Below are 72,089 nucleotides of genomic sequence, written 5' to 3'. Positions count from 1 at the left end.
TGACATGCTCTCACCTCAAAAGCATAAAGATATCCAAAGTTTAACTGGACGGATGGCGGCATTAAGTAGGTTTGTATCTAAATCTACAGACCGATGTCTTCCATTTTTCAACCTTTGAAGAGGAGGCAAAAAATTCGAATGGACAGAGGAATGCGAGCTCGCATTCTAGGACCTGAAGAAACACCTTGCGGAACCTCTGATCTTGTCAAAACCTATCACAAGAGAAGTCTTGGACTTATATCTCGCTACAACCGAACACGCCATCAGTGATGTGCTCGTTCGAGAAGACAAGAAGGTACAAAAAACAGTATACTATGTTAGTAAAGGGTTATTGGGGGCAGAATCGAGATACCCTTTAATGGAAAAACTAGCCCTCAGTCTGATCCATTCGTCTTGAAAACTCCGACCTTACTTCCAAGTACACCCCATCCATGTACTGACTAACCAACCACTGCAACAAGTCTTGTCCAAGCCAAAGGCCTCGGGAAGATTGTTAAAATGGGTTGTTGAACTCGGACAATTCGAGATCACTTATCATCCGAGAATGGCCATAAAAGGGCAGGCCTTGGCAGACTTTATTGTGGAATGTACAGGAGTGTAATGCCCCAAATTTCCTAATAAGGTTTAGGACCTTGATTAAGAGGTCGGGATGGCCATAATTGATTTATTATGTTATTTAATGATAATATGCACGTTTAGGTGTATTAAGTATGCATGTGAACCCATTTATGATTAATTGGGTGATTTTCATATTTTGGTCATTTCGGGCATATTTGGCATATATGTGATATGTGTGGTGCTTTATTATTATTTGGTTATGCTAGGGTTACTCAGCATGAGATGATCCTAGGAGGTAAGCTAGTGGGAAAGTCACAACAGGATTTATTCTTGACTCGAAGTAAGTCAAGGGGTATTTAGCATTACCGGGTTATTGGGTAATGGGAATAAGTATTTGATGATAATTTGGGAGTTAGTAAGATCAGAGGGAAATTCTGGAGGTTTTGACTATTTTACCCCCAGGGAAATTTTCGGGACCCTGAGCGTTAGGATTTGTTTGAGACTACTTAAGCTTGAAGTAACCTTTTAAGAATATACAGAACGTTCAGTAAGTTCTCTCTCCCTCTAAGTTCCATTTTCATCTCCCGATCGCATTTTTTAAGGAAACTTGAGTTCTAGGACTCGGATTCAAGCGAGGATCGAGGCATAGCGATCCTAGGGAAGATTAGAAGCTTATTAGCCGGAGGATTTAGTTGGGAAACAACTCAATCGGAGGTAATTCAAGTTTTAAGTTCTAAGTTTTTAAGCTTGAATTGGATTTTGTGTTTTGATGAGTTTTTGAATGATTTGAAGCTTCGGTTTTGTTGGTTTTGGATCATGGGGATGTTGGGGAACTTTTATTTTTGAGTTTGAAGATGTTTGGATAGGTTTTTGGAAGGTTTTAAAAGTGGAAAATTGGGGAAAAATGGCTGGTTCGAGGTTGGGCCGCGACCCTGTTCTTGGACGCCGCGGCCCAGGCTCGAAGAAGTAGGTGGAGAGTTTTCAAAGGGCTGGGGGTCGCGGTGCTTAAAAGGGGGGTCGCAACGCTTGGTTCCATTTATGGCCAAATTGATGTTTGTTCAGGGGAACTCAAACCATAGGCCTCGGGGTCGTTCCTACTACCTGGTTTAGTGGGAATCGATGTCCCAGAGGCTAGATCTTGGTTTCGGGATTGGTTTTAGAACTTGAACTCATTGGATCACCATTTGTGGTTGTGACTAGGTTATCACTAGAGGCTTAGAATCGGGATCATGCTTGTGGCTCGTTTATTGGTAACCTATGCTTAGACCAGAGGTAAGAAAACTGCACCTTATGTGTGACATGCATGGTTATTCTTGATGCATGTTGGATGTTTAAATGTGAAGCATGTGATGCACGAGAAACATGTGATTAAGACTAATCAGAGCTTGAGTCTCTGTGTTTGTGCATGATCATAATTACGCTAGCAACTGTTAAGTAAGCATGTTGAATGCCCTACTTTTGGATATTTGACATATGATATATGCCTGGTAGCATTGCTTACTTGTGCGTGGCTCTGACTAACTAGTCAGAATTGGCAATGGTGTTAGTATTAGCTGTGAAGATGTGACCTACTTGTCAAGTTCGCAGTAGTACTGAGCACTAGTCACCTGGAATTGACTAAAAAGTCAAGGACGGACTTAGCGTGTTTAACGCAAGCCGATAAAAGATTAGATCTAATCGACATCTGCATTGAATGACTCAAATGAGCATTAATGTCGAACCAACCTCAAGTTTGATGAAAACTAAAAGCGCTTGTCTAGCGAAAGGCAAGTCATTTAGAGCCAGGGCTAGCGAGCCTAGTGATTGTTTAGTCACATGGCTATGGGTGCCGAGCCCTGTGTGACTTACCCATCAGTCATTCATCTGTTTAAGCTAGTGACTTACCCATCAGTCACTCGATATGGTTTACCAGAACCTCAAGTGTTAAATCACTCATCTGATTAGAGCCATTGCCAGAAAGCCTAGGTGATGGTTTCGTCATACGGATGTGGGTGCTGAGCCCCATAGTGACTTGCTCATCAGTTACTCATTATGGTTTAACAGAACCTCAAAGTGATATTCACTCATCTTCTCAGGGCTATAAGCTCTGTATGATCAGGATGATCACCATTGGCATGGCTGTGGGTGTTGAGCCCCGTGGTGACTTGCTTGTTAGTCACTCAGTATGGTTTACTAGAACCTCCAGTGTTAAATCACTCATCTGATTGGGATTGACTTGATAGTCAACCAATCAGGAGGGCAGGATTTCTTATCCTCGATTCCCCAGCATTATCTGAATTCGTTTGCATGCTTGAATAGAGCTATATTTGCTAGGCATGCCAGATATGATTTGATGTCATGATATGACTGTTCATGAGCATATTGAGTTTTCTTGTTGGGCTTCGGCTCACGGGTGCTATGTGGTGCAAGTAAGCTGGATCATCCTTGAGTTAGAGAGCTTAGGTGACGATGTGTACATACGCAGCTGCTCGACCACCACAGTCGAGGTTTGAAAGAGGAACTAGGGTTAAACCCTGTTTTGCCGGTTAGATCGGCTGGTTGTAATTATTTTATTGTAATAAACCTTTAAATTATATTTTTGGGATCCCAATGTATACAGTAAACGTTCTAATGAAACGTTATATCTTAACCAAAAAATTTAATCCCTAAACCGCTAATCATACTTAGTTACATGTTTATGGCTAAATGACTCGATTAGCAAGTTTAGCACTGTTTAAAATGCGCACCGTAATGGTCCTTGGAGTTTAGGGCGTTACAAGGAGTATCCGACGACGAGGTTATAACCCCAGCTCGCGAGCTGTGGAAAATTTACGTCGATGGATCTTCCAATGAAAATGGATCAGGGGCAGGAATCATATTAATCACTCCAACAGGGAAGCGATTTCACTCCGCCTTAAGGTTTGGCTTTGAAGCGTCTAATAACGAAGCTGAGTACGAAGCTTTATTGGCAGGACTCCGGATAGCAAATGAACTCAAGGCCAAAGCAATACACGGCTACAGTAACTCGCAGTTAGTGGTCAACCAAATCCTAGGAGAATATCAAGCCCGTGGCATAAGGATGGCTGCATATTTAGAAAAAGCTAAAGCGGCGCTCGAACATTTCGAGTTCTATGCCATAGAGCAGGTTCCCCGAGAACATAATTCAAATGCAGACGCTCTAGCCAAGCTCGTCACGTAAAATGAAGTCGAAAAGCTAAACATAGTACCAATAGAGCACCTGTCGACTCCCAGTATCAGCGAGCCTAAAGAGGATGATGTATTTATGATTGACTCCAAACCAACCTGGATGACCCCAATAGTTGATTACCTCGAAACCGGCATTCTCCTAGCAGAACGGAACAAGGATCGAAAGTTGATGTATCAGATTCTGAGATACACTATTATGGAAGGAAGGTTATATCGAAGAGGTTATTCTATGTCATTACTCCGATGTGTGACTCCACCCGAGGCAAAGAAAATCCTAGAAGAGATTCATGAAGGATTTTGTGGAGAGCACACTGAGGGGCATAGCCTATCAAAGAAAATTATAAGACCAGGATACTTCTGGCCCACTATCAATGTAGATGCATTCGAGTATGTGAAGAAATGTGATAAATGCCAGCGATTCGCTACAATTCCACGAGCTCCTTCATCTGAGCTAACGATGATGACCTCCCCATGGCCATTTGCGATGTAGGGAATCGATCTCATAGGTTCATTGCCAACCAGCAAAGATGGAGTAAAGTATGATGTGGTCGCGGTCGATTATTTTACAAAATGGACCGAGGCCGAACCTCTGGCAACGATTACCTCAAAAAAAGTCCTGGACTTTGTGGTAAAAAACATCATCTGCCGATATGGAATTCCAAGGAAAATAGTATCAGATAACGATACTTAATTCGATAGTGAATTATTCACCCATTTTTTTGAAAAAAATGGAATAATAATTTTTTTTTTCCTCCGTTGCCCATCCCAAAGCAAACGGCCAAGTCGAAACAGTGAATAAGACTCTCAAGAGTTCTATAAAGAAGAAGTTAAAAGAAGCCAAGGGAAAATGGCCCAAGGAGTTACCCCAAGTTTTGTGGGCATATCGGACTACAGCTCGCACTTCAATAGGGCATACCCCTTTTTCCCTGGCATATGAGTGCGAGACCATGTTACCAATCGAGGTCGAAATACCCACTATTCGTAGCCATGCTTATGATCAAGCCTCAAACCAATCTCAGCTCGAAGTAAGTCTAGACCTTATTGAAGAAAGGCGAGATGAAGCTCAACTGAGAAATGCAGCATATCAGCAGTGAGCTACTCGATATTTCAATAAAAAGGTTCCAGACAGGAAGTTTGGATTGGGAGACTGTGTTAAGGCGTGTGTTCCTAGCTACAAAGGACCCGGCTGCTAGCATACTTGGGGCTAATTGGGAAGGACCTTACCAAGTCGAGTCAATTATCCGACCTGGCGTCTATAAATTGGCGAGATTAAACGGAGAATTGGTACCACGGGCTTGGAATGGCAAACATCTATGACCTTACTATCAATAGTGTAGGAATGATGTCTCATGTAACCAAGCGTGTTTGATTTTACAAATTTTTTTTTTTAATAAAGTGTTCGATTTTGATCAAATCATTCTTATTTCCATATGTTGTATTTTTTGCAAACTCTCTTAATTTAATAACCTATGACCACACTCATAGGATATTAAAGGGGCATCAGTGGTATAAATACCATAAGTTTGAAAAAATAAATAACATAAAAGAAAAATGTCTGAATGACTAACCCAACATGCAAATATAGCATACACAAAAACTAACAAATGTCTGGACCATTAACCCGACATAGAAGTTAAAAGTGTAAGCTCGAAATAAGTGTCTGGATATAACCAGATGCGCGAACTAAGATAATTTGGACGTAACCAGATTATTAAAAATATAGTGTCTGGATATAACCAGATGCATGAACTAGTGTGATCTGGATATATCTAGATTGAAACTATATAAGTGTATGGATTACGAACCAAACACGACCTAAATGGGTTTGGAACAAACCAGCTAAAACTGATCGACACAAGTGGGAAAAAGATAAACCTACTTCGAACTAAGTCGATACTGAGGCTGGAGTATTTTGCAACAAAAGTTTCGACCTCATAACCTCAAGGAACTATCTGAGGAAGAAGAAAAGTGACTATAAAAAGCAAGATACAACTAAACTACTTAGATTACATATCACTTAAGTACTTTCGAGTGTGTGGTAAAACTAAGATCCGACCTTGACACAAAACGAGATCGGATGTGGATACATCAAGCAAACTATGCATGAATGCATCGAAACTCGAGCTGAAATCCAGCAGATGTTTGTATGAATAAACAAACACAAAAGCCAAAATTTTAATAAAAATTGCTTAAAATATTTCGATTTGAGAAATGTAAGGAAAAAATATTAAAATAAATACCAAGTGTAAGCTTGAATAAACAAAAATAGCTCTTTTACAAGCTGTAAATTGTTTTCGCCCCAAGGGCATAAAAAAGAAAGGCCCTAAACTATTACAAATTTCTTTTTAAATGGGACGCAGCCCATGATCAAGCTCTAGGAAGCAGGAGCACCCCCCTTGCACGCACTTGACCCCTCCTTAGCCTTCTCAGCTTCCTCCTTAGCTTCCTCCGCCTCCAGCCGAGCTTGCCACTTAGCAAGAAGCTCGTCCTCAAGGGAGCCCAAGAAGCCCATGTCGAGATCTGCATTGTTGGCCCAAATCCTGTACATGGTCATGTCCACTGCTTGATCCTTCTTCTGCTTGAACTCTTCGAGGAGGCGAGCCTTTTCACCCTCCATTACCTCGAAGGTGGCCTTTTTCTCCTCCTCGAGCTTGGCGTTCAACTTCTTAAGCTCCTCAGCCTTGGAGCTCTTCTCTTTGAGCTCGGTATTCAGCTTCTTAGGCTCCTCAACCCTGAAGCTTTTCTCTTTGAGCTCAGCCTCCAGCTTTGACTTTGCAGCTTTGAACTTGTCAGAGAGCTTAAGCTAGAGATCCTTCGACTCCTGAGCATAGGACATGCTCGCATGAACCTCGTTGTTTAGCTTGTAATTTAGCTAAGCAATTGCAGCCAGAGCCTCACACACAAACAAATCAAGTCAGAATATGTTTCGAGTAAAACTCCAATAAATAACGAAGTAAGAAAAGTTACCGAGGAGATGAGCTCGGTACTCTTGTCATAAAGGACATTGGAGTCCCGAGCGTTGACCAGGAATTGCCATTGAGGAGCCCCAAGATTGCTGAAGCTTTGGCCCACTCAAGATAGGACATTCGAGCCTAGAGTGGCTCCATGAGTCCCTGCAGCGTTGTCGATGACATACTCATCGGAATAAGTCGAAATTGACAGCAGGCGCTCTCGAGTGGGAACCAGCTTCTTCAGAGCTAGGACGATTGTTTGAATGGTCTGGAAAGCTGGAGGCAGGGAGGGATCAGCTTCCGTAGGAACCTCAACCTGGGGGTTGGAGGTCGCAACTGGGCTCAGAACTGGAGGGGCCGGAGGAGGAGGAGTCACCTCGGTCTTTTTAGGAACTTTGGCAGGTCGACCAGTTTTTTGTGACGCTCTCAAGCGCTTGCTTTGCTTGGCCCCCGAGCGGTTGTTGAGCATGGTCTCAAGGTCGGAGTCCATAGTGCATGCATAATCAAATCACATTAGAAAACAAGCTTAAAATGCTAAAGTAAGCATGAAGCAGACAATTAAAGGAAATAAAGACAAGTGACAAGAAAACTAACTGGAACTCTCCCCTGAGCTCGTGCTCGGCGACCAGGTAATACCCTATCTTCAAAGGAGGCTGGGGGAGTCCTTTCCCTATATGAGGAAGTTAACCCTGAAAGGTCCCTATAGTTGTTTGTTCTGTATTGGACGGCTATCCCATCCCAAACTTCAGTTAGACTATACATTTTTTGATATTTCCCCAGTCAGCTATCGAACCTATGGACCCTATCATCTACCCAAGACCATACATGGAAATTATCCCTAGAATCCGGGAATAGGATCAGGGTGTCGGGTCTATGTTTAAGAAGGGATGGATACCACAAGGCCGAGTTGAGAATGACCTTACCTCTGTCACTCGAGCTCGAGGCCTCGTTGTTGGCATCATTCCCCGACCACGGACTCCTGTGACGGCGAGTTGGGGATCGTGCTTTCGAGCTTCACTTTGGAGGAAGCTTGTCAGTGGGGAGTGGCACATGCTCCCACATGGTGTACTTCCAGTAGGCGGTGTCGTCCGTTGACTGGTCCTGCTCTAGAAGACCGCAGGCTCGAAGCTTATCTTCACGAAGAAGATAAGACAGGGAGTGCCTACCGTATGGTAGCTGGAGCAGAGCTTCCTTGTGCTCCTTCATTGCGTCTGTGGGGGTAGGACGGTGATAATTGGATGAAGAGTCGAATACATTATAATTAGTTCAAGCCAAAGCAAAAGTCGAGCATGAAAGGAAATGGGGTCATATACTTATGAATTCGTCTGAATAAATAAAACTTTGAGGGAGCTAGGCAGTCTGTCCAAAAGAATGCCAGCTTGAAGTTGGGAGGATGGTTGGGCATGTCCTCGAAGATCTTCTTCTCCTTGGGATAGCTCGACAGGTAATAGAATCCATCCCCTCCCCGAGCTCGGGAGGGGTTACTTTTCAAGCAAAAGAGATACAGGATCTCCTTTGGCGAAGGTCCTTCCCACTTTAGTTCGTGGTATAGCGACCTTAGGGCTGACAAGACCCTGTATGAATTGGTCTAGAGTTGGAAGGGTACGAGCCCAACGAAATCCAGAAATTCCTTAAAAATGACTTCAAGGGCAGTAAATCCCCTGCCTTCATCTGCTCGCGACTCTAGGCCGCGAGCTTCAGTTTATTGTCAGGACGGCCATCTCCCGGGGCGTAGCAGCTTCGTTCATTGGAGGTAGGAGCCCGACACCTCAGCGAGCCTGAAAATCCTAGGCTGTGACGAGCCAGGATGTTGGTGATTTGTCCTAATGAAGAAACCAAGCTCCAATAATGCTCGGCCTCGAAAAATTCCTCCCTCGAGGTAGGAATGGTAGCTGGTTGCGAGGTGGACGGGCGATTTGATGTCTCCATCAATGAGAATATGATATCACCTGGCTTGAAGGCAACCGTTACTTTGAGCTTGGGGTCGAGAGGGACCGGTCTAAGTTCGGGGTCTGGGTCTGGATAGATTGTGACCCAAATTTTTTTCCTTTTCCTCTCCTCAACCTCGTCGATTTGACGCCAGAAGTGAGCTCGAATATCTTCTTGCTCACACCTCACTTTGTGCTCGCGAATCAGCTGCTGATTTCGAGTGAAGGGCGATTCAGGGCTTGGAGTTGTCGAAGAATAGGGAACTGCGAGCACTGACCCGCACCGTTTTTCAAAATTCTATGACATCTAGCAAGAAAGAAAAGGGTGAGGGCTAGGCTTACAAGAAATAAAGGATAAAATTCAAGATAGTACAAGCTCGAATGTTTGAAACCACAGAATAAGCTCGATTGAAATCTCGAAAGAACGGGGTCGAATTCGGGAAGAAACTCAAGCTATTGAAGAGGTTGGACTTCGAGCGTGTATTTGACGCGAAGGGGGGAAATTGAATTTATTTTAAAGAATCCCGGATTTTCAGGGAAAAAGTTGACGGTTACTCAAAAAGGTGATAATTTTGGGGAATGTGCAATTTAAAACCTTGATTCAGTACCCCATTTCTTGGTCTACACGATACGTTACTCGTAGCCTAAAAAATAACAACAAAATAAAAGGCCATATTTGCATCCTCTACACAAAATCTGGGTTTGAAACCCATGATATTAGAAGAACCCAAAATCTACGCAGTATCGGCTAAAAACATTCTAGTGCAAAACTGGTAAATGTGCCTACGGTGCAACAGAAACACAAAAATACATGAAGGAAAAATGCGTATAACCATATGGGATCAAGAACAAAAAATTACACACGGTGGCCGGCGGATACAGAGAAATTGACGATCGTAGGAGTGGTTGCAGGAAAGCTTTCACAGAGTCGTAAACGCCAAAGGGTTTTTGTTTTCTCGGTTTGGAAAACATGCAAGGACAAGACAATGTTTGGGTTCTGGTTTTTCTTTTTTCTCTCTGAAAGATTGAAAATGAAAGTGAAGAAGGAGAGGAGATGAAAGGCTATATATATGTAAATCCCAAAAGGAGGCCAAAGGTCGGGCTAATTTGAGCCATTGGCCAGATTTCGTATCTGAACTGACGGTCGGGTACAAATGTGGTGATGGTGGCATAAAGTTGGCAGGCGAATAGCGTGGGCATAGTACAAAAGCACTCAAGTACTTTGGTTGAGCAACCCCTGGCTGACGCGTGTCCACTCTTGAGTACATTTAATGGTACAGTTTCCAAGGAAGGCAGTTCAAAAGTTTCCTTCTCATAGGATTCGAACTGATACTTTGAGGGGGCAAAATGTTACACCCAGATTTCGGGTTTGAAGAATTACGATCCCAAAATCTAGGCTCGTTAGGTGTAAGCTCGAAATAAGTACGGGTGTCATATGATCCTTCAGTCGGACCATTTTGCTGTAAATGACGACCTCGAAAGCTCGAGGAGTGTGTAGCCTCGAATATGCTCTGAGCTCGCAATAGCCATGGTTCAACACTTGTATATATTTCCTGATGCTTCTTTTGCCTTCAGACAAGATGGTTCGAGCTCGAGACGTGTAAGCTCGAATGCGATGACTTCGTCAATGGTTACTTGTTATAAGCTCAGGAGAAGTAAAATGACGAGCTCGTGATAAACGAATAGTCTCGGAGATGTAATGGATTCCGTATCTGAGCTATCAGATACATATGAATGTATTTATTGTCGTAAAATCCCTATGTTTAAGGGATATTATATAATTTGTTAACCAATCCCACTTCTTAAGGGATGTTTCCGTGTACGTAGCAAATAATGCATTAGATGACATTATATTATTTGATATACAAAATATCTTCCCGAAATATGTGGGAACGAATTCTGAAATCTTCTCTATAAATAGAGAAGGAAACTCCATTTGTAAGGGACCGAAATCTTGAGATCTTGAGGGAAAACTCTGGGCAACTATTCTCTGAAAAGTTTCCAGAAGACTCTCAAACGCTAATAACACAGACTCGTGGACTAGGCAGATTTAACTGCTGAACCACGTAAAAAAGATCTTGTTTTCATCTTCTTTCATGTCCTTTGATATATTCTTGTTTAATTGCTCTCCTTTTTAAGTTGACGAAAAACGGCGTCAACACATATATAATAATTATATTAATTTAAATTCAAATGTTATAAAATATCATTATTATAATAATATATAATACAAGACTAGATATTTAATAAATATATTAATATAAATTTAAATGATATAAATATTATTATGATAATAATATTGTAGTGGAAAAAATCTGTCTACATGATAAAAAAAGTACAACAAGCTAGTCAGACTAACCTGCCAGGCCCAATAAGCCAGCCAGACTAGCTAATACGGCCCAACCCAACGTAAAAAAACTCACATATACTAAATAAACCAATTGGATAGCCAATCCATACCCAGACCCGAATCCGAATATGCTCAGTCTGCCAGGGACCTTGCAATGGTCAAGGCACACACAACCCTTCCCGAGTATTTCAGAAGGTAACCATTCAGAGTGAGTCAAACGGATCAAGAAGGCGGAGGAACAACGGTAGGGAAAACGACTATAAGGAAGACTCTAAAGGGATAGGAGCGATCCATCTGATAACTATTACTCTAATTATTCTCTTTGACTAGCAATATTCTCTCGAGTTGATCATGTCAAGCAAGTTGAACTAGTCAGACCGACTTGACTAGACTATCGATCTCCACCGTCACCCGATCATCATTCTACACACTTATTAAATATTACTTGCGTTATTATTTTACTTTTTCGGTTATCTTTCATGACAATCTGGCTAACTTGAGCATCGAAGTCTCTTTGGCTAACACCCCACCACTGCTCCCAATTGAACTACCGCCTCCTTCTTTTTTCTTAACAGGTTATTGGTGCCCGTCTAATCAATTGTAGGAATCAGCCTCTACAAAATATATAATCCAACTTTTTTTACTAATCATATTAATATGAATTCAAATATTATAATAATATTTAATACAAGACTAGATATTTAATACTTATATCAATATAAATTTAAATACTATAAAATATCATTATAATAATAATATTAATTTTTATAAAAAAAATTATCATTTATGTTTAAAAACGTTATTATATTATATATACATTTAAAAAAACCATAAAAAATATTTTGGTTTAATTTTTAATTTAATATGTGTATGATATTCTTTTATATATAACATTGTTTATTTATTTGAAATTTATATGATAATGATACAAATTTAATAAATATAATTAATAAATTCTACACATAAAACTAAGCAAACGTGCATTGTACGTTGCTTGTATCTAGTACTCTTATCAAATATAAAGTATATTTTTCAACACATCCCTCTCAACACATTTAGTTTTATTATTATTTTTTAATTTTAAATAATTTTCGTTAGTTGTTTATATATTTTGAGTTAAAAAATAAAACAAATTTTACCATTAGGTTTTTTATTTCTAAAAAATATTATTTATTGATGACGGGAGTATCAAAGATATATTAATTATTTTAATTAAATAAATTATAGGGCTGGAATAAATATATTTGTAAAAATTAGGAATTATATGGAAATAAACTTTAAAAATTTATAATAAGTTTATTAGAAATGGGAGAAAAAAGAGGTTGTATATAAAAGCACCTAATCTATTAAAGCACTTTGTTGTCTTCCCCATCTTGCTACTAATGACCAAAAAATTAAGAGTTGTAGAGGAAAAAAAAAAGTAAACCTAGAAAAGAAAAGTAAAACTAAAAAAAAAAGAAAAAGAAGAAGAAGATGATGATGGAGGTGAAAGTTTGAAGCAAACTTGTTATCCATATTTTCCACCTATGACATGTGGCAAGGCCGAACGGGTCCATGAGCCTTCAGAAGAGGTCCGGGCCCAACCTAGGTCTAGTGAACAATGAATAAGGAAACCCTGATGGCCCAGACCATACTAAGCCTGATGACGGACAAGTAGCGCAAGCATAGTAAGGGAGCCAAAATTAAGGTGTAGGCCCGCATCATCTCCCTGTCCATTCTCAATCTACATCCTCTGGGATGTAAATTATGATGGCGGACAATTCACTCCAGGAGACGGATCCCATCAAGTGGAATCCAGGAGAAGTCGCCACCATCGAGATATCTACCCTGGTAAATGAACCAAGACTTAGGTAAACGATCCCAGATATCGGTAAATGAATCCAGACCACATTTCCAAATAGTACAAGTCTAGTCTTCTCTGATGTTGACATGTCCCCGAGAAATTTGGCAGTTGGTCTCCCCAACTAACCTACAGAAGGGGGTACGCACGGAACATACACTGTTCCTAGGAAAGGTACTGCCACTACTTTGACAAATCTTGTCCCCAGGATCCCCTTAATAGCTCACGCGGATCAGTCCGTGCCAACATACAAAGAACAGTTGTAAGGCTTCAACACGCCTAAGCCGGCCCAGTGGGCCTAGATTAACAACCCGTAATTATGTCACCTTTCTTGTATTATGACTCCATTACCGAGAAATCGTGATTATATCCTTATTGGGCTCGAATTAGTCTGGCCCAGGTGACATGAGTGCCTATAAATAAGGTCAGTTGTGCACTGTAACGAGGATCCGAGAATTTCTCTTGTAAGCAAAACGTTGCTAAACTTGCAGAAAACCTCCATTGTCAAAACTCTCTAAAGTCTAATACTAGTGACTCGTGGAGTAAGGCTCATTAACGCCCCAACCACGTAAAAATTGTGATTGTTCATCTCTTATCATTTCTTTCCAGCTCTTATTTTATAATATATTTATAGTTTCTGAAAAGCTCGGTAAACATTTTGGTGCTTTCGTTGAGAGCTGAGGAAAGCTTGAATCAATCTCTGTCATCTGCGAAAGTGGTGAACACTAGACATACCGTGTTTGTTCTCGCTCATCAGTACCATCAAGACAATGGAGAACATTTGTAAAACCAACCACTTCTGCAAGACCAACTAGAGGAATTGTCGTACCATGGGCCTCTGTCCGATGACTCCCAGAACTTTGGGGAAGGGGGTGAGTACGAGGAAGGCTATCTTGACTAGTCTTGGTCCACATTGCAGTTAGTTTTCCGTAAACAATTCATGGCCGCCAGAAAGTTGGACATGGAAGTAAGTGTGATGGCCAACATCAAACAACATCCCACAGAGACGCTTAGGGCTTACATCTAATGCTTCACGAAAGAAGCCTCCAAGACTAAGGTGGATGATGGACAGTGCCTAGTAGCTCTCCAGTCCAGAATCAAAGTTGGATCCCTTTTCTAGGACAACATGCAACACAACAAGGTGGCCACTCTTGAAGAGTTTATAAGGAGGGCACAAGGTTCATCAACTGGGAGGAGGCTCGAATCAAAGCCTTTGGGTGGCAGCCAGCACCCCAATCGATAGCACAAACCTTTCCCGGATACGGAGCACATTATCCGATAAATATCTATCCGACACTTCCAGCGGCGTCCGGATCTGTTGGAACCCTTAGGATTCCATTCATGACCCCAACTGTCTATGGGCCCACTTCATCGTTATGCTCAAGCTCCATCCACCCATTTCTATGGGTATGGAGTGGCACCAACCGGGTATAGTGTCGCTCCTGGCGGTGCCCAACCGCCCCAGGCCGAAGCAGTTGGGGCGAGCATAAACCTCTCCTGGGAATGAGATCGAGCAAAATTCAGAACCAATCGGAGCCCACGAAGAAGGGAAAGAGGGGGTACGAGCCCCAATACACAGATTATACAAACATGGTGGACACCCGGGAAAACATCTACCTTGCAACAGGCAATGTAGTCCATTACCGGAAACCAAGCCCTATGTTTAAAGGGGGAAATAATTTGAGGGACACCAACAAATGGTATGCCTACCACAAGGACGTGGGCCACATAACCAAAGAATGTCATTAACTGAAGGATGAGATCGAGAATTTGATCAAACCGGGATATCTTGACCAATGGGTTAGGATGCCAATGGGATTTCCAGGACTGCTCGAAGCTCCCGGACAACCTTTGGCCCCAGGTGCACAGGTATCGTACTGAACTCCTCAAGGAGAGTACACTCCTGGATCGGGAGCACAGGCCCCTCAGGGGGGCCCACTATTAGGGCCCTATGGCTCCTGGGCCCGGAATGCAGTATCCTCCCAAAACCACGCCTCCTTAAGTAGATGGTCACGTGGCCACCATATCAGGAGGCCCGCACCTAGGAGGACTCTCCTAGAACGATCAAAAGAGATACCTCAGCGAGCTCGATCACAGCCATGAGGTGTGCGCATTGGTCTAGACTCCGGCCCAGCACCCAAAGTTGATGAACCTGCCCATAACATTCATGGAGGAAGATGCCCACAACGTTCACTTCCCGCATCACGAACCCTTGGTCATTAACGCTCAAATCGCCAACAAACAAGTATCACGAGTGTTGGTGGATGACGGGAGCTCTGTCAATGTCCTAATGAAGTCAGCCTTCACGGTGATCGGGCTAACAGAGGTAGACTTAGCCTCCTACCCTACATCGATCTACTGCTTCAATAGGGATTCTTTGCTCCCGATGGGCAAGATTCAACTCCTTGTGGCGTTGGGGAACAAGGTTCAGGGCTCGTTCAAGTACTGCACCTTTGTGGTGGTGGATTGCCCCACTTCGTACAACATGACCTTTGGGCGCCCCACTCTAGTTGACTTCGACGCCATAACCTCCATCTGCCATCTATGCATGAAGTTCCCGTGTGATAACGATGGAGTAGGAACTATACGAGGAGATCAGAAGAGCACCCAGAAATGTTATCACGTCTCTGCCCGACCAATCTTCTTGGTCTGCGACGAGCCTCTCTAAAGGGGAAATGCTAATCCAATCCCACCACTTTTGCCAGTACGGAGGGTGGTTCGGGATGACAATGAATTGCATCCACAAATAGAGGTGGATGGGGCGTTAGAGCCCATGGAAGAGGTTGAGGAGGTCTGCATCAGTGACACCAACCTGATCAGAGTGATCTAGTTAGGGAGAAACTTGAAATCGGAGGTCAGTGCTGCCATAATTGCCCGAGTGGAAGAGAACCAAGATGTCATGGCTTGGTCTCACTCAGATATGACCGGGATCGACCGCAATGTCATATGCCATGCCCTGAACCTCGACAAAAATGCAACTCCCATCTGACAGAAGCGAAGGCCCTTGAGCACGGAAAGGGCGGAGGCCCTCGAGCTAGAAATTGAGAAGTTGTCCTCGATCAACTTCATCCAGGAGGCCTTATATCTCGTTTGGATGGCCAATAAAGTGTTGGTGCCAAAGCCAAATGGAATGTGGAGGACTTGCATCGACTTCACAGACCTTACAAGGCATGCCCTAAAGATTGCTTCCCTCTGCCTCAAATTGAACAGATGGTGGATGCCAAATCTGGGTATGAATTGCTCAGTTTCATGGATGCTTACTTGTAGCGACCCAACTATTCTAGACCTTGGACCATTAATAACTACTATACTAATCTTAAGAAAACATACATATGAAAACACCATAACTTTATTTAAAACTGTAAAGTAAAGGTTTAAATACATAAATATTTCACTTAGGATATGGGATCCCATTGTTTTGAAAATAAGACAAAACATAACTTAACTAAATTGGTTACAACATTAAGTGCGGAAAAATTATACATAGAAATCATAACTAAAAGACTTAAAAACTCCATCCTCAAATCGTACACGCAATCCACCAATTACATCCTGGCTCAATACGCATCCCCAAGCTGCCAAGAACCTTCCCACCGCCAAAACTATTTTCCTGCACATATAAAACACAAAGGAATAAGCCTAATGCCCAGCAAGGAAAATCTACTACAAGCATGAAACATATACATACGCATAAACTATAAACTATAATCATATAACTATATAAATACAACATCTATTATAATGGCCATCATACTTCTTGGGACTTGCTAGCTAAGCAATCATATGCCCATAAATTTATGGGGCTAGTTATCTAAACAAGTTATATAAATTTATGGGGCTGTTATCTAAACAATCATATGCCCAAGGAATCTACTATTGGGACTTGTTATCTAAACAAGTTATATATTTGTTATCTAAACAAATTATGTGATTGTTATCTAAACAATTCATATACTAAAACAACTAAAAACACGCCATACTCATAACATAAACATATATAAAAACATACAAATCTACCCTATTTTCCTTACCGAAAACTGGGATGTGAGAACAAAATCGGAACTTTGGAACACTCCTAAAAACCATAATAGAGAGGTGAGTATACTAAGGAAAAGAGATGAAAAGAACGAACTACACCATCAAAAAGATACTTACCAACAAGAATCTTACGTTCGAGATCTTAGATGCCTAACCAAGAATAGAGAATACGAGTTAGGATGTGAGTAGAGAAAAACTATAAGAATCAATACAGAAATGAACTAGAATAAGGAATACCTTGAATGCTTCTATGACCGAACTACACCTCGAAACCGAAATATACTATAAACCATACTTCCCAAGTATTTATTAAGCTTATAACCCCAACCCAAGTGTTTAACACTCTAAAATAACCTAGCAGCTTGTAGACTCTGAACTCAGCTTGATGAATGAAGAAATGGCTGGGTACTAGGTCATATTTATAGAGTTCAAGAATGAAAAGATCTTTATTTAGCTTGAATAAAATAATGGTATTTTAATTGAAAAACATTTGAATAATCGTTCAACAGAGGCTGAAGACTCGGTCAGAAAGATTTTGGACTTATTAAGAGGTTAAGGATTAAAATGAGCTCGGTTTCAAAATCGTTTGAAAACCATGCACCACAGTCGATATATCACCCATGCTAGACGATATATCGCCTGTACTGATGCTCCCAAGGCTCGTCGAGGTGGTCGTGCGAAGCTACATGTTTTTCGTATCCCCGTATGGCGATATATCGCCCCCTAGAGCTGCGATATATCGGCATACGCTGAAATATTATACACGTAATTACACTTTTTCAACCTAATTTGAATTGAGTAAACAGCCTTGACTAAGTCCTTTAACGATTTCAAAGCTGCTGGCAGACCCTAGGATGTTCAAATATTGCTCTTAATAAACTTATTCCTCAAAAATACTTAATTCTCATTAAACATACACAAGACAAGTGTAAATATCGTATTGGGTCTATCTAAACCTTATAGTATAATAAATATCACCTTCATAATCAGTCATATTAATCAAACCTTGGGTTATAATTAATATTCTTAAACTATAGGTTAAACTTATAAAATCTACAAGTGTTACTACGAGTGTCCAACTAAGTCCGGGTTTGAACCAAAATCCACAGTCATAAAAATACTACAACTATTACTAGCTATTACTATTACTACTACTATCTAACTAGCTAAGTAAAGTTCTTAGACTCTACATTACTCCGGCTACAACTAAATATCGATGCATGTAGTAGACCAGGAACATATTAGCTTCCAGATGGACAATGGTGTATACTGCTACGTTGTCATGCCCTTTGGGCTAAAGAATGTCGGGGCCACCTATCAAAGACTAGTCAACAATATGTTTCAAAACCAACTAGAGAAGAACATGGAGGTCTATATAGACGACATGTTGGTCAAGTCCAAGACATCGACCCAACAATCGGACGAGTTGGTAAAAGCGTTTGCCATCATCAAAAAGTATGGGATGAAGCTAAATCCCAAGAAGTGCACTTTTGGCGTGGCATTCGGGAAGTTTCTAGGCTTCATAGTAAGCTCAAGAGGGATAGAAGCCAACCCGGACAAGATCAGAGCACTGATCGACATGTCGTCACCACGAAAACACAAAGATGTTCAAAGCCTGGCGGGAAGAATAGCATCTTTGAGCCGCTTTGTGTCGAAGTCACAGACAAGTGCATCCCGTTCAACAACATACTTCGCGGAAACAAGAGGTTTAACTGGACAGTTGAATGTGAATAGGCCTTCCAAAAGTTGAAGGAACATCTGGCCCAAACGTCAATCTTGTCGAAACCAGTGGATGAGGAACCACTATACCTATATTTGGTGGTGTCAGAACATGCCATCAGCGCCACATTGGTGTGAGAAGAAAGAAAGGTCCAATTCCCAGTCTATTACGTGAGCAAAAGGTTGCTGGGCGCGGAGTCCAGATACCCTTTGATCGAAAAATTTACACTTTGCTTACTGACCGCTTCCACGAAGTTAAGACCATACTTTCAAGCCCATGCCATCTAGGTACTCACGAACCATCCCCTACGGCAAGTATTATGAAAACCCGAGTCATCGGGAAGACGTTTGAAGTAGGACATGGAGTTGAGCCAGTTCAATATCGCGTATGTCCCCAGGATCTCCATCAAGGGACAGGCCCTAGCCGACTTCATCCTAGAATAAACTAGGATAACCAAGGATGAAGAACCCGTCGACCCTGTACTGCCCTTTTGGAAGATCTTTGTAGATGGTACGTCCAACGAGAATGGGGTTGGGGATAGGATCATCCTAATATCCCATCAAGGTCACCAGCTACAAAGCACCCTATGCTTCCAATTTGAAGCGTCGAACAATGAGGCCATGCTAGCTGGATTATGCTTGGCCCGGGAGGTAGGAGCAGAGAACATTGAAGTCCATAGCGAATTCCAGCTGGTGGTCAGGTAGATTTCAGGAGAATACCAAATGAATAGGGAAAAGATGGCCACCTATGTGGCGCGAACCTGGGAGTTACTCCAATCTTTCAAAAGATACTTCATCCATCAGATCCCCAGGGAACAGAACGTGTTTGTAGACACACTGGCAAAGTTGGCCACGGATGTTGAAGCAGAACTCTCTGGGGTAGTCCCAATCGACCATCTACCCGCGCCCAGTATTCAAACTACCGCAATTTTCAACGCCATTGATTACACTACATCCTGGATGGGCCCTCTCATCTAGCATCTAACAACTGGGGAATTTCCCACAGGCAAGGCTGCCACCAGGAATCTTCAGTACTAGGCTCCCAGATACGTCATGATGGTTGAAAAACTCAATCGCAGGGGGTTATCCATGCCCTATCTTTAATGCATATCCGGGACTGAAATGAGCGCAATCATGCATGAAGTGCACGAAGGCTTTTGCGGAGATCACACAGTTGGACTCAGCTTGTCCAAATAGATCCTCAGGCAAGGATATTTCTGGCCAACAATGAAGAAGGACTGTGTAGATTATGTCCCCAAGTGCAAACAATTCCAAAGGTACTCGAAGATCCCGTGAGCCCCTCCAACGGAGATAACCCTGATGACTAGTCCCTGGCCTTTTGCAGTTTTGGGAATTGATTTGGTAGGAACCCCTCCCGACCGGGAAGGGCAGAGTAAAATACGCCATCGTAGCCGTCGACTATTACACCAAGTGGGTCTAGACGGAACCAATGAGTACCATCACCTCCAAAAAGGCCTTGGACTTCATCATCAACAACATTGTGTGCCGATACAGCCTCTCTCACAAAGTCGTGTCCGATAATGGGAAGCAATTTGATAGCGTCCACTTCACCGACTTCTGTGAAAGACATGGCATCATCAAAAGCTTATCTGCAGTTGCAAGGCCTCAAGAAAATGGGCAAACAGAGGCCGTGAACAAAATTTTGAAGGGGACATTAAAGAAAAAGCTGCAAGTCTGCAAGAGCAAGTTTTCAGAAGAGTTGCCTCGCATCCTATGGGCGTACCGGACCACAGAAAGAACATCTATCGGACATACTCCATATTCAATGTTGCACTGATGTGAAGCAGTCATCCCAATAGAAATAGTGGTCCCATCTCACAGACGAGATACATATGATCCCGTCTAGAACCACGCCTTACTCAAAGAATTCTTGGATTCCATCGAAGGGATCCGAGAAGAATCAAAAGTGCAACTGAAGATGTATCAAGGAAAGATTGCAAGGCACTTCAACTCAAAAGTTAAGAGCTGGAGGTTCGAAACCGGCGATCTAGTCCTGCGAAGAGTCTTCCCTGCATCTCAAGATCTAGGAGTGGGGGTTCTAGGAACAAATTGGGAAGGACCCAATGAGATCCAAAATGAAGCTTTTCCGAGAACATATCACTTAAAGCTGCTAGACGAAATAGAGGCCCCAAGGGCCTGGAACGCAGAACACCTCTGTCAGTACTATCAATAGTCGGGAGGATCTAATCCTACCATTTCTAACATTTTTAATTTCAAGTAATGTACTCCCTAGGGCCATTTCTTTTTTAATAAAAATGGCATGGACAAAACACCATAAGAAATGTTGCAAGAGACGAAAAAGTTCACGTCCGTCTTTAATTTTTACACGAACAAGTGACTTAAGACTACACTCTTTGATCACTTGGGGGGTAAGATCATCTATATAAGTCCAGGATTAAAAAAAATGATGCAAAGCTCAGAGCTTAGTCATGATCCATACTCATATAAACTGGGGGTTCAAAACCTAACTCCCAACAAAAAAGGATGCAAGACTCAAAGCCCAGTCCTAATCCGGATCTGTTTGATCGGGGGGGGGGGGGGGGGGGGGGGGGGTTCAAACAAAAAAGGGATGCAAGGCTCAAAGCCTAGTCCTAACCCGGATCCATATTATTCGGGGGGTTCAAAATCCAATTCCCCTAATCCTAACCCGAATCAGTATTGTCCGGGGGGATCAAAACCCAACTCCCAAAAGATTGGTCCAAACCTAACATGGTCTAGAACCATTGGAACTTGAATCGTAGGATTAGATTGATTAAATTTGGTCTTGTAAATGGTCCAGGCCATTGGAACCAGAACCTCAGGTTCGAGATAAGTTAATCAGCTAAATTCTACCTAAATCATATTTTTAATGGTCCAAGTCGTTGAAACCTAAACATCAAAGTCAGGATAGATCAATCAGATGACAGTTGATATCTCCTTAATGGTCCAAGCTGTTGAAACCTGAACCTCGAGTCTGGAATAAGTTAATTAACTAAGTCACATATGAGAATTCCATAACGGTCCAAGCCGTTGGAACCTGAACCATAGAGTCAGGATAAATCAATTAGGTTATATTCGGTAAAGTCCGAGACAGTCCAAGCCGTCGAGACCTAAACTTTGGTCTCAGGACAAATTAGTTACCTTCTACAATCTTTCCCCTAATGGTTATGCATTTAACCCTAATTCATGCAAAGTGATAAAACACTTAATGAATTTTCGAGGAAAAATAAATAAGTTTAAATCGAGAATCATTGTGTAATAACAAAAACCAATATAATAACATGACGGAGAGATAAGAAATTGTCTCAAATGCATCCGCGCCATTTAAAAAATATGTATGTTTACAAAGATAAAGGAAAGAAGAGAGGGAGCCCTAAAGTAAAATACAAAGGCTCAGGCCTGGGCTTCATTCTGATCATGGACGTCCGGAGCATTCTCACCTTGCTGATCCCCAGCAAGAAGCGTTGCGTCCTCTCTTTCCTTAGCTTCAAATTCGACCCTCTTCTCCACCAGATCCGGATAGAGGAGGAGATTCATATTTTTTTTCTTGGATCTAGGCCATGTAAATGACCTCGTCAAAGGTGGCCTCCAGCAATTCATCAGCCTGCTCCTTCTTCTTGCGAGCCTCCTCGCTCTGCTTCATTTCCAACTGAGCCATGGCCTCCAAAGCCTGCTTCTGCATCCCGAGAGATGCAACCTTTTCCTGCTCCTGGAGAAGTTGGACCTCGGCCGCCTCCAAGAGCGCCTTGGTAGAAGCCTCCAAGTCGTGAGCACGAGATAACTCTGCCTCCAAGGTCTCCACCAATTTCTTGTGCTCGGCATCCTTCTTGGACATAGCCTCCTCATGCTCAGCCTAAATCTGGGTGGCCTCCTTGGTAGTCTCCCATTGATTGACAGCCCCTCCAGCTCCATTTGGGCCATCTCCAGCTTCACTGCCATCTAGGCCACCAACTCCGCGTTCCTGAGAGCCAACAACGCATCCTGGAACAAAGCAAAGTTAGAAATAACAAAAAAATATAATGGTGATAAAGAAAGAAACCTAGACGAATGTATGGCTTACCGCAGTGGCCTGATGATGGATGGCCTAGCAGATAAAAGAGTGCCTCCTTGTTAGCCAATGTGGCATAACGCTTGAGCTGAAAGGTGGACATGGTAGTCCCCACCTGGGCCAACAAGTCTGCAGCAAGCGAGGTCGTGTCCTGCCCCAGCTTATGCTGGAACCTAATCTCGGCTGCTAGCCAATCCACGATCTGTTGGGGGGCACTGAAGGCCTCTAGACGGTCGGTGAACTCTACCCTCTAGGGAATGATCAGAACCCGGGACACCTCGTCTCGTTTATCATGCCCTTCGTCCCAAGCCCGGGACACCATCTTCATCCCTCTCATTCTAGAGGATCAAGTCCTCATCCCCAGGAAAGGTTGGGTTGATGGGAAGCTTGGGAGCTCCTGCGTGACAATGAGGCTTTCACTAGAGGAATGTTCCTCGGCCAGGGTGAAATCCTTGGTTTTGGCCCTCATGGCCTGCCCATTTTGAAGACTCCGCGACAACAGAGTCCACCCCCCTCTTAGCCATCCCTCCTCCTTCAGAAGGCTCCTGCTCTAAGTTAATAAAATGGAGAGGAGAAGATTGGGGTAGATTTTTTTCAATGAGCACCATCGGAAAAGAGGCTGCAGTCGGAGCCCCCTCGGAAGCCCCCAGGACTGGCTCTGAATCCCCGAGTATTAAATCAATGAACTTCTTTTTGGTCGGGCCCTTGGCAGCTTTCTTTGTTGACGCCTTGGCTGCAGCAGCCCTGGCCTCGATCATCTCCTTCATTTTGGCACCGGGATTCGACATGTCCGAGTCACCTAATAGGAATAAAAAAACAAATTAGTAACATAAAGGAATGGGGGTGGCAGACAAATGTAAAGGAAACATGTAAGTCTAAAGTCCTCTGAGACAAACCTTCATCCATGGAATGGGCATGACTCAACTCTCCTAGTCTAAAAGAATGAATTTGGTCCCCCATGTCATCCAAGTCAAAAAAGCTACCGTATTGAAGGAACTAGGATGAGTACATGAGTGTCATCGTGTCTACAGCAATGGGGCAAGGAAGCCCCATGTTGCTAACAGTCTCGGTCAAATAATCTCGGTACTGTTGCCTATTCCTAACTAAGCCCTCAATATGAGGGGCGTAAGTTAAAACCGGAGGCGTTTTACCTTGCCCCGAATTACTAGCCCTGGGAGCTCCACTGTTGGGCTGCCTCCCCTCGAGAAGGGCATCCAGATCCTCAGATTCGGCCTGTTTCTCACGACGCGCCTGCTTCATTTTCTTTTTCTCTACATTCGCCTTGGCCATGGCCTCCACTGCCTTGATGTGTGCGGCAATCAGCTTGACCAGCCAAAGGTTCTCTGTGGTCATGAAGCCTCCCACATCTAGCTCCTCAGCATTAAGAGTGACGTAGTACTTCTTGCGGTCTAGGATCGACTTGGTGAGCTGAGTCTGAGCGTATAGACCTGTTTTCTAGGAACATGAGTTTCTAATAAACAAAACAAAGGGCTAGATGAAGAAGGATGACTTACCCACGCGCTGAAAGTCCAACACCAAGGTGGGGTTCTTCTCCAGGAGGAACGCGAATGTCATGAACAAATAATGCCTGACATTCGGGGGATGTTTCCACATGTTTAATGGAGCTGGACTAATGCCATGGGCCTTCAACTTATAAACTCGTCTCGCGTTTTGTCCTTAGAATTCAGTTGTGGCTCCAGCTTGTAAGAGTACAGCACCTCCGCAGGGGTGGGTGCTGAGATCTCCTTCAAAGTGCAAAATATGTGCCATCCCGCAAGCAATTTATATGCTTGGGGCAGAAGCTAGAAAGGTGTGATCCCCATGAACTTGAGGAACTATGATGAATTAGTCATGGAGCGGGAGAGTAACTCCCACACTGATATGACCTATGCTCTAGGCCCCAAACATGCCCGCTCTGGTATGAGCTTTCTCCTCTCTCCGGGTTAGTCTGTTGTAAAAGAGCCCTGGAGTCGACTCTACTCCGAGGGCCTTCTCCAACTCATTTAGCATTCGATAGTATTGGAATTAGTTCTTTTTCCTTTCCACTTCCCACGTGTTGCCAGTGGGAAGCTTGTGCCCTTCCAAAATAACAGGGCCCGCTTGGACCTCATCTTCTAAATGAAAAGTAACGCCGCAACCCATGATCAAAGACCTAGAAAGGACAAGAAAAGCGAGAACCAAGCAGTTAGCACCAAAACTGAAGAAAACTGGTTAAGGTACGAGGATTCTCCTAAAAACTTCTTGGAGAGGTCCCTTCCAGACCCAGATCTGGGACCAATAGAGATCCCAGAAATATAAGTCGGGAACTAAAGGCCAAGGGCATTTGCTAATAAACTAATTCACTTGGACGGCTTTGAGGTGTTCGAGTTCAGTGGTCCAGAAAAATCAATCCTGCTTCACCAATCAAACTACCTATGGTATGAGGTGTCATCTAGAATCCCTACTATTCATCTCTACCATTACCATTACTTAGAACCACCCTACATGGTGGTCGCAACCCTAACAGCTCTACGATCGTAGAAAAAACATGGTAATAAAATGACCAAACGGAATAAGAAAGTGACCAGAAAACTTACTGTGGGGTATTGGATTTGGGATTCGTTGAGTTTCAGGTGACAACGTCGGCAAGATTTCGGTCTTGAACCAGAGGAGACGATGTAGCAACTTGTCGGCACTCCCAAACGGATGAACCGAGACAGAATCATCTTCTTGTTGAGTGGAAAAAGGTTTCGTCAGAAACAAATGGGCACAGAGAGATATTAATTGCCGGAGAATCTCATCGGCAATTTCAAACATACAAAGCTCTGGCTCTCTGCTCTCTAGATGGAGAATTTAGGGTAAGTAAAATGTGGAAGTAAGCCTGTCGAGGTATTTATAGGATGAAAATTTACTATTCGATCTAACAGTCCACAACGAAGATCTTGAGACTAGCCCCATCTGTCGGTCCCGGATAGGGAAGAGGCATTAATTAACCAAATCGAGCACTAAATCGTGGATTCTTCAATCCACGATCCGCGCCTACTTCATCCAACGATCCACATTGAAAATCCCAAAACTATCCCCATCCAACGACTCTGGATAGTGCAGAAGCATTAAACAACCCACTCGAGTACCCAAAGTACCTTTTTCGTACAGACGGGACGCTTTGAGACATGCGCTGACACCCATCGATCACCTAGGTAATCAAAATATTCTCTCCATATTTCTAAGGCGCGAGTGGTACAGATGCACCATCAACCTGGAAACACATGTCTAGGATGTTGGGAATTTAAAAGGATGGGGATCGACCAAATGGCCCCCAAGTAAACAAACTCGGGTCTTAGTAAATGAACTGGGACTTAAGTAAATGAACCAGGATACTTATGATTTATTCAGGAGAAAGAATGCAAGTCTCCACCATGAAAACATGAATGAAGACTTGGGGGGGTAAATATTGTCCATATTTTCCACCTATGACACGTGGCAGGGCTAAACGGGTCCATGGGCCCTCATAAGAGGTCCAGGCCCAACCTTGGCCCAGTGAACAATGAATAAGGAATCCCTGACGGCCCAGACCATACTAAGCCCGATGATGGGCAAGTAGCACAAGCATAGTAAGGGAGCCATAACTAAGGTGTAGGCCCGCTTCATCTCCCTCACCACTTTCAATCTACGTCCTCTGGGATGTAAATTATGATGGTGGATAATTCACTCCAGGAGACAAATCCTATCAAGTTGAATCCAGGAGAAGATGCCACCATCGAGATATCTGCCTTGGTAAATGAACCTAGGTCCTGGTAAACGAACCAGGTGTAACGACCCAAAATTACTAATAAGGCTTAAGGGCCTGATTAGTGTGTCGGGAGGGCATAATTTGAAGTTATGGGAATTAATGGTGAGAAAGCATGTTTATGAGTATCGGGTAAGCATGAGGGCCCTGTTTGGCTGGTAAGGGCATAATTGTAATTTTGGCCCGTTAGGGCATAAACGTGATTATTTGTGATAAACTGTTGAGACCACATTATTATGTGGATATATGTGTTTGCAGCTTTCGGCACGAGGCGATCCTATGGAGCAAGTAGCGGGAAAGTCACAACGGGACCCGATGCTTGACTTGGGACAAGTGAAGGGGTACTTCGGGTGTTAGGTGGTTATTTGGGTTATCGGGTTATGGAAATAAATAATTGAAGATATATTTGAGGTTAGGAAGCCTAGGTGGGAATATCGGGGAATTTTACCATTTTGCCCTCGGGGACGTTTTTGGCACCCCGAGCTTTGAGATAACTTAAGTGAAGTAAATAAGGTAAAAAAAAAAACAAAGGAAGGCAGGAGAAACAGCTAAAACCGACCCTCCTCTCTCTTCTCTTTTCTCTCAAGGAATCTCTTAAGCTAGCCATTGAACCAAGGGATTCTTGGGCTCGGTTTATAAGAATTGGAGCTCTAGAATTGGAGATTAGCTCAGAAATTGGTGGTGGATTCAAGCAGAGTTTGAGGTAAGATTTGGATTAAGGTTTTAATGTTTAAGTTCTGAGTTCTAAGTGTTTTTGGGTCTTTGACGTTGAGAGTTGAATTGAAGCTTTGGGGTGAGGATTTGAGCTAAATTCTTGTTAGGTTCTATTGCTAAGAACTTGAGGATTAGCTCTACAACTTCTAGGTGGATTTGCTCTTCTATTAAAAGGTAAGCTTCTAACCATGGTTAGCCATTGAATTCTATGAATTTCTGGATGTTTTAGGAGGTTTATGAGCTTCTGAATTTCAAGGATTAAAACGTGATTTTGATGAGTCCTTGGGTTAGTTTTCCTATGGGTTTCGCTACTGGAAGTATACTTGAACTATTGTGATAATTAGAATATGTTACTGGGATGATTTTGGGGTGAGTTTGATTGAGATTTGGTGGATGAAAGTTGTGTTTTTCTGGGCTCGAAGGGGTCGGGTCGCGACATAGTTCTTGGTGAGCCGCGGCCCTCTAGAGGAGATGGTGCTGGAGAAGGAGGGTGGGCCGCGGCCCGTGTCTATTTCTGGGTGAGGTTGAGCCTCTATTTGGGGCCATGCCGCGATATAGGGAGGCTTGAGCTGCGGCCTTTAAGGATATTTGTGTTTTGGGGTTTTTAAGCATAGGAACTTAACCTAGGGTGCTCGGGATCGATCCCACTACCGTGTTTGGTGGAATTCAATGTCCCGGAGGCTAGAACTCTATCCGGAAACCCTTATACAATTATTGATGGAATCCTTTATCATGGTTGTGACTAGGTGTACGCTTGGGCTCGGGGCAGAATTATGCTCGGGGGTCTTCTTTCCTAATTAAAGCACTTGAAATTAAATGTAAGAAAACTACACCTGTATATGTGGATAGGATGGGACTAAGTGTTCCCCATATTTGTATGCATTGTTATATGATTGAGATAAACTGTGTGAACATGTTGGGACTAAGAGTTCCCTATAATAGTATGAACATCATGAGGTGGTATTATGCCACGGGGATGTATGATAAACGGCCTAAGGGTGCCGGAATCAACACTTGTGCACAGGGAGCGGCTTAGCCACTAGTAGCTGAGGACAGCTTATTAATCACTGAGCTCGGTTAAGATGGCCGGAGTCAATGGGTATAACACTGGGCTTGGCCTAAGCGAGCCAAAGATAGTGGATTAAATAGGGGTGCGGCCTACGGGCATTAACCCTAGTTGTTGCTTGACATGTATACTTTTTTAAATTGTTGTGTATGATTTGCTGAACATCCGGAACTAGATCATTGGTTATTGACTAATGTCCTGGATTGTATGAATGTTATGGTTTGCTGGATAATCGATTAATGTCTTGTAAATCATTTGGTTAAGCTCTGTGAATTACTTAGTTGTTAACGCTGATTATGCTATGATATTATGTTTTCTTGCTGGGCCTCGGCTCACGGGTGCTACATGGTGCAGGTAAAGGCAAGGGTCAGACTAGTTGAGTTGGAGAGCTCTGGGGGCAAGGTGTACATTGTCAGCTGCTCGGCCGCAACGGTCGAGGGTTTGTACAGGGACGGGAACCTAAAACGTGTATTTTTCCATTAGAGTGGCTTGATTATTTATAAGATTTGGAAATTTTGTAATTACGTTACTTAAACCTTGATTTGGGATCTCATGTACCAAGCATGTATTTTAATAAAAATTATTCGTTTATAACCAAAATCTTTTAAACCTAACCGGTTTGTGTCGTTAGATTCACACTTTTATCCAAATGACTTGATTAGCAAGTCTTGCACTATTTCAAATACACAGTGTAACGGTCTTGGTTATCCAGGGCGTTACAACTTGGTATCAGAGCGTCCTAGGTTTAAGGGTTCCTAGAGATAGGCTGGACATGTACACTCGCCGCTAAAGACAAGCCGATTCAGGGTTCTGTAATTGAATATATGAGATTATATGCTTAATTTTTTATTGAAATATGAATGTATTATGTTGTATGACTATAGGGAGCATGAGAACTGATAGGGCCTGGCCCTTGACTATTGTGTGATGAGATTGAGGCGTGCTGATTAGCATGGCCATTGCATGTGAATGAACATTTGGATAATGGTTTTCATACTGAGTGTATGTGGTTAATTTCTTGAATTGAATTTATGTGTTATGCTTGTTCATTGGTATGTAGGAAGCATGGCAGGGTGTGATTATACATGGTAGCAATAAAATTTGGTAGTTAAATGCGTAGAATTGTGGATTAGTGCTTGTTATGCTTTATATGTGCATGAATATTGTGGTTATTTGGACCTGGTTGTGGTTTGGTTCGGAGTGTGAACCTCAGGGCTAAGGAGTTTAGTTAGCAGTGGCGGATGAATTAAGATTGTTTGTGTCCATAATGGTTAAGTAGACTTGGAATTGTATTACAGGAGGGTTGTAGATGATAATCGGGGTTAGGAACCTCCATCTGCCCCTGAAAGTCATAGAGATGTTCGCTAGCATGTGAGTAAACGGTGTTGGTTTAATATAAGGATACATACAGATAAAGATTATTAAATGGAAGGCCTAAAAGGTGTTATCCTCTGGTTTGAAGAGGAAAGTTTGGGTTTGCCTAAGAATTGGTTAGTGGATGGGCAAAGCTAATTCCATCCTTGGGTATATGAAGATGAGAGGTTATAAATAAGGAGTTGCGCTAAGTACTTGTGGCAGAAGGATGCCAGGAAATGGTATTCAGACTGAGATATTGGCATGATGGGTTGGAAAGAACTCAGATGGTGATTTGATAGAAGAGGTTATAAAGGCATAGTCTGAGCTGCAAAGACTATTAGGCTTCTAAATTTGATTTAGAATGATAAGGTAATGACAGTGTATGTCAACGAGTTTTGTGAGTTGGGTAATTCGGTTTGGAAATTGATACATGTGGGTGTAGCTAGAGAGGATGACCCATATAAGGATTAAACTCTGGAATTGTCCAGAGCATAAGGGTCGCACCAATGCATGAGACCTTCATCTGTGTTTAGGCAACAGTGAGGGCCATGTTATTTGAGATGTGGGGAATGAGGTATAGAGCATGAATGTCGTAGGTCAAGAGATGCAAAAGATGGTACTTTCAAAGGTGGAATTCAGTAAGGACAGATTCTTGGTTATCGAGGTAGAAGAACCCCGGACAGTTCTATGGCTCTTGGTTTTGACAGGAAAGGGGTCTGATTTACAAGATAGTCATCTAACAGTGATGGGAACCAGTAAGATTATTTAGTATGCACCAGAGGCAGGGGACACCACCTGGGAAGATGCCAGGTGAGGGCATGATTTCTACGTGGAATGATTTACTATGTTAGGATGGATTTCCCATGGTTAGGGAAACGGAAGACTGGAATGCCTTGTTACATTCGAAGCTTGAGGCTAGTTCCTCAAAGATGATTAGTTAACTGGATAGTTCATGTTTCTAGTTATGTAACAAGCTAGAAGAGTTCAGTGTTGAGAATGTCCTAAGAGAGATTCAGACATATGGAATATGCCTTAAGGGTATTGTGCGAGAGGCTGAAGATATTAGTAGTTGTTGGGGAGGAATTAGAAACTTTTGGCAGAGGAATTGGGATACAAGTAATCGAGAGGTTCGTGGTGAGAGCAATAGAGCTCGTCATATGGAAGCCTCGACATGAGGCAGAGTGAGAGGGAATCTGTTAAGAGACAACCATGGACTGTAGGGGATATCATTTGGAGTACTTCAATTGGACTGAATGGAAACTGAGCTGACCAGTAGGGAATTCAGATGGGTATACAAGGAAAGATTGGGTGTGCTTCAGGGTCGGGCTATAGGTAGGTTCGGTATCAGGAACATTATGGAAGATGGTACTAGTTTGACAAAAAGAATTACTGAAACAGTTAAAGAGGTTTGACCTCGGGGTGAATCGGACAGAGTATTATATTATGGGAATTTTTTCCATCGTCTGTTAAGGATGAAGAGTTTTAATGCTCGGTTACAAGAAAGGACAATGTCTTCAGGAGTTGATCCATGATCTGGTTATTACTAGCTGGGGATCAAGGAAAGAGACATTTTAGGAATTACTACTTGTACCGAGTAGGGTGTGATGAATTGGTAACAAAGGTTCTTAACTGGTTCAAGCTTCAACAACACAGGTAAATTCTTCAATCAGAAAATATAAGAACGGTATGGACAAGTCTCCTTCAGGTTTATGGGCGGTAGGTTAGATTACTCTCCAGTCAGAAGTGGAAAGTGAACGACTACTACGCTGGTGATGATAGTACTAAGGAAGCAGGGTTACAGGTAAGGCTCCATGAAGTGTCAGTTTGGTCTCGCCAGAGGTATTCAGAATGGTGTTACAAGAAGAAAAGGGGACAGGTATGAAGAGATTTGATCTGAAGCCACAAAGAAGCTACTGAAGAACTTATAAAGGATAAGGAGCACAACAAGACTGGCAAACGCGTCATCTACTACATAAGTATCTTCGCAGACAGCTACACCAGAGGTTAGAGGGACAGTAAAACTTAAAGTTAGACTGAATGGATAGTGTCAGATCAGAAGTTCAGAAGACAGAGTAAGAATTGATTAGCGCTTGGTGATGCAGGAATATGCGTGTTATGGTTGGATATAGAAGGGTAGCATGAAGGACCTAATTTTGGTAAAGATATGAAACTATGAGGGGTGCATCACAGGTTGGGGAACGCCCAGGCTTAGACTGACGAGAGGATGGATCGAGCCTCATGAGAGGTAAAAGAATAGGAACATGGTTGATTAACATGGAACGTTAAGTAGGCAGTGTATGCATAGCATAAGGTATTTGAGCGTTTGGTCATTTGTAAGAAGAATAGCCTTGAGGTCAGGGTTTAGTGAAATGTAATGGACGGATGGTTGGTGTTAGAAATCCTCGATTGTACGAGGGGGAGATTTAATTGGAGGCGGGTCTCTTACTTGGGAGGTGTGTGTCAGTTAAAAAAAAGAACGTCATAGATTATAATAGATTGGACAAGGTAACGATTGAGTTGATATAGCCTTAGTGTGTGGTGATGAACAGGTACGTATTCCTTTGGACAATGGAATCCAAAGTGACGGTTTTGGTCAAGGTATTACGAGTTGGGATACCAGGATCGGATAAATGATCCGATGGGAATTTAGCGTGGATATGGGAAGTCTAAATGGATATCGTTCCACCTCCTAGGGTATGTTGTACCGAGAAGTTTGAGCGGGTGACAGAATCTAGTATGCTCGAATGTTGAAAGGTAAAGTGGTATGGTGGTGGATCATAGGGATGGACCACGTTAGACTATAAGTAAGGTGATTGGACAGAGAAAGTTATAACTCAGATGAGTGAGTTAATGTAATTTGGTTGTGTGAACTAGTAATGGGACAGGGCATTGTTAATGCTAAGTTGAGATCCTATAATTTTCCAAGTTTTGGGAAGGAACTAGAGAACGAAGAGAACAGAGTGAGAACCTGGAATTATTGATCGATTGCAGATGGAATAGCAATCTGAAGGCTTAACAGTTATCTTAAGGGATTAAGCGTTAAGTGTGCGAATACTTGAGATATTAAGGAAAGTGTAATCCTTGGTGAGATAGTCACAGTGATGAATGCTGAAGTATAGCAAGGGTGACACGGCTTAGGACTTGGTAAGATGAAAAGCAAGGAGTACTATGCAAAGTAAGGAAGTGGAAGATTGTGGATACTGCGGTTCAGTATTAGTTCAGGGGGAAAACCAAGAGGTTGTTGGAATTCCTGAGGCAGGAGGGTCTGCCTATCTGACAGGATATAAGAATTTGTAAGTTTTTAACTTTGGAATACAAAGTTCCAGAATGGGATATTTGTATCCCTCCAAGTAAGTGCAAACAAGTAAAAGTATGTGCTTTAGGGAAAGAAAGGGGAGTTCTGACTCCCGATTCAACATGAATTATGAGGTTATACCAAGGGTTAGGCTGAGGGCCTATAAACTGATCTCACCTTGGTAGGGGTGATGACTCATAAGTATTTCTGGGATCGAGAATAAATCAATGAAGCGATCGTTGTGAACGAAACAGACTCTGGAGTTTCTGCCGATCTGATGTGCAAGTAAAAGTTAAAGAAAGTATAGTTATCAGATAAGATCTTGTGGAACAATATTGTTACTCACATTTGAGTGTTATCGAAGATTAAGAGTAAAGGCGTTGGACCTTGGGAATTATAGTCAAAGGTATGAGGTTTACTATCTGATGTGTTCGAGTAAATTTCGAGGACGAAATTATTATAAGGAGGGGATAGTTGTAACGACCCAATATTACTAATAAGGCTTAAGGGCCTTGATTAGTGTGCCGAGAGGGCATAATTGGAAGTTATGGGAATTAATGGTGAGAAAGCATGTTTATGAGTATCGGGTAAGCATGCGGGCCCTGTTTGGCTGGTAAGGGCATAATTGTAATTTTGGCCTGTTAGGGCATAAACGTGATTATTTGTGATAAACTGTTGAGACCACATTATTATGTGGATATATGTGTTTGCAGCTTTCGGCACGAGGCGATCCTAGGGAGTAAGTAGCGGGAAAGTCACAACGGAACCCGATGCTTGACTTGGGACAAGTGAAGGGGTACTTCGGGTGTTAGGTGGTTATTTGGGTTATCGGGTTATGGAAATAAATAATTGGAGATACATTTGAGGTTAGGAAGCCTAGGTGGGAATACTGAGGAATTTTACCATTTTGCCCTCGGGGATGTTTTTGGCACCCCGAGCTTTGAGATAACTTAAGTGAAGTAAATAAGGTAAAAAAAAAACAAAGAAAGGCAGGAGAAACAGCTAGAACCGACCCTCCTCTCTCTTCTTTTTTCTCTCAAGGAATCTCTTAAGCTAGCCATTGAACCAAGGGATTCTTGGGCTGGGTTTATAAGAATTGGAGCTCTAGAATTGGAGATTAGCTCAGAAATTGGTGGTGGATTCAAGCAGAGTTTGAGGTAAGATTTGGATTAAGGTTTTAATGTTTAAGTTCTGAGTTCTAAGTGTTTTTGGGTCTTTGACGTTGAGAGTTGAATTGAAGCTTTGGGGTGAGGATTTGAGCTAAATTCTTGTTAGGTTCTATTGCTAAGAACTTGAGGATTAGCTCTACAACTTCTAGGTGGATTTGCGCTTCTATTAAAAGGTAAGCTTCTAACTATGGTTAGCCCTTGAATTCTATGAATTTTCTGGATGTTTTAGGAGGTTTATGAGCTTCTGAATTTCAAGGATTAAAATGTGATTTTGATGAGTCCTTGGGTTAGTTTTCCTATGGGTTTCGCTACTGGAAGTATACTTGAACTATTGTGATAATTAGAATATGTTACTGGGATGATTTTGGGGTGAGTTTGATTGATATTTGGTGGATGAAAGTTGTGTTTTTCTGGGTTCGAAGGGGTCGGGTCGCGACATAGTTCTTGGTGAGCCGCGGCCCTCTAGAGGAGATGGTGCTGGAGAAAGAGGGCGGGCCGCGGCCCGTGTCTATTTCTGGGTGAGGTTGAGCCTCTATTTGGGGCCATGCCGCGGTATAGGGAGGCTTGAGCTGCGACCTTTAAGGATATTTGTGTTTTGGGGTTTTTAAGCATGGGAACTTAACCTAGGGTGTTCGGGATCGATCCCAGTACCGTGTTTGGTGGAATTCAATGTCCCGGAGGCTAGAACTCTATCCGGAAACCCTTATACAATTATTGATGGAATCCTTTATCATGGTTGTGACTAGGTGTACGCTTGGGCTCGAGGAAGAATCGTGCTCAGGGGGTTTTCTTTCCTAATTAAAGCACTTGAAATTAAATGTAAGAAAACTGCACCTGTATATGTGGATAAGATGGGACTAAGTGTTCCCTATATTTGTATGCATTGTTATATGATTGAGATAAACTATGTGAACATGTTGGGACTAAGAGTTCCCTATAATAGTATGAACGTCATGAGGTGGTATTATGCCACGGGGACGTGTGATAAATGACCTAACGGTGCCGGAATCAACACTTGCGCACAGGGCGCGGCTCAGCCACTGGTAGCTGAGGACAGCTTATTAATCACTGAGCTTGGTTAAGCTGGCCGGAGTCAGTGGGTATAACACTGGGCTTGGCCTAAGCGAGCCAAAGACAGTGGGTTAAATAGGGGGTGCGGCCTACGAGCGTTAACCCTAGTTGTTGCTTGACATGTATACTTTTGTTAATTGTTGTGATGATTTGCTGAATATCTGGAACTAGATCATTGGTTATTGACTGATGTCCTGGACTGTATGAATGCTATGGTTTGCTGGATAATTGATTAATGTCTTGTAAATCATTTGGTTAAGTTCTATGAATTACTTAGTTGTTAACACTGATTATGCTATGATATTATGTTTTCTTGTTGGGCCTCGGCTCACGGGTGCTACGTGGTGCAGGTAAAGGCAAGGGTAGGACGAGTTGACCATGGGTTGGAGAGCTCTGGGGGCGAGGTGTACATTGTCAGCTGCTCAGCCGCCACGGTCGAGGGTTTGTATAGGGACGGGAACCTAAAACGTGTATTTTGCCATTAGAGTGGCTTGATTATTTATAAGATTTGGAAATTCTATAATTACGTTATTTAAACCTTGATTTGGGATCTCATGTACCAAGCATGTATTTTAATAAAAATTATTCGTTTATAACCAAAATCTTTTAAACCTAACCGGTTTGTGTCATTAGATTCACACTTTTATCCAAATGACTTGATTAGCAAGTCTTGCACTATTTCAAATACACAGTGTAATGGTCTTGGTTATCCAGAGCGTTACACCAGGACTTAGGTAAACGATCCTGGATATCGGTAAATGAACCCAGACCACATGTCCGGATAGTACAAGTCTAGTCTTCCTTGATGCTGATGTATCCCCGAGAAATCCATAAGTTGGTCTCCCCAACTAACCTGCAGAAAGGGGTATGCACGGAACGTATATTGTTCTTAGGAAACGGTACTGCCACTACTCTGACAGATCATGTCCTCAGGATCCCCTTAATAGCCCATGTGGATCAATCTGTGCTAATGTACAAAGGACAGTTGTAAGGCTTCAACACGCCTAAGCCGGCCCAGTGGGCCCAGATTAACAACCCTTAATTATGTCACCTTTCTTGTATTATGACTCCATTAGCGAGCAATCGTGATTATATTCTTATTGGGCCTAGATTGGTTTGACCCAAGTGACATGACTGCCTATAAATAGGGTCAGTTGTGCATTGTAGCGAGGATCCGAGAATTTCTCTTGTAAGCAAAACGCTGCTAAACTTGCAGAAAACCTCCATTGTCAAAACTCTCTAAAGCCTAATACTAGTGACTCATGGACTAAGGCTCATTAACGCCCTAACCACGTAAAAATTGTGATTGTTCAACTCTTGTCCTTTCTTTCCAGCTCTTATTTTATAATATATTTATAGTTTCTGAAAAACTCAGTAAACAAAACTGATAAAACCCCTAATTCTAAAATATTAAAGGGTTAGGATTTATTTAGGAATAAAGATAAATGTAATTTTTTTAATTGTGTCATAATAAAAAACAATAATATTTTTAGAGGCTGATTCCTACAATTAATTAGACGAGCACCAACAACCTCTCAAGAACAAAAAATGAGGTGGTAGTTTAATTGGGAGCACCGGTGGGGTGTTAGCTAAAGGGAATCCTACGCTCAAGTTAGTCAGATTGTCGTGAAAGATAACCGAAAAAAGTAAAATAATAACACAAGCAATAATGAATAAGAGAGTATTATGATGACCAGGTGACGACGGAGCTCGACAGTTAGGTTAGGTTAGTCTAACTGGTTCATGGTCAGGAGACAGCGGAGCTCGACAATTTGGTCAGGTTAGTTTGACTAGTTTGACTCGCTTGACTGGATCGACTAGAGGGAATCTTGCTAGTCAAAAAAAGTATTCAGAGTCATGGAAAATGTAATGCCCCGAAATCCCTAATGCGATTTAATGGCTGGATTAGTAGGCCAGGAGGGCCATAACTGTTTAATTATGCCATTAAATGATTATATGCATGTTTATGTGAATTATATTATAATATGATGTTAAATGCATGCATGTGGGTCCACATTTAATTACAGGGGTGTTTTGGTAATTTGGCCCATTGAGGGCATAATTGTATATTTGTATGCATGTCGGTGACATATTGTTGAGACCACATTATAATGTGGGTTTGTTCGAGCTATTCGGCATGAGACGATCTTGGAATATTAATTAGCGGTCTAGTCATAACAGGTTTAAGTTCGGGACTCGGGGTGAATCTCGAGGTGATTTTAATGATTAGAGCATTACCGGGAGTTAAAGGGTAACATGATGTGAATTATTGGTGATTGTTGGGTGGTTGGGGGTTCTGAATATAGCGCTGGGGCACTAGGGAGCAGCGCTGTAGCGCTACTCAGTTCCTCCAGAATCCCGTTTTGAGTGTTTTTAAGGGTTTTTGGCTCGGGGTTTCAATCCTTAAGGCCCGGGATCGAATCTACTCACCGTGTGGGCATGTTTCGAGGTCTCGAGAGTGGGGTTTAGGTTTAGACCCTTTCATTGTTGATTTTTGCTAATGGAGGTTATAATTGGTTGTGATTAGGTAACTGTTAAGGGACCAAAATGTTGATCGTTCTCAGGATTCATTCTTATTATATTTCTCGCTCGAACCGGAGGTAAGAAAACTGCACCCTGTGTATATGACATGCATGATTGTTGTTGATGCATGTTGGTTGATAAATGTGGACATTGATTGCATATTAAATGCTAGTAGATATTGTTTACTTGTGTATGGCACTGATTAGTCAGGGACGGCACTGGTCGCGTATCACTGACCTAAGAGTCAGAAACGGCATAAGCGTCCTGAACGCAGGGCCGAATGAAGATTAGATATAATCGATATCAGCGTTGAATGACTCTAAGGCATTAATGCTAGACCGACCCTAAGGTCGATGAAACTTATAAGCGCTTGGCTAGTCTAGGACTAGTTACTTAGAGCCAGGGCCAAAGGCCTAGGGGATTGCTTGTCACATGGCTAGGGAACGGTGTTCCATGGTTATGACTCTATGGTCATGAGGTAGGTTATGTTGATGACTAGTCATCATGCACCTAACCTGTTTAAGCTAGTGAGAGGATTATCGTCACATGGCTATTGGGAACTGAACCCACCTTAGTGACTTTGCCAATTGTCACTACTCTATTCTGGACTGAAAGTCCTAAATGATTATTATGATCATTGTTGATATTATATCATGTTATATTGTGTTTTTTTGCTGGGCCCTGGCTCATAGGTGCAGGTAAAGGGAAAGAAAAGCTCACCCAGCCTTGAGTGGAGAACTTAGGTGGTGATGTGTACATATGCGGCCGCTTGACCACCACGGCCAAGGAATTCTCAGAGGAACTAGGGGGTTTACCCTATTTTTGCCGCTTAGGTCAGCGGGTTTGTAAATTTGAAACAGTAATGACCATTTTGAATTGTAAATAACTTGTAAATATTTTGATGGGCCCATGAACAGCTTTATGTATTAAATAAAAATATATCATTTCCTTTTGATTGATTTTCCACCTTAGCCTGTTAATAACACTTTGTTTTTAACCAAATGACTCGGGTAGCGGGTCAAATTTTCGGTTCACCGTAACTGTTCTGGAGTAACCAGGGCGTCATAGAAAAGTCACCTCCAACTTTGCCAATTGAAAAATTGTTGCAAGAGTTGATTTGTTCATTATAACAAGTAGAGTATTTTATCTGTTTTATAAATGGTAAAATAAACTTCCTTGCTTAAGAGTTACAAAAGTTAAAAGAGAGTACTCTACTAATCTGGATATATATAAAACAATGAGAATCATTACAAAAGTTATGACTTCCAAGTAGTAAATAAAGTTAGGAGATCGCAAAAGAAGATCATGATATCCATGGCCATATACATATGAATATCCATGATGATCAACACGGTCCATTATATATATATATATATATATATATATAGAAAATTGTTGTATTTTTTTAATGAACGAAATACTCTGTTAATATATCTATATATATATATATTTATAACTAAAGTTGAACTCTTGCACACAGGAAAGCTGAGTCGAATCAACCAAGGATTGGAAATTGTTCTCGGACACTTGCCTTCTTTTTAAGAGAGAGAGAGAGAGAGAGAGCAACATATGGAACATAGAGAGACACCTTTGGGGACACCCATCAAGAAGCCTCTCAAGCTCAACGCATGTCAACTCCTGCCAAGTTACATTAAATAACTCATCCGAAGTTACGTTACATCATTTATACCAAAATAACAAAAAAATCACATTACATAATATATTTATATATTTTCTTGGTGTTTCATTCTAATTAGCTAACAATTTTTCTTGTTATTTTTCAAAAATAATGGTAGTTTATTTATTTTCTTGGTAAATTTCGTGACATTTAAAATATTATGTTTTTTCACGGTTGTTTTTTTTTTAGTTATTTTGTAGTTTATTTTTTGAATATGTTTAATTTTTGTTTGGTATATTTTGGGTTGATGTAATGATATTTAGTTGGTGTCTAATTAAATATATTACTAGTTTAATTTTTTTTGTTTGTAAGATATCCAACAACCAAGTCAAATCAAAACCTTTAAGTCTATTTTTTGTTTTTAATCATATACTGGATGTGTTTCTTTTTTAATATTAGGACATAAAGATTTTGTATATATATATTTGTATTTTCTGGAAATATTTTGTGGTTAATTTTTAGTAATTTTTTAATTTATTTTGGATATATGTTTAATTTTTTTATATATATCTTAATGTTTAGTTGATTTTATATTTTTAGTGTATTTTTAGTAAATATAAAAAAAATTCTATTTTTTATTGTTGTTGTTTAAGTTGATTTTGGGTATATGTTTAATTCTCTGTAAGTATATTTTGAGTTAATGTTCAATTAATTTCTAATTGCTTCAATTTTTAATTTTTTTTTGACACATTTTATAATGCAATGATAAGCTTTTTTATGTTTTTTTGTTATTTTTTTAGTTTATTTTGGGTTTATTTTCATATATTATGATATATATATATTTAGTTTATTTTTTACACATTTTACAATATAGTAATAAGTTTTTCAATGTTGTTTTTTAGTTTATTTTTTGTTGCTGCAACATGTTGATGTTTACTTGATTTGCATGTGTGTTTTTCAATATTGTATTATTGTGGAATCGCATTTTTGTAATTATGGAATTTTTTTAATCGTATTTTTTAAAACTTGAATTAGTAAAATTGAAAAAAAAAGTCGTAAAAATATAAAAAAATATTTATTAATAAACCCTTAATTATTTGGTATGCAGGAATCTGGAGACGGTAATGAGAATTTGAACACTTTATGATGTTTGGTACTGGGTCAGAATTTTTCTAACCTGGGAAACTGTACTTCAGGGATTTTAACTTATCCTGATTCTTGTTTCAAGTGAAACTCATATGACAAGTAGTTTTCAGATACTCAGAAATATGAAACACTTCAAAATTATTATTATTATTATTTAAAAAAAACAATCTTAAACCAATAATCTTTTAGTTAATGACTTATTTTATTTTTGAAACTTATAATATAAAAATAAATATACATATATCAAAATATAAAATAATAAATAATATTTATTTATTTACAGAAATTGATATATAAAACCTTTATATAATTACTTTAATTCAAAATAATAAATGAAATATTATAAAAATAAAATAAAAGTATTTTTGTATTTTTAAAAATTATACTTGATTATAGTATATGATGTTTGTATTTTTTAATTTTGTTAAAAAAATATTTCACAAGTAAAATTATTTATAAATTATAATCCAATAAAACATTTAGTAATTTTTAAAAATATCATTTATTTTTTATAATTATATTATTTATTATTATAATAAAATATATTATTATATTAATTATACGAAAACATAACAGATTAGTATGCATAACAAAACAAGTCAATAAGACTTTACCCAACCAAACAATTTGTCGTAAGTTTACATACTATCACGTTACCAAACGGCCCCTAATTATAATTATTACTCGAGCCGGCCCAATTTCTTGATCAGAGTTTGGTAGACTGGCTTGGCTTCCCGCTTCAGCTCGGAGCCTCTTAATAGTGTTTCCATAATCATAGCATCATGTAGAAGAAGCAAAGGACGAGTGAGTAAAACACAGACCAAATTCTAGGGTTTGATTCTGCCCCCAATTCTCTACCATATAGGGCTTGATTGATTGATTTCTTCTTCCCCCAATTCCCTTCCCATGGACGATATGGCCGCCTACTACCCTCCTCCTCAGCCTCAACCACCACCTCCAGCTTCCTCTCACTACCCATATTACCAACCCCCACCGCCACCTCATCCGGTGGCGCCTCCGCCTTCACACCACCACTTGCCTCCGCCCTACTTTCCTCATAATCAATCTCCTTATTCATCCTACGCGCCACCGCCTCTTCACTCACCTGCCACCCACGATGAGGTCCGAACCCTCTTCGTTGCCGGGCTCCCGGAGGATGTCAAGCCCCGAGAAATCTACAATCTTTTCCGCGAGTTCCAGGGTTACGAGTCCTCTCATCTTCGAAACCCCTCCCAAACATCTCAGGTAGAATTAACTCTTTGCCAATTGAACTTTTGAAATAGTTCGTTTGTGTGCCCATTGATATTATGATCATTTTTACTAATCCATAATGGGGAGAAAGGAGAGAGGCAAAAAAAAAAAATTCTTCTAAACCACATTGGGAAAGCAAATGAGAATGTATTTGATTTCATTGCTTTATTCCAACCTTTCCTTTTCCATTTTTTCTTCTCGTTATAATAAATGTAAAGGTGCCTTTTTTGTAGTCTTCATTGGTTAGTGCTCTGATGTTCTTCCTGTGGCAGCCATTTGCTTTTGCTGTTTTTTTGGATCAGCATTCTGCAATCGGGGCGATGCAGGCGCTTAATGTAAGACATCGTGCTGTGTGAACTGTTCTACATTATTCTGAATAGAAATCTTTGTGATATAGAATGCGGCGGTGGTGCCATGTTGGGGAGCTCAATTGTTGGAATGTAGTTTGTATTCGAAGTCAAGATTGCGATGTTGGTGTTTAATTTATTGAGCGCATCAATATAGGTGACACGTAGGGGATATAGCTATAATGTGGTGCTGCTAGTTACATTGCTTTTCATCGTGATCACAGCAATGCAATTGTTCTATGAAACTTTTATAAGACTCTGGGGCTTTACTTTAGGTCTGAGAACTCGTACACATGGGTATGTAATGAGTTCAACACTAGTAATAGATAGTGTAGAAGTTTTTCCACATGTTAGGCTCACTTTGTTTTGCTAGTGGCAATTGGTACTGTAAAGTGATTTGGATTTTACACTCCCACTCTTGTGGATGCTGTTGACAAGTTTGTAGATGCAGTAGATAAGTATTTGCATTAAGTCTATAAAATAGGCTACGGTATTGTATACCTAAGCCTAATAAGGACCATTGATTAAAATTTGTAAATGCTGTTTCTAGGGAATGGTATTTGATCTTGAGAAGGGGTCAACACTTTACATTGATCTAGCCAAATCAAATTCTAGGCCAAAGCGATCAAGAGCAGGTGTTTTTCTTGTTTGGACTTGTTACTCTTTTTTCTATTTCAATTATTCCAATGGTTTGATTGTTTCTTATCTGAACTCTGTTTCTTTGCTTGATCATTTCAAGTAGATGATGAAAGGTTTGGCTCAGATAAGAGAGCTAGAGGGTCTTCATTTCCAAGAGCGCCTACTGATTCAAGTGAGTGTATTCTACAGGATCTCTTTACACCTCTTTTACCTTATTTGCTCTATGCATAGTAAAGTTTTTCACTATTTCTTCTCTCATCCAACTCTCACTCCCTGTCAATTCGTGTGGGACTTTATTATTTGATGACCGATTTATATGTTAGAGTTAAAATTGTTAGTCACATAGAGGACACGTTCTTTTAAAAGGCTCACAATGCACATGTTTTGCACGCTTGGACACTAGCAGGTGTTGGCAGCATGCACATGCCTGGAATGGGTAATTCTGCTTACAACATTGGTTATCCATCTACACCAAGGTCATCTGCACTACTTAAGCACATTTTTACCATGTAGAAGAGATTATGTCTATTTTAATAATCTGCACATTTGTTTATTACTTCAAGCTGAAAGGTCAAGGGTATAGTGAAATTAAGTGCTTTGTTCCCTGAATTTAAAGTACATCTATTGATCTTTCAGAGTTCCATTTTTATTTTATATGGTCGAACATGTACTAATTACTTATCATTTTGTTATTTGCTAAACCATTTAGCCAAAGGAATTTGGACAGCAGAGCTGTAAATGACATAGGTCCTCCACATTCGGTAGAGTTATTTTTCTCTTACCCTTCCCTTTTTCTTAAGATATTGTTTGGTTTATTACATCAAAACTGATTTTTGGGTTTTCTGTTGCACTTCACATCTTTAATGTTATGATTGTCTTCTTTTATAATTGATTTATTGCTGTAGTCTAACCTTAAACTGGAATACTTGGTGCATGATATGATCATGATTGTTCTCCAGTTTAGAAGAGTAATTACTATGATCTCTTACACTGACAGCATAATTCTTCAGCATCGCATTTACCACTCAATAGTCCTCCATGCCCAACTCTTTTTGTGGCCAATTTGGGGCCATCTTGTACCGAACAGGAGCTAATTCATGTATTTTCAAGGTTAATACATTATTTTCATCTTATTTATTATTCTTTTTTAAAAGACTTAGATTTCTGATGTTATTTTGTTTTGTTTAATGTTTCTAATAGATTCCCTGGGTTCTTGAAAGTGAAGATGCAAGGCACATATGGGGCTCCAGTTGCATTTGTTGACTTTGAGGTACTAGATCTTTCGTTTGTGGTTCTAGTTTTTCTTGAAACAAAATCCAATTTTTTTTTCATGTTCTACATAAGATTAAACGCTAAATCCATGCAGGATACTGCTTGTTCAACTGGGGCCCTAAATCATCTTCAAGGCACAATTTTATACTCTTCACCAGCCGGTGAAGGCATTCGATTAGAGTATCCTTTTTTCTCTCTTACTGCTCTCTCTCTCTCTCCCTTATTGCTTTTGTTCCCTTCTTGGTAAATACTGTTTAAAGGTCTTTTTCTTAACGAGAACTCTAGGTTTGCAAAATCAAGGATGGGAATGCGTAAGAGGTCAGATTAAATCAAGTGAACGAGGACAATAGCTGTGTAGAGCAAAGTTGTCCTCCATGAAATTTCTTCTAGATCTTCGAAATTATTTCGTTCAATGTCAAATAGTTGATCGAATTTTAGTTACCTTATAGTACTGTGTACCAAATTTATGTAGACTAGATATAAGGCAAAGCAGTGGCCCTCATCATAATATATTTTTCTTCTTAAATGAAGGCAAATTATGTAGTCCCTCTGTTCATTTTGAGGTGTGAGTACCCTCTATGCATTTTTAGCCATTAGATTTTTTTGTAAAAGTGAAAAGTTAAATCCTATGGTTGAGACTGATTGAGGGGTAAGACTCTTGTTCAAAATGGGTAACCTTCTGAATTTTTTTGGGAAGATGTACTTTTCTTATTAAAATTTTGAGAAACTTCAATATTTTTAACCTTAGGAACTAATTGTTTTGGGCTCAATTAAATTTTTGTCTTAAAATAGTCTAACCAATTATATTTTGACACTTGTAATGTTTAGCTATATTTAATGTATTTGATTTTTTTAACCAAATATCAATAGTTATTAATATCTAACCATAAAATGAGACCTTTTAATTATTACATTCTCTCTATAAATTTATAATGATTTTTACACTCATTTTTCTCTTATAAATTTAATTTAGAGTTAATAATATAAAAAAAAAAAATCAAAGAAACTTCCTTGTCATAATTTTTTTTTTCAATTTAAAAGCTAATTAATGTTCCCTTAATATCAAGAGACTAAAAAGATCTAAATATTTCTTTTACTACTAATACTATTATTCTTCTGTTAATGTTATATATTAAATATAATATATATATATATAAAAAAAATTAGGTTAGTTGGAAATTTTCGGCAATTGAGAAATTATAATCTTATTTTTTTTGCATGATGGTGCAAATTATAGTTATAATATACATCTTGCCAATTTAAAAAAAAAATTGAATAATTTATGGTATCGAAATGAGAGTTTAAATAGTTTTGAATTTTGATTTCGACACTGTAAATTTTTCGAAAATTGGCAAAATGTCTACTAGAATTATCATGTACATTATCATTAAAAAAAATTGGGTTATAATATCTTTAAGTACCAAAAATAGAAAACATTCCTACAGTAGGGGGCAAAAGCAGTGCCAGTCCGAAACTCCATATATATATATATTTACATGTATTTTTATAAATAAGGCTATTTAATTTTTTTCTCAAAATTTTAAAATAGTTTAAATGAATTAAAAATATATATCATCAAATTATTATTTTAAAAATAACATTGAAGACTTAAAATTAATCTTGTAACATTTAGAAATTGTAATGTTAGTTAACGATATATATATATATATATTTAAAATAACAACGTAACATATATTTCTTTTATATTAAATATATATTAAAGACTTAAGATTAATTGATTATTTGTATTTATTGATTATTAACATGTATCCAAATATTTATATAATTTACTAGGTAAAAGCGCTTAGTTTTAAAATTGTAAACATTATCTATAATTTTAATAAAAATTGGTTCATTGATTTTTTAAGAATATATATATATAAAATAGAATGAATTATAATTCTATAGTAAATTTTATATCAATAATCTCTACATATATGACATCTAAACACAACGTTGACATAGATATATATTTACATGACTACATGAAATATATATATAATACAATAATATTTTTAAAAAAAATTAATAATAGAACTAATAAAATAATAGAAAAAATCATAGTGTAGTCAGTAGTATATATGCATCAATTATTTTTAGTTTCTAATATATCTCGCAATATCCTTTGGTGAATTTAATGAAGAAAAAAAGTTTCAATCACTTGATAAAAAATAAACTATCACACAAATTTATAAGATAAACAAATAATATGTATGTCTTTATTTACATATTATTTTTAAATAAATATGATTCAAGTATTTAAATTATCATAAAATATCTTTAAAATATTATATTTTAATTAATTAATTAATTAATTTTTGTTTAAGTTTATGTTTGTTCTAGTTTTTAAATTTTGCAGTGACAACAAAATATTATATATTATATGTTTAATATAATATTAAGTTTAATTAAATTTTATTTAAGCTATAAAATGTATGATTTTATTATTTTTAAATAATTATCATTGTAAAATATCTCAAAAATATCATATTTTAATTTATTTAATTAATTAATTATTTATTTTATTTAAGTTTAAGTTAGGTTTACAATCAACTATTAAATATAAGAATATTCGGTTAAAATTAACTGTAAAAAAATAAAAAACAGTTAAAACCAATAATTTTTGTTATCTACACACTTTTTATATAGAAGAGATAACGATTTAAATATATTGTTGAATTATATAAAATATAATAATATTTTACCTATGATTTATTTTTCCTTCCAAGAATAATAAATATATATTTAAAAAATAATTATGTTTTTTAAATTTTGAAAAACAAATCAATTGAATTTTGATAAGAAAAAAAAAATAGTTATAACTAAATTTAAAGTAATGTGCATAACTCTTTTAAAACAATCAGTCCTGAAAACAAAATTATATTATATAAATATATAAAACGTATATTTAAGGAAATAATTTCAAGTCTTGTGAACAAAAAAATATATAGTTTAACTTAAAAAAAAAGTTATTATTAATTTATAATATATATTTAAAAAAAGTAAAAATAAAAAGAAATAATAACTTTCACATATTAGTTATATATATAATACTTATGAATATGTAGTTAGAGTTAAAACAAATTTAATAAATTATATATAATATTGCCTATTCGATCCAAATTTAAATATTTGTAATGGTGTAATAAATGAATTAACGATTATATTAAGAAAAAAGTTGTACATTTTTTAAGGAAAAATTTGTACATTTTTATACATTAATTTGAATTTGAAGGCAAAAGAAAAAAACCAAAATAACAACACGCTTGGGTTGAGAAAACAAGTATTGTAAAAAGATTATTATATTCATTAACAACTAATATTAATGGTTTTAATTTTAACAATGTAGGTAAACACATAGTTATTATTATTATTTTTAAGGGAAAAAACATAGTTATTTTGTCATTTATGAGTATGTTGACATTGTTTTTCGTCAACTTGAGAACATAAGAGCATAAATTCAACAAGAGAGATATAATAAAATAAATAACACCATATTTTATAGTGGTTCGGCCCCAAAAAGATGGCATATGTCCACTTAGTCACTTTTATTAATATTTAAGCTTGAAGAACCATAATTTCCGCCGAACTTGCATCGCTGGTTATTCTATAGTGTTCCTTCGCTTTTATATTACATAAGGACGGTTTATACAAGAATGAAGTTTTTGCATTATTAATTGCCTCCCCCAGATTTATATCTCATCTCCTCTTATTTATAGTGAGGAGATTAGAGTTACAACTAGATCATGGGTCTAAGTTATTGGGCTTAGCCCGCAAATAATACATCACAACACAAATACAGTTATATTTTGATAAATGACGGCACTGTATTCCTACACTAAGTCTGTTAGCACAGATGTTGTGTGTTGAATAAACAAGATCCTCTTGTTAGCGTGTAATGGTTGCCTTGTGCGAACAGAGGTTGAAGAATGTGGCTATGTGACAAATCCCTTTTGTTAGCGCTTGGTAGTTTGCTTGTGTTTCGTGAGAAAAGGAACTGCTTTGTGCTTCGTGAGAATAAGAACTGCTTTGTTCTTTGTGAGAACAGGAAGGTTGTAGGTTCTGTTCATCATCCCTTTCTAACTGTTATTTTTTTTTAAATGTCATAAATGCCCAAAAATTGGTATAACATTTGCCTCCCAAGTCAGTTTTTGTGCTTTGCACAATTCTGGCTTAGTTATATGAGCAATTTCACCATTTTTTCTTGGTTATACACTTAAATGACATTTTAGTAAAATAACTTTTCTCTTTAGAAACGAACACTTCTGATTGTTCTATAAGCACTCTTTTTTTACCGCCACCTTTGGGCTTGTTTATACTTGCACTCCTCAAATGAGTTATAAGACCACTATTTTTCAAGGATTCTAGGCCCAAACTTTGCAAACCCTAAGCCCAAAGACCTATTGTTGTTCACTTAGAGACTGAACTTAGGTTGCAAAAACAAGTAGCCGCCAGCCCTTTTTGACTTTTCATGAACTTCGTAGTCTAGCCGGAAAAGGAACACCATGGGAGGAAAAGCTTATGTCACTGGCCAAAGCGCAGCTATCATCACCAGAGAATGAGAGTTCTTGCCGCCACCTCTCTACTCACTTTATTGTGTATGTTCTTCTAGCTTATGCAATTGGTTGTAATTTTAAAACTCTTAACATTTTGCAGCTTTGAAGCCACATATACGAACTACCCAAAGGTACTGCAACTTTTGGACTCACCTTGCCGAGACCATCTTTGTTTGCAGCCATCATCTTTGGTAAGTCCTCATTTGCTTATCATTGCCTCTTTGAGATATTAACTTCTTGTATATGCACAAACAAATTTTTACCATATGTACACAAGCACACGAACTAGTACACTTTACCGTTAGAGAAGATCATCTCTTGGTCGCCTCTTGAATATTGATATTCTTACCAAATAAACACACGTCCGAATAGATTTTGAACTTCTTGTTTTCCATAGTTTGTTATCAATTCACTAGCATTAATGGTCTTAAGCGAATAGACACCCTTTGCATTCACCACTAACGAACAAGTCCAACATCAAACGTAGACAAACATGTATCATTTCTGGTCGCCCACGTTTACTATCTCGTATGAGAATTCCGCCAGTAGAGTAGAGGGTCAATTCTTTCCTTGTTTACTAGTATAGGAGAACAAAGCATTTTTCCTCTACTTGTGTTCGCCTAACTTTAGTTTCATAGAGCATGTATGATTGGTCTTTTGATATAAGCACACACATGAACAGTTAGCTTTTGTTCGCTCCTCATAGTGTGCAAACAAGTTCTATCTTGTTGTGTGAAAGAGAAAAAGTTTCCATGTTCCTTCTTGCTTTGTTCATTTCCATGAATAAGAATAAAGATGATTAGCCCTCTCCCAATTATTTGAATGAGTTGATGCCGCTAGAGTAGAGGTTTCAAATTCTTACTCGTTTCTAGGCACACAAACAAACAATTAGTCTCTGTTCGTTCCCTACATACAAATTAAAATAAGCAAACCTTTTTTTCGATTCTGTTCTCATCTGGTATGCATAGGTAGGCCTTGCACGAATAGGATCCTAAGTAACTCCACGTTGCTTTATGTGAATAGGTTCTCATAACCCATTTGATATGATGCTTGTTCGCCCAATCATTGAACGAATCGAATAGAATAATGCAAACAAACAAGACCCTATGATTCACAACCTTTACCTTTTATTCACACCATTTATAGTATAGGCAATCAAATAAGATGTTTCTCCAAAGCCATAGGTGAATAGGTTACATCCTTGAACATATGCGAACAACCCCACCTATGTCTTGGTCCAATCCACCTTTTATGAATAAAACGAGCAGTTACTCCTTGTACAAAATAAACGAACGAACATGCCTTCCTTTATTTTCCTCATGCTTACTTATTATGAGCGAGTTTACTTGTTCTCACAAAGTATAGACTTCTCTGCAAGCTAGATCATTTTTGTATTTTAGTATCTTTTTGGTTTTGTTTGCCCTAGCTATAGACTTGTGGGCGAACATGCCTCATATTGTGTATGTGCGAACATAATCTTTTTTTTTTCTTTCCTCTTCAGGTACTCAGTTTACACGATCTTAGAGCTGTCTGGTTTCTTTTACAATTTGGTTAGACCTCTTTCTCCGAAGTGTATAGGGATTTGTTCATCCCTATTTGCTTTTGATCTGTGACCAAGTCCATGCCTCCCAAGAAATCAAGAGCTTTAATGAAGAGAAAAAAGGTTGACTATACCGAAAAAGAACCTGGAAAGATCTTTAGCTCGAACGGTTTTGTAACACCATGATCCACCTTCTCTTCAAGTGACTTGTCCCCTCTAATAGGTAAGTATGTGCATATTGGAGAACTCGGACTTAGAATCTCTGTTAACGATGAGCAAGCAGGCTCCCCACTAAACGGATATACCGCTTGGAGTCCCATGCATTGCCAAGCAGGTTCCTTCCTTCCACTTCATCTGTACTTTGTGGAAACATGTGACTATTTTAGAATAGCTCCATTCCAACTGACACTAAACAGTTTCAGATTATTGGCACTGCTGGGTATTTTGCATAGAGTGTTAGATTGGCCTCCCCCTAATGCTTTGGAAGCTCACTATTTGTTCAATATCAAGTCCAACTGTGTATTAGGTTATGAAGGATTCTACCACTTGTGTAGCTATTCTGGTGGAGAACTCCTCAAAGGTGGTGTTTCCAACCCTGGTCACTACTTTAGTCTATACTTTTTTACCAATGTCGTCCAGTCCGAGCACAGGTCATTCTGTGATATTGGTAAGTGTCTGGTTGTTTCCCTTTAATAAGGTTATTTGTTTGCATCCTTCACTGTATGCTCACTTTGTTGTTTCAAGTCACTATAGGCGAACAACTCCAACCTCTGAGATGCAAGAGTGTCTTTCTCAGTTATGGTGATTGGGTGGCAAGTATAGAAATGTGTATTTCCTCATCAATGATAATAATCTGCGATTGGTCGGTCTTCTTGAACCACACCAGTCATTGGATCATCTATCTCCCCCTCCAGAGTTTGACTAGGTTCCTTTTTCTGAGGTTCGGGAGTCTAATGAGAGGCGATCACATGAGGTTATTGTTGTTCATGACAAGCCTGAGTCAGTTCATTTTGAGGTTTCATCTGCTTGTTCTTCCCCAAGCAGTCTTTGTTCTAGGTTGCAAAACTGTTTAGAGTTTGACTTATCGCAAGCTCCTCTCCCTTCCAAACCTTTTAGCGATGTGGGAGGTCCTGGTCTATCTCTTAGAAATGAGGAATTTTCCCTCCCTCATTGGTTGGATGAATACTTTCTAGAGGAAACTTTTACTAATAGTCCTTCTGGTATACTATTTTTTCTTAATTGCATTATAACTACTATATATTTTTTGCATCTTATCTGACCACATTTTCTTTCAGAAAGAGACATGAATGCTCGAGCATTGTTCGGTGGCCCTGAGGTTGTAGGTGCAAGGGCTAACAAGAGGAGGAAGCAATTAGCGAGCAAGGATAAGGGGAAGCTTGTAGAGTCTTATTCTATTTGTTCAGGCTAGAGTTGGCCTCTAGCTGGGGTTACACCGCTAGCTCATGCGACGACTGCTAGTGTGGTTCCCACGACCAGGTCCCTATCTTCCATACTACATTCTCGTGTTCAAATGGTGGTACCCCGATTTGAGGAGGATATTTAGAGTGACCAAATATGGGCAGAATGGTACTTCTCTGGAGTTTTCGTCCCCAATGAGATCGTTCGCCATTCTATTGCCAACACTGTTCAGGTGTGGTTATTCTCTTATTATTGTACTTGTTATATTTCTGATTAATTTTCTGTATTGATCTCTATTTATCCCTCGCAGACAATGATCACGTTGACCAACCTATTAGAATCTATCGAGCAGTTAAAGAAGGACAAGGAAGATACATGTCGTACCCTCATGCCTGATAGACATTTTTCGTGGTGAGAGGAATATTTGTAGAATTGAGCTTGAGCAACTCAAAAGCTCTTCTTGTACTAAGATCAATCAACTAAAGGCTGAGAATGACCATCTCCAGAAGTCTCATGCTGCTGAGGTTGAGCAACTTAAAGCTATTGCGAAAGTTGATCGCCTTCAAACCCTTGAAGAAGAAGGAGAGAACTTAAATAACATGTTCTTTCAGGTCTTGAAACACAATCATCGTATTGACCTATCATTTCTGAATGGAGGAGAGATGTCCTTGCTAGAGGCATGCAAACAAAGAATTTATGAGGAGGAAAATGCTTCCATTCGCATCTCATTAATGTAGTCAGGGGATGGTGATGTTGCAAGGTCTGAAGATCTCGCTATCGGCCTTTCTGATGACCTTTTATCTACCTCTGGCGACCACACCCTTGAGCCTAATTCCTGTTAGTTTAGTCTCTGGTGCATTATATGTTTGAGAATTTTTTATTGGCACACTCTTGACTCTTGATTTTCTATTTTAGTCTGTACTTGCATGCCAACGAACATACCATTTTTCCTTTTGTTCTTAGTGCGAATAGACTAATTTTCCTTTTGTGCATGATGCGAACAAAGGCTTTTTACATGTACCAACGAACAGACTAGTTTGCCTTTTGTGAATGGTGCAAACAGCTTGTGTGTTTTTATATCTGCTTTTCCTCTTTTCATGGCTAGTGTTTGTCTCACCTTTAGCCTTAGGCGAGGAGACACAATTTCGTCTTTGTAGGTAGAACAAATAAGACACCAGCAGGCACATTTTTGCCTTTCTGGGTAGAACGAACAAAACACTTTTTTGGAAAATTTGTAAAAAATTTATCTTATCTTGTGTGTTCTTATACCCTATATGCCCCCAAGTGATTGAGGAGTCTCGATCCTTGATCACTTGTTAGCAAAATTCATTTTTCGTCACCATAGGCTAACAAAATCACTATGTTCGTTTCATATATATAAACATAGTCGAACAAGTTATGCTATGCGAACAAGCCATTAAAGGTTATTCCTCAAACTGGTAGGCGACCAGAATTGGAGGTTGTCCTTTAATAGTGATCAATCGTAGTTTGAAAGTTGTCCTCTTTCCTAACAACGATTTGGTTTTGAGGTTATCTTCTAAATTGCTAGAGAGTAAAATTTGAAGTTATCCTAGATCAAAGTTCAAGGTTATCTTCTTTTCTGAAGATGCTTCCGAGTTAGTGTATCACTCAGTTCGAGCATGGTTCAACCAGGTTTAAGTGTTTGCTTAATAGACACCTGTTAGTGTTTAGGCCTTATACCTGGTTAGGACCAGGATCTTATAGCTTAATAGCTTACCTGTTATTATTCAGGTCTTATTCGTGGTTAGGACCAGGATTTTATAACTTTGATTTTTTCATGTTAGTTTATTAAGTTTTATTTGGATTCATCCTTGATAATCTGAGTTATTGTTGTAGCTCGATTTTTATTTCCAAATTTCACTTTTATACTAACTTGAATTTTTTAGAGCTTGATTGCGTTATTTAAACTTTCAAGTACATATACTTGTTTCGTTTATTATCACAATCACTATGCATACTTACTTCAACATATAAGTATGATGAGCTTATAATTGCTTGAAACTCATACTCCTTTATTCATAGAAGCATGATAGGTTATAATAATTCTTAAAATTTTGTTTCACAAAAAATTTGTAATATTTTTCCTTTTATGCTCGGTTATCTCCATACTTTAAATTTTTTCCAAAATTTCTAGACAACCTTTTTACTTAAAAGATGTATAGATTTTCTCCGAGCTCGTGGTATGGTTAGATCCAACACCTATATGCCCCTAAAGTAACCAAATTATAAGTCTTGAATTATTTTCTCCTCGAGTTTGGGCTGGTTTTATAGTGCGAAATTCATAGTTATCCTCTTTAATGATTATAATCAGGATTCGAGGTTATCTTCTTTTTTTTCCGATAATAATTAGAATTCGAAGTTTCCTTTTTCATGATTATAATCAGGATTCGAGGTTATCTTCTTCTTCTTCTTCTTTTTTCCGATAATAATTATAATTCGAAGTTGTCCTATTTCATGATTATAATCAAGATTCGAGGTTATCTTCTTTTCTGATAACGATCAGAATTCGAAATTATCCTCTTTCGTGATTATAATCAGGATTCAAGGTTTTCTTCTTATCTGATCGCGGTCACTTTATAAAGCAATCTTTAACAGTGATCCCTCTGAGAATGGATCTTTGTTCATACCTGTAACGCCCTACTACCTTAGAGATGTTACCATGTAATTTTAAAATGTGTCATTAACTCACTAATTGAGGTATTAGACCAAAGCATATGATTAACTAAAGTAAAGACTCATTTAAATAAGAATTCAGTATAAAAGTTTGGACATTCATTTAAATCATAAAAGTGTTACATTGGGATCCCAAAATATTATTTAAAAAATATTTACAATCCAAAAGTTAATGTACAGTTGACCTAGGTGACAAAATCGAACGTTTATAATGCGTTTCCCCAAAACAACCCCATCTGTGGCGGCCAGGTAGGCCAAACTTGTACTCTCCACTACATGCCCTCCAAATCATGCTTGGTCAGCCTTTCCCTTGCCCTTACCTGCACCAAGAGCACTCTTAAGTCAAGGCCCAACAAGAAAACTCCACACACATAACATATAACAATTCATTCCAGTAAATGCATAACCTTAGACAGATACAACTGACTATTCATATAGCGGCCTATGCCGATCAAGGTGCTTTACCAGGCACCAAGTTTACGGTCTTCATCGAACGGGTGAGTAAACCACCCTTGATGGGCTTGCCATGGAGGCCTGCATTCAGCTTGCTTATTGTCGTTCCCGGCCTTTGCCGATCCCAGCCTTCGTTGATCTCGGCCTTCGCCGATAAGTCATATACACACAAACATGGCATAACGATTATAAACATCTATACATAACACTAAACACAGATAATCGGGTCATGCCTTGCTCTACGGGCACAAACTGCTTTCTTACCTAAGTCTCGATCTAACAGTACCTGGCGATCCCGAGCACAATCCCTAATCCCGAGCCTTAGCAGTAAAACCTAGTCACAACATAATAATAAATAACCATCACAATATAAACTGATTAAAAACCTTCGATATAATATACTAGCCTCTGGGACCTCGAATTCTACTAAATCGGGTAGTAGGATCCTTCCTGAGCCTAAAACCCCTAATTGGCCACTATTTTCCATGTGAGCCACGACCCTCCTCAAGTCAGAGAGCTCGAGGCTCTCACCTGGGGGACAAGGGTTGCGGCGCACCTCAGCTTGCGCCGCGGCACCTGGATGGTTTCAGAGACCCGTAAGGCCTTCTGGGTTCATGCGGGCCGCAGGTCGAGCTCCAAGACCCAAAATTTCCCTGCATTTTCTCGAGCCAACTCCACTTAAATTCACTCTAATCCATACCTAAACTCAGAGCCACGACTAGAACTCATATCAACATAACCTAATCAATATAATTACCCCAAAACTACTCCATACCCTCACCAAAATCCAAAGTTAGCCCAAAATTTAAACCTCAAGAAATCCCCCTAAATTATAGTAGAAAACTCAACAAAAATCAGCATAAAACTCTTACCTTCACTGAGAATTCAACCTTGAGCTAAACCCCAAACACTTCAAGCTTCAAGTTCCTCAAGTCCTGAGCCAATTCCCCAAGAATTCCCTAAGCCTCCAAGCACACCAAGGGAGAGAGAGTGAGTCGAGTAGAGAGAGAGGGAGTGAGAGTGTTCTGCTTCTTTCCCAAGTATTCTTATGAGATTAAGTCCAACCAAGTTTATGATTAGCCTCAAAATGACCAAAACGCCCCTTAGATCAATTCTAGCCCTTTTAATACCACCAAGGGTAAATCTGTCATTTGCCACATTCCCACTAATTCCTCGAGTATTCCTATAAATCCCCAATTAATTCTGGCATACCCAAATAACCGCTAAATAACTACCCGCTGCCTAGTAGACCCCGAATACGTACTATGTTCCCAAAATACCCCTAGGCTCACCCCGAGCCCCGTTGTGACTATTCTGCTAATCTGCTTACTAGGATCACCTCAGACCACACATCTCAAATATATCTCCACAATATTGTGGCCTCAAGCATAACACACATATAATTACATTTATGCCCTCAACAGGCCAAAATTACAAATATGCCCTTATTAACAAGGACGGACTCGAGTGCATATTTAATTCACCTAACACATGCATATATATATATATATATTCACATTATATTATAACTCAAGTAATTAAGTACTACTGCACATATATCACAATTAATTACATAATAATAAAATTAAATCAATTAATTCCCTCCCGGCACGCTAATCAAGGCACTAAGCCTTATTAGCAGATTTGGGGCATTATAACTATCCCCTCCTTATAGAAATTTTGTCCTCGAAATTTACCTAAATAGTTCGAGATATCGATCCCGCATATCAGACTCAAGCTCCCAAGTTTCCTCTTCTACCTTGCTGTTTTTGCATTTTCTCCCACGTTCTACCAAACTGAACTAAGAGCATACAGAGCCACTCCGATAGTCTCCTGATAACTGTTGTTATAAGAAAACTCAATCAAAGGGAGATACTTACTCCAGGATCCCCCAAAGTCCAACACGCATGCCCGCAACATATCCTCCAGTGTTTGAATCGTCCTCTCAGACTGTCCATCTGTCTGAGGATGATAAGTTGTACTGAATCTCAACTGCATGCCCATAGCCTTTTGTAGGCTCTCCCAAAACTTAGAGGTGAAGGTGGGGTCCCTATCAGTCACTATCGATCTCGGAGTCCCATGGAGACGCATGATCTCCTTCACATACAACTGAAGGAGTATGAACTTTTCCTACCTCGAAGCATAGCTGTATACTACAAAATTTTCCTTGTCTGATGGACGACTCAGTAGCGGAGTGGGGATCAATCTCTACTTCAACTCCTTGAAACTATTCTCACATCTACCTGTCCAGACATACTTGGTCTTCTTACGCGTCAGCTCAGTCAATGGTGTGGCTATTCTGGAGAATCCCTCAACAAAACGACGATAGTACCTTGCTAATCCCAATAAGCTTCTAACCTCTGGTACACTGCTTGGTCTTGGCCAATCCCTCACTGCCTCTATCTTGGTTGGGTCCACCAGAATCCCCTCCTTACTCACAACGTGGCCCAGAAATGTCACTTGGGGTAACCAGAACTCACATCTACTAAACTTATCATAAAGCCTATGCTTTCTCAGTTGTTGTAGTACCAAACGAAGATGTTGCTCATGTTTTGTCTCTGATTGGGAGTACACCAGTATGCCATCAATGAATATGATCACACACTTATCCAAGTAATCCTTGAAGACCCTATTCATCAAGTTCATGAAAGCTCCTGGGGCATTAGTTAATCCAAAGGACATGACCAGGAATTCATAATGTCCATACCTCATACGAAACGCGATCTTTGGTATGTCCTCCTCCTTAATCCTTAACTGATGGTAGCCAGACCGAAGGTCAATCTTAGAGAGTACCATATTCCCTTGTAGTTGATCAAACAAGTCATCTATCTTGGGTAGTGGATACTTATTCTTAATAGTGAACTTTATTAGCTCTCGATAATTTATGCACATTCTTAAGGGCCCATCCTTCTTCTTGATGAACAACACTGGAGCACCCCATGGTGAAAAACTGGGTCTGATGAATCCTAAGTCCAGTAATTCCTGCAGCTGAATCTTCAGTTCCTTTAACTCTGCTGGCGCCATTCTATAAGGTGTCCTCGATACTGGTTCTGCTCCTGGTGCCAATTCTATGACAAATTCGATCTCCCGGTGTGGTGGCAATCCTGGCAGGTCTGCTGGAAATACATCAGGAAACTCACACACCAGCCTAATCTCACCCGGTTCAACTGAAATGACCCTAGTGGTATCCACTATGTTCGGTATGAATCCTATGAAACCTTCTTGCAATAGGTCTTTAGCCTTCAATGCAAAGATCATTGGTACTCGTGGTCCACTCACTGTCCCCACAAACACAAAGGGTTCCTCTCCTTCTAGGTCAAAAGTTACCATCATTCGCTTGCAATCTACTGTCGCCCCATACTTTGCAAGCCAATCCATCACCAATTCAATTAGATCTACAGACAACTCCCTATTGTCTATCTCTACTGGTAATGTTCTAACCCACCTTCTAGAGACTACCAGTTCCCTAGTCGGCAACAAAGTCCTGAATTCCCTAGCATACAGATCACAAGGTCTACACAAACGGTCTATCACTTTAGCAGATACAAACGAATGAGTAGCTCTTGAATCAATCAATGTTGTAAATGAAGAACCAAAAATAGAAATCTGACTTATCACGACTGAGGGACTAGCCTCAACATCGGTCTGGGTCAAAGTGAACACTTTGGCTTGAGTGAGGTTGTCACTCCTCTTTGGTTCTTCTTTTCTGGATTGTGGGTCATCCTTCCTCAAGCGAGTGACACTCCCACAGATGAAGCATGCTCTGACTCTACACTCCCCCAAATGTCGTCGCCTACACCGTGGACACTCTGGGAAGCTCCTCTAGTTCTTTCCCCCGCCCTGACGGCCACCAAAGGCACCCTGTGCCCTCCTATCTGGACCAGGAGGAATAAAAGAATCTAGGGCCTTTCTCTTCTACTCACTGGGGCCACGACCTCAGCTAGACCCAGTGAAGGGAGGCACCACCTTCGAGCATCACGCCTTGCGGTGCCTTCCTTCCAAATCTGATATTTAGCACCCTCAACAGTAAGGGTTTTTTCTACTACCTGAGCATAAGTGGTAGTCCTTGAATCCAGTGCTATCTTAACATCCCGGGCTATCATTCCATTCAGACCCTATACAAAGCGATCCCTCCGTGCCATATCAGTAGGCACTAGATCCGGTGTAAACTTAGCCAACCAGTTAAACTTCAAGGCATACTCTGTGATGGTCATCCTATTCTGGGTCAAATTGGTGAATTCATCCACATTTGCAGCTCGAACCGAAACACTGTAATACTTCTCATTAAAGACATTCTTGAACTCATCCCAAGTCATAGCAGTCACATCTCTCATCTGAGTCACAACTTCCCACCAGATGTGGGCGTCTTCCCTCAGCTTATAGCTGGCAAAAGCCACCCTCTCGTTCCCTTCCACTCTCATGAAATCCAGGATAGAAGAAGTCATGTTCATCCACTGCTCTACCCGTAGTGGGTATGGACCGGCCTAAAAAATGGGAGGGTGTTGCTTTCTGAAACTTTCATAGAAAGGCTCCCACCTATTCTCCATCACAGGCTGGGTTGGCACTGGTGCCACAGCCTGTGGGACCTGTAGTCCAACATCCCAAGGAGGAGTATGCTATCTCAGATCTCAAAGTTCATCTTCAGTTATCTGAAGTCTAGCTTGCATTTCTGCAAACATATGTTGTCAATTCTATGGGGCAAGTGGAGGGTCCTGAGCCTGGTTGTTATCTTCGGCCATATTGCCACGGAATATTATTAATCGTCGAGGCATAACTTCAATATGCGTACAATCAACGACGTTGCACATCAGGCACGATAGCAACATCCAAAGAAACCACCTCCCAGTTCAATCAATCAAACACAAATATCAAATCAATGCAATGCACACATAGCATAATCGTATATTAGTCAAAGGGGCCATGCCCTAGCATTATATACACTTATCATGCTTTAATTAGATTAATTAGGCAAACAGGGAAACTCAGACAAGAAATAAAACATATATTTTACTTAATACTGACCAACCTTGAGTCGAGCTTGTCTCTAGCAGCGAGCGTACATGTTCGGTCAATCTCTAGGAACCATAATGTAACGACCTACTACCCAGGGACCATTACGGTGTGCATTTTAAACAGTGCTATACTCGCTAATCGAGTCATTTGGCCATAATCGTGTAATTAAGTATGATTAACGGTTTAGGGTTAAATTTTTTTGTTAAGATACAACATTTCACTAAAACGTTTACTGTATACATTTAGATCCCAAAAATATAATTTAAAGGTTAATTACAATAAAATATTTACAACCAGCCGACCTAAGCGGCAAAATCGGGTTTAACCCTAGTTCCTCTTTAAACCCTTAGTCGTGGCAGTTGAACAGCCGCATATGTACACATCGTCACCTAAGCTCTCCAACTCAATGATGGTTCAGCTTTCTTTTGCCTTTACTTGCACCACATAGCACCCGTGAGCCGAAGCTCGGCAAGAAAACTCAATATGCTCATGAACAGGTAATAACATGTTACTAAATCATAATAGGCATGCCTAGCAGTAATAACCCTACTCATGCATGCAAACAACTCCAAATAAATGTTTGTGGAGTCCCGTGCTCTGAGTAGATGACTAATAAGTCACTCGCTACGAGGTAGATGACTAATAAGTCTCTCTGAGGTAGAGGACTAATAAGTCTCTCTGAATAGTTGACTAATAAGTCACTCTATAAATAGATAACTGATAAGACTATCTCCGTATAGATGATTGATAAGTCTATCTCTGTGTAGATGACTGATAAGTATATCTCTGTATAGTTGACTAATAAGTCACTCCCTGAGATAGGTGACTAATGAGTCACACTCTGAATATGTGACTAATCAGTCACACTCTATATAGGTGCCTAATGAGTCATACTCTGGATAGGTGACTAATGAGCCACACTCTATATAGGTGACTAATGAGTCACACTCTAGATAGGTGACTAATGAACTACACTCTGTATAGGTGACAAATGAGCCACACTCTGTATAGGTGACTAATGAGTCACACTCTGGATAGGTGACTAATGAGTCACACTCTTTGGGCTATGCACCCTAATCAGATAAGTGAATAATGAATGAGTCACGAACTTGGGCTCAACACCCACAGCCATGTGACGTTGCAGTCACCTGAGCCTTTTGGCCCTGGCTCTAAGTAACTAGCCTTTAGACTGGACAAGCGCTTTTGTTTTCATCGAACTTAAGGTCAGCCAAGCATTTCATGCTTATGATGATAATGCATATGTCGATTAGATCTAATCTTCACGACTTGCGTTAAACACGCTAATACCGTTCTTGACTCATAAACCAATACCATACGACCAGTGCTCAGTACTACTGTTGAACTTAACTAATGAGTCACAGCTCCACAATCAATACTGACACCATTTTCGCTCCCTGACTAATAAGTCAATGCTTCTTCAATGAGGTAATGAAAACAGACATGTATCGTAGGTCAAATATACAGATATAAGGCATTTAGCATGCTTAATCAATAATCAAAAGCATAATTATAATCATGCACAAATACAGAGACTCAAGCTCTGATCAATCTCGTTTTCAACATTCATACCATGCCCTAATCTCATGTATCTTATGCGTCACATGCATAACATACTGGGTGCAATTTTCTTACCTTTGGTCCAAGCATAGGCTACCAATAAATGAGCCATAAGCACGATCCTGTTTCCACACCCCTAGCGATAACAAAGTCACAACCATAAAAGGTGTTTCAATGAGTTCAAGTTCCAAAACCCAATCCCGGGCTCTCTCTCGGGACCTCCAATCCCACCAAACAGGGTGGTGAAATCATCCCTCGAGCCCTTGGGTCAAAACCCCAAAAAGTACCAAAAAACAACATTCTGAAGACTGAGTAGCGCTACCTATGGGTGCTACAGGCAAAACCTCAACCACCAAATAGAGCACCCAGCGCTGTAGCGCTACCACCCTAATGCTACAGCGCCCAAACCAGAATTCTCGGTTCTCAACTTCGTGTTCTTCAAAATTCAAAGCTCCAAATCTGATCCCAACCTATCCAAATCTCAAAATTAAAGTTCCCAAACATCCTAATCTCCCAAAACCAATAAAACCCAAGCTTCAATTCATCCAATAACTCATCAAAACATAAAATCCAATCAAAGCTTAAAAACTTTAAAAATTAAGAACTTAAAAACTTGGATTACCTCCGATTATGTTGTTTCTCGCTAAATCCTCTGGCTAATAAGCTTCTAATCTTCCCTAGAATCGCTATGCCTCGATCCTGCTTAAATTCGAGTCCTAGAACTCAAGTTTCCTTCCAAAATGCGATCGGGTGACGAAAAAGGAACAAGAGGAAGATAGAACGTTTTGAACGTTCTTTTTATGTTTCTGACAGGTTACTTCAAGCTTAAGTAGCCTCAAGCAAATCCTAATGCTCGAGGTCCCGAAAAATCCCCTGGGGGTAAAATAGTCAAAATTCCCAAAATTTCCCCCTGATCTCACTAACTCCCAATTTATCATCAAATATTTATTCCCATTACCCAATAACCTGGTAATGTACTATATACCCCTTGACTTACTCTGAATCAAGTATGGATCCCGTTGTGACTTTCCCACTAACTTTCCTCCTAGGATCATCTCGTGCTGAGTAACCCTAGCATAACCAAATAATAATGAAGCACCACACACATGCCACATATATGCCAAATATACCCGAAATGGCCAAAATATGAAAATCACTCAATTAATCAAAAATTTGTTCACATGCACATTTAATACACCTAAACATGCATATCAAGTCATATTATGATATAACTCACATAATTACATAAATATCACATAATTCCAAAATTTGCCATCCTGGCCCCCTAATCAAGGCCCTAAGCCTTATTAGGAAATTTGGATCGTTACAGATAAAGCTTGGCATGCTCTGATACCAAGTTGTAACGATCTACTACCCTCGAGTCTTTACCATGTGATTTTAAAATGTGTCGTTAACTCGCTAATCGAGGTATTAGACCAAAAAGTGTGATTAACTAAAGTAAAGACTCATTTAAATCAGAATTAAGTATAAAAGTTTGGACATTCATTTAAATCATAAAAGTGTTACATTGGGATCCCAAAGTATTGTTTAAAAAGTATTTACAATCCAAAAGTTAATGTACAGTCAACCTAGGCGACAAAATCAAACATTTATAACGTGTTTCCCAAAACAACCCCAGCCGTAGCGGCCAGGTAGGCCAAACATGTACGCGCTGTCTCACATGATCTCCAACTCATGCTTGATCAGCCTTTCCCCTGCCCTTACCTGCACCATAGAGCACCTGTGAACCAATGTCAAGCAAGAAAACTCCACACACATAGCATATAATAAATCATTCCAATAAATGCATAACCTTAGACATATACAACAAACTATTCACATAGTGCCCCTATGCCGATCAAGGTGCTTTACCAAGCACTAGGTTCATGGTCTTTACCGAACGGGTGAGTACACCACCCTAGATGGCCATGCCATGGCGGCCTGCATTCAACATTCTTATTGTCGTTCGGCTTGAATTCAGCATGCTTATTGCCATTCTCGACCTTTGTTGATCCCGACCTTCGCTGATCTCGGCCTTCGTCGATCAGTCATAACACACAAACATGGCATAACAATTATAAATATTCATACATAACACCAAACACAGATAATCGAGCCATGCCCTGCTCTATGGGCACAAATTGTTTTCTTATCTGAGTCTTGATCTGACAGTACCAAGCAATCCCCAGCCTTAGCGGTAAACCTAGTCACAACGTAATAATAAATTATCATCACAATATAAATCGATTAAAATCCTTTAGGATAATATACTAGCCTCCGGGACCTCGAATTCTACTAAACCAGGTGATGGGATCCTTTCTGAGCCTCTAAGTTTGAGTTCTTGAGCCCAAAACCCTTAATTGGCCACTATTTTCCATTTGAGTCGCGACCTTCCTCTGGGCGTTGTGGCCCACCTCAAGTCAGAGAGCTTGAGGCTCTCACCTGGGGGACACATGATGCGCCACGCCTCAGCCTGCGTCATGGCACTTGGACGGTTTCAGAGACCCCTAAGGCCTTCTGGGTTCATGCGGGCCGCAACGCCTGAAGAACAAGGCTGTGGCTCGAGCTCCAGAACCAAAAATTTCCCTACGTTTTCTCGAGCCAATTCCACTAAAATTCACTCTAATCCATACCTAAACCCAGAATCAAGGATAAAACCCATATCAACATAACCTAATCAGTATAATTACCCCAAAAATACTTCATACCCTCACCAAAATCGAAAGTTAGCCCAAAATTTAAACCTCAAGAAAACCCCCTAAATTATAGCAGAAAACTCAACAAAAATCAGCATAAAACCCTTACCTTCACTGAGAATCCGACCCTGAGCTAAACCCCAAACACTTCAAGCTTCAAGTTCCTCAAGTCCTGAGCTAATTCCCCAAGAATTCCTCGTGCCTCCAAGCACACCAAGGGAAAGAGAGTGAGCCGAGTAGAGTGAGAGTGTTATGCTTTTTTTCTAAGTATTATGATGAGACTAAGTCTAACCAAGTCTATCATTAGCCTCAAAATGACCAAAACGACCCTTAGATCAATTCTAGCCCTTTAATACCACCTAGGGTAAATTCGTCAATTGTCACATTCCCGTTAATTCCTCGAGTATTCCTATAAATACCCAATTAATTTGGGCATACCCAAATAACCGCTAAATAACTACTCACTACCCGATAGAGCCTGAATAGGTACTACGTTCCCAAAATACCCCTAGGCTCACCCCAAGCTGGGTATTTGACCCCATTGTGACTATTCCGCTAATCTGCTTACTAGGATCGCCTCAAACCACACATCTCAAATATATCTCCACAATTCTATGGCCTCAACCATATCATACATATAATTACATTTATGCCCTCAACGAGCCAAAATTACAAATATGCCCTTATTAAAAAAGAACAAGCCCACATGCATATTTAATTCACCTAAACATGCATATATATATATATTCACATTATATTATAACTCAAGTAATTAAGTACTTATGCACATATATTGCAATTAATCACGTAATAATACGATTAAATTAATTATTGCCCTCCCAGCATGCTAATCAAGGCACTAAGCCTTATTAGCAAATTTGGGGCGTTACAATACCCTTAACATGTTTGGTTATACGGGGTATGCGACCAGAATATCCCCTTAAGGACTGTATTCAAGGTTCGGCTTGTGAGTTGATCTTTGAGGAGCATCTCCATTTATTCTCCTAACATATTTGGGTTGAATCCTCTCTTGTTTCCTTAGTAGAAGATTAGCTCGAATGATGCCCGAGCTGGAGAAAAGTTCCCGATCATAGATGAAATGATATAGAGATAACGCTACCAGAGTTTTTAAAGCGAGTTTACATGCTTTGCCATTTTTTATCCTTATTCGTATCCTGGGAGTAATCTCGGGCGAACAGGTTCCTTAATGCCCTTTCTCCTTTAGTCTATTAGAACATGTTTACAAAGGTGTTGACGCCGTTTTTCGTCAAACAGTGAAAGAAGAGCACATAAACAATAGTTGATAATGGCCAATTGAAATAAAACAATGTAAACACACGATTTTTACGTGGTTCAGCAGTTAAATCTGCCTAGTCCACGAGTCTTTGTTATTAAACTCAAGATTATCTCTAGGAATTCTTCAAGAATGAATTCTCCAGAGTTTTCTCTCAAGGATCGGAATTTTCGGTCCTTTACAATGGTGCATGGCCTCTCTATTTATAGAGAAGGCTGCAGAATACTATCCCACATATTTTGGGTAGTTACTTTTTTAGTATAAATAAAATAAATGGCTTTAAATGCCTATAATCAGATATAAAAGGAAACGTCCCCTGAAGACCAGGAGACGTATAACTGACCAAATAATATCCCACGATTCTAGGGGATTTACAATAATAAATGAGGATTACATCTCATATTTATAACACTTGTAGATATTCAAGGTGGTTATCGCGTATCTCTAAGGCTTTAGCTTCCCAGGTTTCCCGTCATCTATCGAGCTAGAAACATCTCCCGAGGCCTCATGGCTTTCGAGATCGTACGTGCGTCGAGCTCGGGACCCCTGATCCGAAGTCGTCCCTGAAGATGAGTGTGTTCCCGGAGCTATCTTTCGAGATCATGAATACTTCGAGGTCACCATACTCGAGGTCGTCTATATCCTGCAAGCTCGACATACAATCCTGGAGCATGTTTCCAACCTTATGAGTCCACTTATTTGCGAATCCAACTTTCGAGGTCATAATTAACATAGCTCGAAATCTGGGTGTAACATCTTGCCCCCTCAAAAGTATTTGTTCGAATCCTAAGAGAAGGAAACTTTTGAACTACTTTCTTTGAGAACTGTACCGTCATACACTCTTGAAAATGGACACGCGTCAATTGGGTATTGCTCATTTTTGGTACTTGAGTACCTTGGAAACACGCCCACGATCGTCCGTCTGACACCTTTTCGGTGCCATCTTGTCATTGATCCCTAACCGTTGGATTTTGTAAGGATTTTGTTCAACGTTCCAGATTAATTCCTTTTTCCCACCTATATATACAAGACCCCACTCTTCATCTTCTTTTTCACCTTTGTTCACCATAAGCAAGAAAAGAAGAAAAAAGAAAACCAGAGACCTTCCTAAAAGGCTTCTGTCCCGCGCATGTTTTCTCGGCCAAAGAAACAAAGAAATCCAGGTCTGTTCGAGTCAGTGAGTTCTTATTTGCTACCTCTTCTTCAATCGACAATCTCTCTGTCGTCGCCATTATTGTGTAAGTAAGCAATCTTTGTTTCCCATTTTGTCAGTTTTTATTCAAACTGTTCTTGCTGTGTATGTGTATATACTAGTTTACATCCTTAGCATAATACGATAGGAGGTTTTGATCCGATAGACTCTTATGCTTTTTAGACTTCCGTAACGGATTTACATCACTGGCTTATACCCAGTTTTCATATTTGAGTGAGGTTCCAATTTTCTGGGTTTGAAAATTTTTTAGGCGACGTTTCTTGTACACTAAGTTTTCGGGTAAAAAACATGGGCCTTGATAAATGCACGAAACCCAAGGTTGCCTTTCCTGGTTAACCGCCACTTTCTTTTCCCTTGACTTTCAGGATTTTCAAAAAATTATCCACGCTCCTTTCTTTTTTCGTGGAACGCACGCCCTGACTCTTCAATAAGGGTCTTGATATTTAGCTTGTTTAGCTCCTAAACCCTGAGCTCGTAAGTTCGAGCTCGGAACTCTTGCATGCCTGGCCCTCACCATTTTTTCTTTCTCGCTAGATGTCACAGAATCTGGAAAGACGGTGGGGGTCGTTGCTGGCACTCCCTTACGAGCCAAAATCTCGGAGCCCAGAATCGCTATTCGCCTGTAATCAACGTCGGATAAGAGAATACGAGCTTGCGCGCGAGCAAGAGGACATTCGAGCTCACTACCACTGCCAGATTGACGAGGTCATAGAGGGGAAGAGGAGATTTCTTCGAGAGGCCCTCTATCCGGAATCCAATTCAGGACCTAGGCCGATTCCTCTCGATCCTTCGTTAAAGGTTACTGTCGCGTACCATCCGGGAGAGCTCAAATTCTCACTAATGGGGGAACCTTCCTCCTCGCAGCCGGGGAGAGAAATGTTTGAGGCCGAGCACTACTGGAGCTCGGTTACCACAACTAGCCAGATAAGTGACATCCTGGCTTTCCACGGCCTTAGCCTGTCAGGCTCCTTGAAGTGTCGACCTCCGGCCAACCATGAACGAAGCTGCTTCGCCCCTGGGGGCCGCGACGCCAGTGTGAAATACGCGGCCTGGAGCCAGGAACATATGAGGGCAGGAGCTCTGTTGCCCTTGAAGTCTTTTTTCAAGGACTTCACGGATTTCGTTGGGTTGGCTCCGTTCCAACTCAACACCAACTCTTACAGGGTACTGTCTGCCCTGAGGTCCTTATACCACGAGATGGGGTGGAAAGGACCTTCGCCTCAAGAGATCTTGTATCTCTTTTGTCTAAAAAGTAACCCCTCCCGAGCTCGGGGAGGGGATGGCTTTTATTACCTTTCGAGCTATCCTAAGGAGAAGAAGGTCTTTGAAGATCTTCCCAATCATCCGCCCGATTTCAAAAGGGCCTTCTTCTGGACAGATGGTCTGTCCCCGTCTCGACACTATTCATTCAGGCGGATTCGTAAGAATTCTTGTTATCTTTATTTTTGTGCTCGTGACTTTAGCTCTTAGACCCGTACTTAGTAGAAAGATGTTGTCTTTCAGCCAATTTTCAGCGTCCCACTCCCGACGATACAATGAAGGAGCATAGAGAGACCCTGCTCCAACTCCCACATGGCAGGAGGTCCATCTTATACCTTCTACACGAGGATAAGCTCCGAAAGTGCGTACTTTTGGGGGAGGGTCAGTCCACCTTTGACTGGTCCAATATAAAATATGAAAACTGGGAGCAGGTGCCACTGCCCACAGGCGCCCTTCCTTCGAGGAGAGAAACGAGGTCGCCACTTCCAGTTCGCCCAAGGAGCCTGCTGTCTAGGAATGAGGCTAATGATGAAGCCTCGAGCTCGGATTCGGATGAAGGTAAAGTCCTTCCTACCTCGAGAATGTGGTCCCCGACCTTACTAAAACACAGGCCCAATAGGTTAGTCTCGTGCCCACAGGATAGATACCACTTCTACATATGGAGTTGGGTAGATGACTGTGTCCATAGGTTTGATAGTGGGCTCGGGAAATACGACACCATGTACACCACGGATGAGATGTGGAACGGGATAGCCGTTCAGTATGGGACCAACGATTATAGGGACCTCTCGAGGTTATCACCCACATATAGGGAAGGCACTCCCCCCGCCTCCTCTGAAGATGGGGGAATTTCATGGTCCCCAAGTTCGAGCTCGGGGGAGAGTTCCAGTTAGGTTTTTTCTTTACCTGGTTTCCCTCTCTTTCCAAACTTATTATCATTGTCTAACTTATTGGAACTGCGCAGGTGCCATGAATTCCGACCTCGACGCTGTGCTCTTTAGCGATGGGGGAGCTGGCGCCCAGAAGAGCAAACGTCCGAGAATACCACGGAGGTCCGACCGACCATCCAAGGTACCCAGACGCCACGAGACGACCCCCACGGCCCAGACTACTGCGAGCACAGCCACGGAACCGACTATCCAGGTTGATGCGTCTGGCTCGACCGCGCCCATCTCGCTTCCTCCGACCGAAACTCAAATAACAGTTGTTCGACCCCCGAAGAAACCTTCTATCTCCAAGGTTCAGCTGCCGACGGCCCGAACTCATATTGAGGAGTTCGTGCTCAATGGCGCCGCTGGGACAGAAGGGGTTGTGCTCAGCTCGGATGTCCTTTCTCGAGTAGGTCAGAGCTTTTCTGGCTTCGGCGCCGACCACTAGGACCTCGTGCACAAGGCCTCGGACTGCAATACTCTTTATGATAAGAGTATCGAACTCACCGCCGCGGTAGCCTTCGCAACTCTATTTTAAATATCTGTGCCTCAGTTCGCAATTCTGATTCGTTCTTTGTGTTTCAGGCCCTTGTCATTTCAGCACAGCTCAACTATAAACTAACCAACAAGGTGCAAACGAGCATGTCTCTGGCCCAGAAGTCGAAGGATCTCGAGCTTAAGATGACTGACGAGCTCAAAGACTCGAAGTCTGAACTTGAAAAAATAAAGACTCGTCTCGAGGAGCTGGAGAAGTCGAATGCCGAGCTTGAGTAGGCGAAGACTTATCTCGAGAAAGCCAATGCCAAGCTCGAAGAGGAGAAATCTGCCACCTTCGACTTCATGGAGAGCGAGAAGGCCCGCCTCCTGGACGAGTATAAGGAGCAGAAGGAGAAAGCGGTCGACCAAACCATGTACAAACTTTGGGCTGATAATGCCGACCTCGATACCAGCTTTCTGGGCCCTCTCGAGGCCACATATGTTGAGCGGTGGATTGCCCGTCTTGAGGCAAGGGAAGCTGCTCGAGAGGCGGCTCAGAAGGATAGTCATGCTATTCGTCCTGGGGGTCCGGTGCTACTGATGCTGAGAAGGCCAAGGAGACTCCTCTTCCTTAAATCTAATCTCGGGGAAATCATTTATTGGGGCTGCGTCCCCCTATTTTTGTAACTATCTTAATTTATGCCCACGGGGCTGATACAATTTCTTTAAATATTACTTACATGTGCTTTACATTTCTTGGCTCGAAATATTTTGCACATTTTTTATGGATGACTCATTTATGTTTATTTATTCATACAAACATATCGTGGATTTAGGTTCGAAGCTCAATGCATTCATGCATAGTTTGTTCAAATTATCCGCTTCCGACCTCGTTATTTTTCAAAGTCGGGTATTACTTTAACCATGAGCCCAAAGGTACTTATATGGTATGTAATGTGAATGATTTGGTTATATCTTTTTTTGTTTAGTCACTTTTACTCATCCTCAGTTTTTGTTCAGAGGTTAGGAGTTCGAAACTATTTTTCTTTAAGATATTCCAGCCTCGACCTCGACTTGTTTCGCAATAGGTTTAGGTTTCTACTTATCATCGATTAATTTTTTGGCTGGTTTGTTCCAAACCTGTTAAGTTTGCACATCTGGTTAACTCCAAACGTTTTATGTTTTTGGTAGTTCGGTTATGTCCGAACTATCTAAGCTCGCATACTTGGTTATCTGCAAATACTTTATGTTGTTGATAATTCAGTTATGTCCGAACTATCTCAGCTCGTGTATTTGGTTATATCCAAATACTTTATATATTTTTGATAATTCGGTTATGTCCGAACTATCTAGGCTCGCCTATTTGGTTATATCCAAATACTTTATATTTTTTTTTTTTTTGCATATGTTATTTTATTTTTTAAGCTGATGGTATATGTACCAATGATGCCCCCTTAATATCCTATGAGTGTGACCATAGGTTATTAAATTAAGAGATATTGCAAAAATGAAAAGAAATAACATATTTGAACGAAATGGAACTTTTATTTGATGACATTCAAAAATAAATAAGCTAATACAAATAGAAACTCATGGTTAAAGGCAACACTCTTCCTATACTACTGATAGTAAGGTCTAAGGTGTTCACCATTCCATGCTCGCGGTACTAGGCTCCCATCCAATCTCGCAAGTTTGTACACACCAGGTCGGATGACTAACTCTATCTGGTATGGTCCTTCCCAGTTCGGCCCGAGCACTCCAGCTGCCGGATCTCGAGTAGCCAAGAATACGCGTCTTAACACCAGATCTCCCATTCCGAATTTTCGATCTCGAACCCTCTTGTTGAAATATCTGGTAGTTTGTTGCTGGTAGGCAGCATTTCTCAGCTGGGCCTCTTCTCTTTTTTCTTCGATCAAGTCTAAGGTTTCCTCGAGCTGAGTATGGTTTGAACTTTGATCGTAGGTCTGAGTTCGGATCATTGGGATTTCGACTTCTATGGGCAACATTGCCTCGCAGCCGTATGCTAGAGAGAACGGGGTATGTCCTGTCGAGGTTCGAGCCGTTGTCCTGTATCCCCAAAGGACTTGGGGCAATTCTTCGGGCCACCGTCCCTTCGCTTCCTCCAACTTTTTCTTTAGTGAACTCTTGAGAGTTTTGTTCACAGCTTCGACCTGGCCATTCGCTTGAGGGTGGGCAACTGATGAAAAACTCTTTATTATACCGTTCTTCTCACAAAAATTGGTGAATAGGTCGCAATCGAACTGAGTTCCGTTGTCGGATACGATCTTCCTCGGTACTCCATATCGGCACACGATGCTCCTTACAACGAAATCAAGGATTTTCTTTGAATTTATAGTTGCCAATGGTTCAGCCTCCGTCCATTTTGTGAAGTAATCCACGGCGACTACAGCATATTTTACTCCGCCTTTGCCAGTCGGGAGAGAGCCTGTGAGGTTGATGCACCATACTGCAAAAGGCCATGGGGATGTCAACATGGTCAGCTCGGATGGTGGAGCTCGGGGTATCGTGGCAAATCTCTGGCATTTGTTGCATTTCTTCACATACTCGAAAGAATCCGCTTTAATGGTTGGCCAGAAATATCCCTGGCGTATGATCTTCTTGGACAGGCTGTGCCCCCCAGTGTGATCTCCGCAGAACCCTTCATGAATTTCTTCGATGATTTTCTTAGCCTCGGGAGGGGTTATGCACCTGAGTAACGGCATGGAATATCCCCTTCGGTACAGCCTTCCATCCAAAATTGTGTAACGGGGAAGCTGGTACATCAACTTTCGAGCTTGGTTCTGATCTTTTGGAAGAACTCCGTTTTCGAGATAATCAACTATCGGGGTCATCCAAGTCGGCTCTATTTCGATCATACAGACATCATCCTCTTCTAGCTCGTTTATGCTAGGTGCTGATAGGTGTTCTATGGGTACAACATTCAGCTCTTCATTTTCGGTGGATGTGGCGAGTCGAGCTAAGGCATCTTCATTTGAGTTCCGTTCTCGGGGGACTTGTTCGATTGTATAAAACTCAAAATACTCTAATGCAGATTTTTCCTTCTCCAGGTAAGCTGCCATTCTTGTGCCTCGAGCCTGGTATTCTCCCAAGAT

The 72,089-nt window shown here is 40.3% G+C and overlaps 1 protein-coding gene across 5 annotated transcripts; it reads left to right on the top strand.

The window, feature by feature from the left end:
• The first annotated feature begins 41,020 nt into the window (after nucleotides 1-41,020).
• On the top strand, nucleotides 41,021-44,587 carry LOC133809507 (uncharacterized). 5 transcript variants are annotated; one of them, XM_062245956.1, is made up of 10 exons: nucleotides 41,028-41,590; nucleotides 41,830-41,931; nucleotides 42,494-42,578; nucleotides 42,686-42,754; nucleotides 42,989-43,058; nucleotides 43,292-43,343; nucleotides 43,580-43,692; nucleotides 43,783-43,852; nucleotides 43,949-44,034; nucleotides 44,140-44,587. In XM_062245956.1, exons 1-10 carry the CDS (start codon nucleotides 41,252-41,254, stop codon nucleotides 44,180-44,182), a joined length of 1,029 nt encoding a protein of 342 aa, XP_062101940.1. In that variant the 5' UTR covers nucleotides 41,028-41,251; the 3' UTR covers nucleotides 44,183-44,587. The 5 variants fall into 5 exon arrangements, 3 of the variants coding, with proteins under 3 accessions (XP_062101940.1, XP_062101939.1, XP_062101941.1); XM_062245955.1 differs by having other exon boundaries at nucleotides 42,986-43,058; XM_062245957.1 differs by having other exon boundaries at nucleotides 41,031-41,590; nucleotides 41,869-41,931; nucleotides 42,986-43,058.
• Nucleotides 44,588-72,089: the final 27,502 nt, after the last annotated feature.

This window comes from Humulus lupulus, chromosome 1, assembly GCF_963169125.1.
Source record: "Humulus lupulus chromosome 1, drHumLupu1.1, whole genome shotgun sequence".
NCBI lineage: Eukaryota > Viridiplantae > Streptophyta > Magnoliopsida > Rosales > Cannabaceae > Humulus > Humulus lupulus.
Note: the sequence above shows the minus strand (reverse complement) of the source record. Positions and strands in the feature narration are given on the sequence as shown.

Excerpts from the sequence above, each read along its gene's own strand:
- LOC133809507 (XM_062245955.1), top strand. The coding sequence starts at position 41,252 with ATGGACGATATGGCCGCCTACTACCCTCCTCCTCAGCCTCAACCACCA. Across the intron at positions 43,344-43,579 it reads ACATAGGTCCTCCACATTCG|CATAATTCTTCAGCATCGCA; the intron begins GTAGAGTTATTT and ends TTACACTGACAG. Across the intron at positions 44,035-44,139 it reads GGTGAAGGCATTCGATTAGA|GTTTGCAAAATCAAGGATGG; the intron begins GTATCCTTTTTT and ends CGAGAACTCTAG.